The sequence below is a fragment of the Phodopus roborovskii genome, unplaced genomic scaffold (assembly GCF_943737965.1).
Source record: "Phodopus roborovskii unplaced genomic scaffold, PHOROB, whole genome shotgun sequence".
Lineage (NCBI taxonomy): Eukaryota > Metazoa > Chordata > Mammalia > Rodentia > Cricetidae > Phodopus > Phodopus roborovskii.
In genome coordinates, this window is record NW_026125391.1 from 14536471 (window position 1) to 14608559 (window position 72089).

Sequence of the window (72089 nt, forward strand, 5' to 3'; positions counted from 1 at the left end):
CCAGCTAGAGAGAGTGATAGGAGACAGGAAAACCAAAGAAAATTTAAAACTAAGAAGAAAAAAAAAGTATCAAGATTTAGGATAATAGTCATAGAGAGTCACTGGATTTGGCGGAGAAATGAAAAGGATTAATTTGGCTTTGGAAGTCGGGACTCATACAGACAATGTATGTTAGAAAACTTGGTGGTGCATGCCTTTAATCCCAGCACTCTGGAGGCAGAGGCAGGTGGATCTCTGTGAATTTGAGGCCAGCCTGGTCTACAGAGCGAGTTCCAGGACAGACACAAAGCTATAGAGAATAGAGAAAACTCTGTATCAAAAAAAAAAAAAAAAAAAAAAAAAGGAAGGAAGGGAGGGAGGGAGGGAGGGAGGAAGAAAGGAAGGTCATTCAGTAGAAAATCCCACCACAGAGAGGACTGGTATAAAACCCTGCCAACTCCTTATTTCCAAAGATGAAGCTGGCCTACTTCCAAAATGTTAAATAATCTTGGCAATAAAGCATATGGTCATTTCAAAATGACAGATGCAGTCATGCCACACCCACTCTGCACACCCATTCTTTTACAGGTTGCCTACCTTTAAAATGAAGACTCCAGCAATGGGAGGGAGGTCTGACATGATGAGGGCAAAAGGTTATAATGTGCTCAAACTTATAAAATTTAATCCTCCATACCCATATGGCTATAAGAAGTCCTATTCTCCTACACATAATAAAATAAATTGAAATATGAAGCAATAAAGAAAATATGACAAGCATGAAATGAGAGTCATGATTCCCAAGTGACTTGTCAAGTCTGTACAATGAGTACTTCCTGCAAATACCATCATACCTGCATCATACCAGCCCTTGCTCGGCCACCCTCTCCCAACACAAGTATCTGAGAATGACCACACTCCTCCAATTGAAAGACTTTCCTTAAAAGCACATACTGAAGGATTGATTTTTGTTTCCCTCTTATTCTTAAGTCTCGATTATGACCAAAATCAAACACTAGAAAGTTCATTTCTGGTTGCCTAGTAGCTACCTCGACCCTTTTCCTTGACTTTTGGAAATATGAGTTACCATCTGTTGTTTCTTGATACTAAGAGAGATTAACAGACATATGAAGTTGGGGAATTACTTTCTTTGAAGGCTTTGACTTCTTTGGGGGCTAGTTCTTAGGAAGATCATAAGAAAAACTGTCTAATACCCAAGTATTACAGATAAATAAGAAAAGATACTTTGTATGAGCACAGAGAGGGCAGCCTGGGACCCATAAGAAAGCTCAGAATGATTTGAAGTGTGATGGAGTTGAACTCTTAGTGTTCATTTATAAAACTAAGAGATTTGCTTTCCTGTTCAATTTCTGCCAATGTCACAATGATATCTAAAAATACACCTGTATTAAGTCAGTAAATGTTTTGACCTATTCTCTAAACCACTGAAATGCAGTCAACTCAGGGAGTTTGGGGATTTGTCAAGTTATTTTTCGAGACAGGGGTTCTCTGTATTGCTTTGGCAATTGTCCTGGAACTTGCTCTGTAGACCAGGCTGGCCTTGAACTCACAGAGATCTGCCTGCCTCTGCCTCTGCCTCCTGAGTGCTAGGATTAAAGGCATGAGCTACCAATGCCTGGCAACCTGTCAGTTATTTTAAATGGCTGTACTATTGGGCTTTTAGTTTGTTTTTTTGTTTGTTTTACAAAAATTCATATAACTGATAATGTTATAATATTAAACCTGTAAACCTTGCTATATAATTTTTCCAATTTCTTTATCATTGAGAATCTGCTGAAATGTTCCCTTTGAAATACTCATGCTTATCAACTCACATGAACTTTTAAAAACACTTTTTCAAATTATTATTTTACTCTTTTATGTTTATAGGTGTTTCACCTGCATGTGTGTGTGTATACTACAGCATGCCTAGTGCCTGTGGAAGACAGAAAAGGGCAACTGATCTCTTAGAACTGGAGTTACAGATAGTTGTGAGCTGTCATGTGAGTGCTAGCAATCAATGAAACCAAGTCTCCTGGAAGAGCAGCCAGTGCTCTTAACTGCTGAACCACCCCTCCAGTCCCTCACATGTATTTTTGTCAAGCTGAAATAGGACCCATGGATTCTGACCATCAATCCCTCAGGTACCCACTTACATTTAAACTGAATTTAAATTCTGAACACCTCTTGAAATACATTTTTAATTAAAATAATCCTTTTCCCTCTTTCCTTTTCTCCCGCCTGCCTTTCCCAGGTGCCTTCTGTCCAGCCCCTCCCACGTCCCACATCTCAAGTTGATAGCCTCTTTTTCTTTCATTATTATTGTTATATACATATGTACATAATGTATATACAAACATAAATACAATTTGCTGAGTTCCATTTTGTGTGTGTGTGTGTGTGTGTGTGTGTGTGTGTGTGTATGTTTGTGTATATATAGCTTCAAGGCTGACCACTCTGCGTGGAATGACCAATAAGGGAGCTCAACCCTGGGGGAGGCTAATTCTCCTCCCAACAATCAATAGTTGCCTGTAGTTCTTTGTTTAAGGGATGGGACCCCCATGAAATTTTCCTCCTTTGACATTTGCATGGCCATTGATAATCATATTCCAGTCTTGTTTATGCAGCCATTTCTAGGAAAGGCAGTCTCACAGCAGACTTCCTGCTCTTCTGGCCCTTACAATCGTCCCACCCCCTGTTCCACAATGGTCCCCGAGCCATGGATGCTGGAGCTGTGATGTAACTGTATGTGTTGGGCTTGCCTCACTGTGATCTGCTGATCTCTGTTTTGTGTCCTATTGTGGTTTCCTGTGACATCTCTATTTTTTATAAAAAAAAAGAGGCTTCTTTGTTGAGGGGAGGTAGCTACACTTATCCAGGGACTCACATACACAAAGAGGGTTTTGGGGTTCAGGACAGAGCCCAGGTTCTGGAAATTTTATCCAGAAGTTCCTGCTTCTCGGAAGAGTCAATGAAAATGGGAGGCCATGCCTTTTAGGGTGAGAGGATAGAACAATGCCTGTTGCTAAATATGAATGCTTGCCTCTCAGCAGTGCAGAGGTTCTCTAGGCCCTGAACAGCGCTGTGCATAGAAAAACGTGATGGTCTATGAGAACACATTAGTTGTTTTCTTCAGTCAAGCAAATCTTTACCACTATTAATAGCGAACAAAATAAAATTGGATTTTTAGAACTGAGGTTTCAGGACAACTGTCCAAGTGTGGTTTTTCTTTTGAAATGAAGAGATCAGTTTTAACAGTGGCTACATGCCCAGCATTGTGCTAGGCAGTGGGGATAGAAAAATGAAAATATGGCCAAGGGAGACGATTTAGTGGACAAAGTGCTTACTGCACAGGTGCAAGGGCCTGAGGTTGGCCAGCGTGTATTTAAAAGCCAGGCTTTGAGGCACGTGTCTGTAGCCCAGGCACTACTGCTTGAGGAGGAAGAGGAAGGTGAATGAAGACAGGCAGATCCCAGAAGCTCATTGGTCAGCCAACATAGCCAAAATGGTGAGCTCTGGGTTCACTGAGAAACCTATCTAAACAATAAGGTGGAGGAACAATTGAGGAAGATGCCTTGATGTCAGCTTCTAGCTTCGACATGAGCAAGTATTCCCATCACACACATGCATACATTCATGCATAGCACACACACACACACACAGAGAGAGAGAGAGAGAGAGAGAGAGAGAGAGAGAGAGAGAGAGAGAGAGAGAGAGAGAGAGAGAGAGAGAGGTATATGCATAAGAACTCTGATCATCTTAAAAACAGAGTAGCGGTGACCAAGAGGACTATTCAACATATGATCACACAATTCCAAGATTAAAATTTGGCAGGAGAAAAAGGAATTTATTTCCTAAGATATTTGGGAAAATTACCTGTTATTAGTTTAAGGTGGTTTCAATTTTTTGCTTCTATTTTAAAGAAATAAACACTCATTATAATGGCCCAAACTGAAAATTGATATAGCAACTGTTGGCAAGATCAGGAACAAAAGACATTCTCCAACAATGATGCTGAGAATCATAATAAATAAAACTGCTTTTCTAAAACTACTCCACTGTCATACATGTTCCTGTCTCATAGCCTAGCAATTCTCATAGCACTACAGAGAAATGAAACGTTCATCACAAAACATTGTATAAGAATGTTCATAACAGTCTCAAGCTAGAAACAGTCCACAGACTCAACAAGAGAATTATGAGCAAATTTTATTACATTTATACAATGGAATTCTACACATCAATTTTAAAAAAAGACAGTGAGCAACAATATAAGTGGACTGCAAAAATATTAAGCTGTGAGAGACAAACAAGGTAACAAAAGAGAACACGCTGTATCTCACGTTTATATGAAGATCTAGAATGAGTCAAACTCATCAAACTTATGATGAAATCACAATGGATATTGCCTCTGGGAGTTGACTGGGATTGACTGACAAAGGACATGATCTCATTTCCTGGTGGAAAGGAAATGTCCTCCACTTTGATTGGGTGGGTGTCCCCTGAGGTGCTAGGCAGAATAATGACTTCCAAAGTTAACTGTGTCCACAGTACACCAAACCCGTGAATATGTCACTTTATATGGCAGATAGAAGTTTTTAAATGTAATTAAGAGTAAAGACTTGAGATGGAGAAATTATCTTAGCGAGAGGTTCTTACACCATAAGCAATGGAGAAGAAAGAGCAGAGATATATAATGCTGCCAGTTTTGAAAAATGGGAGTCACGAGCTAATAAATGCAGGTGGCCACTAGGTGAGAAAAGACAAGGTAATAAATAGACCCTCTTCCAGAGCTACCAGCAAGGAACACCACCTTGTGGGACACTGGTTTTAGTCTAGTAGAACTTGTGGAAGATGAGTTATACTTACAGAAGTATAAGATCATCAATCTGTGTTGTTTCAGATCAAGTGCACAGCAATTTGCTATAGGATCAATTAAAAACTATTATGTGTGGATAGAATCATGTTAAAGCCCATTAAAATGCACATTCAAAATTATCACATTTCACAACTTGTAAATTACATTTTGTTATGGATCCATATGCATATCTGAAAAAGGTGCTGAAAACCTCATCATACTTAGGTGGACCTTGTTTGGAAATGGGGCCATTGCAGATGTAATCACGGCTAACTCCTATCAGAGCAGAATGGCTCTTGATCCAAAGTGACTAATATCTCTCTTATAAGGGGAAAAGATGGAGATGCACAGTGAAAATGGCATGTGAAGACAGGTAGAAACTGGAATGATGCTGCCAGACAAGGGTACAAGAGACAAAAGACCACCACCGGAAGGTAGGAGGCAGGGACATATGCTGGCCAGTGTCTCACTGAAACACAGTCACATATATATTTGTTGCTTATCTATGAATCATAAGCATTTTTTTCTTTTTAATCCCCACTCTGTTTCTGTCTCTCTGAAAGTTTTTTTTTTAACATGTAGTCCAGAATGGCCTCCTGCCTAAGCCTCCTAAGTGCTAGTATTATAGGCATGCAACTCTATGTCCAGCTTTCCTGTTCCTCCATCCCTGTCTGTCTCTCCATCTCTCTCTCTCTCTCTCTCTCTCTCTCTCTCTCTCTCTCTCTGTGTGTGTGTGTGTGTGTGTGTGTGTGTGTGTGTGTGTGTGTGATGAGAATGTTCAAGATCAACTACTCTCTTGGCATATTTTAAATGTGTTATTGTTAATACTAGCTATGATATTAGAGCTTCAAGACATACTTATTTTATAAGATGAAGTTTGCATTAATGAACCAACAACATCCTTCCCCCATGCTCAGGCCCAATCACTCATATTTTGTATTCATGAGTTCAACATTTTTACTCCACAAAATTTCCATTTTTAACTCCACATCAAGTGAAGCATATCGTATTTATCTATGTATGCCTGGCTTGTTTCACTTGACATAATGCCCCCTGAGTTCATCAATATTCTTGCAAGTGGCCAGGCTTCCTGGGTGTTTATAACACTTTCCTTATCCATTCACTTGCCAGTAGGAACATGTCTCTATGTCTTGGCTGCTGTGATGGAGCTATAGTGATTGTGGGAGTGCAGAATGATTTCATTTCCTCTGAATACAAAACCACTATTGCTAGTTGGCACAGGATTTATGGAAATTGATACAGCATTACATAACAGCACAGTGTAAAAACTAAAAATAGAACTATCCCTTATAACTAAAACTAGAACTACCACTGATTCCAATTTTGTATGTTTTTAACTTTCTATAAACAATATGTTGCATTCATTCTTTAATCGCTTTTCACATGATTTGTGTTTATGAACTAAGTTCATGAAATACTGCATGTGAAACACTGCAATACGTTATTTTTATCACATACAGAATGTCATCTTGGGAACAGAGTGTTTTGCATTGTTGTTTTCTTAAAAGTACGGTTTCTTTATTCATTGTATAATTTATGTTTAGGCTACTTCTTTTGTTACTTTTTTGCTATTACAGTTATGAACATTCTGGGACATACATAATCAGAAGGCTATACACTTAAACATGGAATTTCCTAAGTCTTAGGGATGTGTAGCTTCAACGTGATAAGATTGTTTGAAGCTGTTCTGGAAAATAGTGGCTGTATTTACTCTCTTATAGTAGTATGAGAGTTATTACAACTCCATATCTCAGCCATTTGGTTTTGATTTTGTTTGTTTTGTTTATTTGGTCTTGAGGACTTAAAAATAGGACCTCTAAGTGAGTGCTCTACCACCAAGATCATGCTAGACAAGCACTTTGCTCGTAGTATCTGACAGGCAAAAGCAAACTTACCACAAAACAAATAAAGATAAGTTTAAGACGTCTTCAGTGATAGCCTGGTGGTGGTGGTGGCTCATGCCTTTAATCCCAGTGCTTGGGAGGCAGAGGCAGACAGATCTCTGTGAGTATGAGGCCAGCCTGGTCTATAGAGAGAGTTTCAGGAGAGGCTCAAAAACTATACAGAGAAACCCTGCCCAAAAACAAAAAAACCCTCTTCAGTGATTTGCAAGGATCTCTTTAAAGGCCCTATATCTAATTTTGTATGAGATTGTGCCTTTCGTTTTCTTCATGCCCTACTCAAATACAGAGAAAGTCCTGCTGCTATTGCTACTAGGTATAAAAAAAAATTTTATTGTGGTTTTAATTCACATTTCCTTGATTTTAGGTGTTATTGAGAATGTTCTCATATGTTAACTGGCATTTCATGTTTTTTCTGAGTTCTGCCTTGTTTCTTACTGATTTTTAAGAGTTATTCTTCTCTATTGGCAGTAATCCTTTTTACGACTCAATTGGATGGACTGCAAAGATGGCTCAGTGGCTAAGAGTACTTGTTACTCTTTCAGAGTACCTGGGTTTGATTCCTGGCGTCCTGTGATAGCTCACAACCATCCACAGCTCCAGCTCTGTCCTCTTCTGGGCTCACTGGGTACCAGGCACATATGTGGTGCATAGACACATGCAGGCCAAATGTCCCTCCACATATAATATCATCATCATCTTTTTCTTAAGACTGAAATGAAGCCAATTGCTTCTCCAGTCTGGAACCTCTCTTCACTTTTACTATATTCTCTTTCATGATTTAATCTTAATGATGTTGGATTTAATCATCTTTTCCTTTAAGTTATGCACATTTTAGCTGAGTAGTAATGGCTCACACCTTTAGGCTGAGCACTTGGGAGACAAAGGCAAATGGATCTCTGAATTCAAGGTCATCCTGGTCTATAGAGCAAGTTCCAGGACAACTGGAGCTATACAGAGAAACCCTGTCTCAAAAAACCAAGAGAGAGAGAGAGAGAGAGAGAGAGAGAGAGAGAGAGATTTTGTCTCAGAAAAAGGAAAAAAAGAGAGCTATGAATATTTTTATAAGTTGCTTAAGATTAAAATGGTATATTAGTTTGCCCCTTTCAAGGTTAATTTTCCTACTTCTTGTATTTGGATTTTTAGTTAATTTAATTTTTGGAAGTATGATGCAAAGTTGAGATCTGAAAAATAAAAACAGTTTTGACACAGGGTCATGCTATATAGCTCAGACAGTCTTCAAACCCACCCTCCTCCTGCCTCTAATTCCTGAATACTAGGAGCTCTGAACTGGGCATTTCCATGTGGGTAGCCAGTTTGATGGTAAATCTCTGTTACCACCATGTAATTCCTACCATAAATAGTTTCAATGTGTGATTGTAAGACTTCTGGCCAGTTCCCACTGGCTTAATTATCCCCCGTATTACAAACACAGCACTGTCATAAATACTATGGATTTTTTCATTTTAAAAATGTACTTTATTTTGTTTTTGATTTGGGGGGAGCGGTATTTCAGCTTAGATTGCAGTCTATCACTGAAGGAAGTTAGGGAAGAAACCTGAAGGCCAGAACTGAAACAAAACTGATTACCGGTGCCTCTGGGTTCAAGTTCAGCTACTTTTCTTATGTAGCCCAGGACCACCTGCCCAGTGGCAACAGTGCCCACAGTAGGCTAAGTACCATTTATCAATTGATAATAAAAATGCATGCCATGCAAATTAAGTCTCTCAATTTTTTTTTCCTACTTCAAGCTTATCTTGGCCTTTACTGGCCTTTTATGTTTCCATACAAATTGTGGGGCAAGCTTATCCAGTTTGTAGGTTTTTCAAAAATTATTATTATTGCATCTAATTTAAACAAGACTCTTTATGATATTGAGCCTTTACAGCCATGAAAATACACAACTTTATATTTTTCCTCAAATTCGTTTATCCTTAAAGACAGCCTGTAATTTCCTCTGTAGATTTCTTGTGTCTATAGATAAGGTTTAGCACCACTAATCTTCGTAGCTTTTGTTACAAGTCTCAATGGAATCTTTCTATGAAATTCTCTAGTTGGTTATTGTGAGTAAACAGAAATGCCATTCATTTTATCTTTACTCAGCTTGCATTCGCCAACCCCAAACTCTCTTATTTATTCTAAATTTATTTTAAATTTATTTATTCTAAATCATTTTAGTTCTGTTCACCCGTTCTGAGACTCTCCTTTGAAGTACAATGCTTTGCAGCTCTTTCAGCAGCCAAACCTAAACATGCAATTCAATCAAGCCACGGTGCTCTGAACAAATGGGGCATACATTTGTTTAAGTCACCTAGAGCACTTTTATATTGTTGTTAAAGAGGTGACAGAGCTGAGTCACCTGGCTCCACTACCTACATCAAATCTCAATATACTCATTTATAACTGAAACATGAATTAAAATACTGTGTTGTGGGTGATTCTTTTAAGAATTAAATGAGACAAACCCAATGAAATACAATTATAGTTTAGGGCCCATAGTGGAAACACAATTAAAGTTAGTTATTATTAATAAAATCATGAGCTAGCTGGGCATGGAGGCTAAAATCTGACTTGTCCAGGCAAGTCAGAGCCACACTGCAAGAAGCTATCTCAAAAAAGATGAAGAGATACATGTACTTTAACTAGTTCAGTTTCTTAGTAAGTACGTGCATGAGCCAGATTTTAAACACGGGTTAGATTATCTTACAACAAACTTCAGCAACCTTCCTACTCTTTTAGTCTTGAATGTATCAGACATGTCATTCAGTAGCTGTCAGTTAATTCTGCAAGTGATTGGTCATAGGTACTGGGGATGCAGAGGTGCCCAGAAAGGACCCCTCCATGCTGGAAGCTGTCATTCTGACAAAGGAGTCAAATGTCATACAAGTATATGAATGCAGATATTTAAATTATGATGCTCTTTTTTTTTTTAGATGCTAGGAGAGAAAGCCATGAAGGCTTTGTTGAAATCAGGAAGGCAAGCAGGTTCTCTTTGAAAAAGGGGGGAAATCAGTTAACAAGAGAGACGGAAAAGGAAGAAGGTACATTTAAAGCAGGTGGGTGATATCAGAAAGGAACCTGCAAACTCAGGGCAGGTATGGAGAAGGTACTGGGGAAGTGTCAGCTGAGCTAGTGACCTGGGCAGGAGGGTGCTATGCAAGACTTTGGAGGTCTTTAACTCTACATATAATCATTAGCTTCATGAAGAGGGTAGCATGGGCAGTTCATTCTGACATGTGGGTAGGGAAAGTCGGGTGGCAGGGGCTAAGAAAGGAAACAGGAAAGAAGCAAGGGGCTCTTGCAAAAAAATGTTGACAGTTTGTGTGGTGATGGGGTAAAATGGTGGCTTTGTATTGGCAGAAGGATGATTGGGCAGGTGATATGACTGGAGGTGGACAGACCATCTTCAAAAAGGAAATGGCCCCAGGGTTTCCAACATGAGCAGAAGGGAGTGCTCTTTCTGAAAAGAAGAACAACGGAGTTGGAGCAGATTTGAGAGGGAAAATCAAGGTCTCTCACTTGGGTATGTCAGGTCTAGATGTCATCAGGGTATTCCTGCAGAAATCCTGAGCGAGTCTGGCTGTGCTTAAAAATGTGAAGGCAGCCATCTTTTATTTTTTTGAGAGAGGGAGAGAGAGAAAGAACAGAAGGACAGAACCTTGGGGATGCTGAAGTTGGAGCAGGAGAGACAAGTAGTTGGCAATGAAATGTAAGGTGGGAAATGGAGACAGATAGAAATGCAGGTGAACCTTTTAAAGAAGAGATTGTGAACAGAGAGCAGCAAGGTCAAAGGCTAAGAGGTTAAACCAGAAGAGTACTGGAAATATGGTGAGACCAGAAATCAGACTGCAAACATGGCACTGTTGCCTGGAGTTAACAGAGCCTTCCTAGTGAGGGCCTTTATGGTTCCAGAAGTTAACTTGTACACAAGTCTTCTGCAGCTACTAAGTTTTGTGGAGTCTCACCCAGCCAAGAAACAACACCCCTGAACTCCCATCTCAACTGCCAGGTGAAATGTCAGGGAGATAACACTTGTGAAGGTTTTTTTTTTTTTTTAAACATGGTTGTGCAAATCTCTGCAAACCAATGAAATCTCTCTGCCAAATACACACACACACACACACACACACACACACACACACAAGTGCACTGGGTGGTTTAATCTCACCAGGAACTCAGAAGCTGTTGTCATCATCACTTCTGCTGATCATCGTCTCAAAGGTCAAGACCATAGTGGAGGCTTTCCATTGTTGTAAAAGTTAATGAAAGTTAATTATTAAAGCTCACAGAAAGGTAATTTGCCCACCACTTTATATAACCTATATATAGATATCATAGTACATATGGATGCGTGCAGAGCCTATGGACCCAACTAGATGCACACTGTCTCCTAGAACAAGACTGCGTCCCCTGTTGCTGAAGCTCGTCACTGAGTATATCCAGGTAGGAACTAAACTTAATGATCATCATACTCAAACTGATTTCCTATCTCTCAAAAGTATTTTTGCTTAACACAGCTTATTTAAAAATTACTGTTATAGTCTTGAGTTTATAATCACGGATATTTTGAGTGATTTCATTAACAGGCTAGTGTCTGCAGCACTAGCAATGTGAATTCAATATTTGAGGAGCCTTAAGGTATAAAGTAAATGGTTGTGTGCATTGTTATGACTTAAATAGCCTTTTCAAAGACACTAGTGGGCTCTGCCTTATTTGTTCAGATAATCATCCACCTAAACTGGGTTTTATAGGTAGGCTATCTGCTCTGAAAGGCTGGCAAACATAGCGTCTAGGAAAAGTTGTCAACGGGAGGCAGAGTTACCTGTGAGAATGGATTTAGAAAGGCTGCACGTCTCAGACATGAGATCTTTATCTTCAAGACACCCAGCAAAGTCCAACACTAGAGGAAAGGAGAAAAAGAGAATTAACAACAACAAGGACAGAGTAAAAGGAGACAGATGGGCTAGGGGGGAGGAGAGCTTAGCAGCCAAGTACCTGGTGCCATAACTAATACAAGATCATACAGGGTACCTATGCTGTCATTGATCAGTGCAAACTAGTTTCTATTTCATTCTTTTAAGTGCCAAAAATTTTTTATTTTACAATATTTTTGTTGGCTGGTTGGTTTGTTGAGATAGGGTCTCAATCATATAACCCAGGCTGATCTCAGATTCACTATGAAGCCCAGGCTGGTCCTGAATTCACAGATATCTTTCTGTATTAACTTTCTGGGTGTTGGGATTATAGGCATAGGTCCACCAGATTTATAATGTTTTTAAATGTATAAACAATGTACTAAAACATTAGACTAAATAATTCTTACTTCAAAAGTAAATTAGTCATTTGGAGAAATAGTGCAGGCAACAAACACATAAATACCTATTTAATAGCTTGTTGTACCACTGAGGAAACCATTTGCAAAGTAGGAATGGATCTGTTGTAATCATCATCTGTTTTTGTTTTTGTTTTTTTTTTGTTTGTTTGTTTTTGTTTTGTTTTGTTTTTTTGAGATAGGGTCTTACTCTGCAGCTCAGGATGGCCTGGAACCCATAAGATGGCCTCAAATTCATGCCCATCATCTTGCCTGGGATTACAGACATGAGTACCACATCCTCATTAATAATGGTTATTGTTGTTGTAGTTGTTGTTGTTGTTGTTGTGTTGTTAAGCCTGGGTCTTCTTATGTAGCTCTGTCTATCCTGGAGCTAACTTTATAAACCAATCTTGTCTTGAACTCACAAAGAGAGCTGCCTGCCTCTGCCTCCCAAGTGCTGGGATTAAAGGCATGTCTGGTTATAATGGACATTTTAAAGTTATTAGAATATATTCTCAACAACATGCATTTGTCTATAACAAAGGTTTTGTTTTTCCAAATAGGAAAAAAAGGAAAGATTCCTTTTGCATTGGCTTCATTTTGCTTAAGTCCAGAGATTGGGACAAACCAGGTGACTTCAAGGTGGAGTCTTAGGCTACCTTGACTCAGTTTTGTGTGTGTGACATTAAGAGCTCCATATTCAAGGGCAGGGGTGCTCTCCTGGAGTTCTACTCTCTTGACTTGTGTCTTCCCTCTCCAAAGCAGGGTTAGCATGCTCCCACATTCACATACAGAGAAATATATGCAGCTCCATGAGTCTGTCATCAGGAAACCTAGCCTTTTGCCCTGACCCTGTCACTTGCTAGTAAGAGTCACAAAAGCCATTTGCTTTCTCTCAGCTCAGTTTCTCTATGTGAACTGACAATAATGATACCTACCTTGTCTGCATGTAGGAAGTGAAAGTGCTCAGAAAACCACAGGTTTGATGGGAATGGCCAGGGGCTGTCTTTACAGTCCTCTGAACCTACTGGCCTGAAATTTGTTATCATATCTCCCAGTATGTCTCTAATGATTTCTCCTTTGGGCCAACAAAAATCTTCTGTGTGTGTGTGTGTGTGGTGTGTGTGTGTGTGTGTGTGTGTGTGTGTATGGTGTGTGTATGTGTGTGTGTGTGTGGTGTGTGTGTGTATGTGGTGTGTGTGTGTGTGTGGTGTGTGTGTGGTGTGTGTGGTGCGTGTGTGCGTGTGTGTGTGTGTGTGTGTATCTCACTGGCCACCTGTGCTGAGGCTCATATTCATTGTATGACACAGTGGGCTTCATCATGACGTTTTCATACATATGCACCATCAACTCTGTCATATTCACTCTCGCCTCTCTGTTGCCCACCTCCCACTCATTCCCTCCTTCTTCTCAAACAGTCTCCTTTTACGTTCATTTAAGACAGCATGAATAAAGGCCAAGATATCTTTCTGAGTCTGGCTCATTTGATTAACAGGATGACCTCTGGGGTCACTCACTTTCCTGAAAACTACATAATTTTGTTCTTCTTTATAGCTGAATAAAACTTGTATGTGTGTGCATATCTGTCACATCCTCATTATCTATTCATCTGCTGTTAGATACCTAGACTCATTTCCAACTCAGTTATTGAAATAGTGCTGCAATAAACATAGGTATGCAGGTATTTCTGTTGTATGTTGGCCTAGATTCATTAATGTATAAACCCGGGAGTGGTTTAGGTAGAGCATATGCTAGCTATATGTTTAATTGTTTCAAGAACCTCAGTACTGATTCCATAATTGCTGCACTACTGTACATTCCCAGCAACAATGTGAAAGCCCCTCCTCCATACTATATCCTCACTATCTTTACTAAATCCATGTTTCTTTGTCATCATCCCTTACGAGAATGGGGCGATGTTCCTAAGGTCTAATTCATGACACACATCAGTTCCAACCCATATTCACAATCATTCTTTTATCATTAACTGTCCCAATTATTTTATGTATGCAAACTTGAGTGGTAGGGCTAGATCAAGTGTGTGTAAATATTTTGTTCACATTTTACTTCATTTCAGAAAATCTTGCAGTTTTTAACTACATAACAGGACTTTTACAAAAGGAAAATGAAACAAAACAAAAAACTAAGATGTGAGGTTTGCTCTTAGGAAGTTCAGTCTTATTGGGGAGAAAATCATAAAAAGTAATGATAATACAGTATGATATGGAATAGAAATATGTCTAGGGTACTTTCAAGAAGGAAATGGCTAACTCTGGGTGAGAGATCCCAGGAAGTTTTGCATCTTGCTTTAATCTTGTATTTCTGAGTTCCTGACAGACTGTAGATCAATCAATAACTGTTGAAGGAATGAAGAAAGGAATTTATATCAGAGACTGAAAAGTTTTAAGGGTGACTAGGAACTTAGCAGGTGTTGGAAAGCATCCCAGATAAAGGAAACAATGTGGAAAAAGACACTGGAAGCTAAATTTCATGATCTTTTAGGCACTTACTACTGTACTTGTGAAAAAAGAAGGGAAAATAGTTTGTATGGTAAGAGCCCAGATATAAGGGGTCTCCCAAGCCATGCTAAGAAGTTTACATAGATTCTTCAAAAAAAGGGGGGGGGAGGGGTTAAACTTCCGTAGGAGTGGGAAATGGCTACTTTTTTGGAGATTAGCTCAGAATGAACATGAAAGACATTTAAAAAAAAAGTTAACAACAATACTATATGTCTTAGTTACGGGTTCTATTGCTGTGAAGAGTCACCATGACCACAACAACTCTTATAAAGGAAAACATTTAATTGGGGCTCCATTACAGTTTCAGAGATTTATTCTATTATCATTATGGCAGTGTGCAGGCTGACTTAGTGCTAGAGAAGAACCTGAGAGTTCTGTATCTGAATCAGCAGGCAGATGGAACAGACAGTGACACATGGAGTCTGCCTTGAGCATCTGAGACCTCAAAGCCCACTCCAGGGACACATTTCTCCAACAAGGCCACACCTCCTAATAGTGCCATTCCCTATGAGCCTATGGGGCCATTTTCTTTCAAACCACCACACTGTGTTTCCAACAGGCGGTAGTTGGCTTTGTTGAATGGACACAAATGCAAATTGGGTCTAAACTATCCATAGAAAACTCAGTTGAAGCTGTTACTTAGAAAGTCAAGGTTGAAAATTCTTTGTGCCTTAGCCAGCCTCAGAGAACAGTCTAGCAGAAAGGTAAATAGCTTTTTCCTCCTAAAACTAAGAAAAGCAAGGCTGGAAACCCTGTTCATAAACAGCAAAGACCTGGAGCTGGCACACTTATGAGCTAAATAGTCACTGTTTTGTTAGACGCAAGCTGGCTTCAGACTCCTGATTCTCTTGCCTGAACCTCCCAAGCGATGGAATTATTGGCATATACCACTATAGCTGCCATGTTCCACTCTTTGCTGTGTGCTTCCTAAACTAGGCTTGACTCCTCTCCCCCTGCATATATAATAATGGAAACAGACAGTTCAGAGTCTAAACTAAAATCAAGCCAGCACTGACCTGAGTTGCACAAAGATGAAGACTGCAATATATAAAAAGACCTCCAAAACTAGCAATGCAAAGCATGTGTTGTACATGCTCTTACTTCCTATGGACAGTGAACTGAAGTATGTGAATTAGCCACATAAACAAGACCAAAGCAGAAAAGAAAAGAAACATGTCCTTTAGCAGTTTTGTCTTGAACATGTGGAGAAACTGTTCCCACACCTTCAAGGTTCCTCACTCTAGTCCTGTTACCTTTAAGCACCTTCTGTGTTAGACTATTGACCCTGTTTCTGTGAAATGATTCTGGCGTCTAAACAATCTTGCAAGTGTTTGTGGGATGCTAAAATAGCCTTCAAGCAATCATCATGAAAGGGCAGGGAAAAATGTTTCCATAATACTGGCCATGTATTTATGTCTCCCAAAGAAATAGCTAAGGTGTGTGCCAGTGAAATAGATTAGTGGTCCTGCTGTGCTTCAACAGCAAATGAGACCCAAGAGAATCAGGGCTTTTCATGGGAAAGTGATGCCCACCTCAGACTGATTTCTTCTGACTTCTTTTACTAACATCTTTGCTAAGCCTTCCTCTGTCTTTTCCCAGCTACTCGTGACCAGCACTTGACCTCTCTGTTACTGATATTATCATCCTGATTCCATCCAGCCTCACACTGACCAGAATAAAAGCCTTTCTGTGCCCTTGATTATAAACCCTGTCTAGCAGCCAACTGGGATCTTCCTTGGTTGTTGTGCTCACTAGAGCAAATGTTCTGCTTGCTCTCCCTTCCCTCATACACTCCCCTGTTGCACATTTCCAAACACTGTATAATCTTTGTCTGTAAAGACTAATGCACAGAATAAAATTGGCTTACCTCTGGTTTTTGACTGACTGGCATAAGAGTGCTTTGAAATCCATGAGCGAAGCAGTGTTTTTCATCGCATGCCAGGCAGAGTATGCTCTTTTAGTGATGACTCCTCAAGACCCTCCTTAGCTTGAGTGCTTTTGAGAGATGGTGTCACTGAGAGTTCCCTTGAGTAAGGGGGAAAGCATGTGCCTCCTGGGTTCAATTAACGTTGCTAGCATTGCTGATAGAACTCCTAGTTCAAATGAGTTGCTTCCCAGCAGAAAGGATAGAATTCTGAGGCCAGAACAGTAGATAAATGCTGAGTTGGAAAGGTCAGAGCCATAAGGCTCCCTCTGTAGAGCAGGCAGAAACAGTGGAAGCTCCCAGGTGAATGGAAATGAGGCTGCTCATCATCAGGTGGAGCACAGAGGGGTGGGGAAGGGGTGTGTACATGTCAATTCCTGGGGTTATCAAAATGTTACCAATACATTGGGATAGCTTGATTGAGAAACTGGACTTCAGAGATTAACTCTGGGATTAAGTTTTTGCTAAATTATTTCTTTAAGAGCCTAGAATGGTAATTGTGGGTTATTTGGCACCATGTACATGTGCATGAATATCTATGTACATTAATAAATAATAGATTAATAATTACATAACGGGCCAAGTAAATTTTTAAAGTATACAGCTTAGGAAAGTAAATAAAAATGGAAACATTTACAAACAAAGCTCAAAGTTTCAAGCTTACTGGGAGTCAAGTACTCCAAGAATGAATTCCAGTTACCTAAAGTAAGCAACACTTTAAGGAACACAAAGAGAATCAAACCCCAAGGGTAAAACAAAGTCTGAAAATCTGTTACTGTTAGGGCAATATTTGAAACTGGAGTTTCAGATTCCAGGAACCAAACATAATTTCTCCCCAAGAATTTCTGCAAAGAAAAGTGAACCATATGAGTGAAAAACAAGTTAATAAAATCCTTTGAATTCTTAACTAAAGCACACACAATGATGAATGACAAGCACCCGTGACTGTCTGGAGCCAGTTCAGATGCGGTGTGTCCGGATGACTGGCTCCGGGCTTACGGGGTTTGTTACCTGTTGGGTGTGAGGCAGCAGCGTTCTTTCAGGAGGGCAGTGAGGAAAGAGTCTGCTTCCCAAACTCTCGCACAGATTTCTTAATCCTCCCTGACTCTTGTACTTAAGCACACCCCTGCCACCACTCGTTCTGGGAGGAAACTGTCTCCACTATGCAGCAAGAGGGCCAGAGTTCAAGGTCTTGATCTATCTGCAAATAGGAAGGGTGTTAAAGAACCAGCTGTGGTAATCTCAGGAAGGAAAAGAAGCTCTTCCTGCCATTGCTGTCAATGACAAAATGAATGAATGAATGAATGAATGAATGAATGAATGAATGTAGAGATAAATAAAATCATGGTTTGGCAGAAAGAAAATATAATAGCCAAAAGGAGAAAAGACGCCCTGTCAGGGCTTTTATTGGGGAAAAAAACTAATGAAAGCCTGAGTAAGAAATGTGAGTAGGGCAACCAAACAGTGGGATATACCCGCTGTGCGTCAATAGCCACCTACAATACAAGTGCTGCTGGAGTCTTCCTCCTCTCAAGGTTAACTATTTTGGAGCCTTCACTCTAGGTACCTTTGCATTCAGAGCATCAGAAGTCACCGACCATGAACTGATTCTAAGTGCTAATGTCCCAGGCACAGTGTTGGCAATTGGCCAAGAGCAAAAGCAAAGTCTGTGCCTCTTAGTGCAAACAGCAAGCCCAATCCACTTTGTGAACAAGTTCTGATGCGAGCCAGCAGGAGGCTTAGAAGTGAGGAGGAAAGAGAAAGAGGGGATAAAAACCAGGAACACAGGCTGAGAAGGAGACTCGACTCGGAAGGAAGACTGAAAGTTGTGGTAAAGTTCAAGATTACTCTAGAGAAAGAAGCACACACTAGCAGAGGCCAGTTCACGGGGAAAATTAGAGGCTGTTCGCAAGCGGTCATGGGAAGGAAACGCGGGTAATCAAAGAGAGATCAGTAGAGGCCAAGTCAGCCTCTGGTTCCTGTTACAATGTGAAGGCTGAAACATGCTGCAAAGTCTCTGTGGTAGGAGAGGGCACAATGTAACAAGATACAATCGAGGATGAGATAACTGTTAATCACTGTGATTTAAGTCAGAGAACAAAACAGGGCCTCCTGGGTAAGTATGCAGAACTAAGATTAGGAGAGCAGTGTTCATATTGGACAATAAGTGGCAGTCACAGAAGAAATGGAAAGGTCTAAAAGTGGAAGTCCCATTTTTGATGTGGTTAGCTATATAAATAAAAGACACTTAGATTGTGGTACATAAGTGTACATAATTATTTTCTCATTTGTAGGATGAGGATAATAATAATAATAGTTAATGCCTCAAATAATTGGGAGTAGTAAACTGATAATGTACATAAAAGGTTTTATAAATTGATCTCCTTAAATTATAGAAACAAAGTAGAGAGAGACATTAATACAAATTTTTGATACCTTATATCAGCAGTTTTCAACTTTCTTAATGCTGAGAATCTTTAATATAGTTCCTCATGTTGTGATGACCCCACAACCACAAATTATTTCATCATTACTCCCTAACTGTAATTTTTCTACTGTTACGAATAAAATATAAATATTTTGGGAGATCAAGTTTTGCCAAAAAAAAAAAAAAAAAAAAAGTCTCGACCCACAGGTTGAGAACCATTGACTTACATGGAAAAATATTATTTTATTAATGATTAATTGATTCACTTATCTGTGTGTTTTGTGGTACTATAGATTGAGCCTGAGGCCACATATATGCAAGTGTCTCACACTGAGCTATATTCCCAGCCCCAGAAAACATTAGCTGTTAAAATAATAACTGCCATGTGTTGAACCCCTGAAATATGTCAGATACATCAAAAGAAGTTTTGAAACTTTTGAACATTTTCAATCTTTAATATTTTAAACATGGGTATCATTGTCTCAATATATAACAGAGGTTCAAAAAGGTTAAGTCACTTATCCACAGTCTCCTTAGAAAGGACCTTGTCATTCATGAACTATGCAAACAAAGGCATAGTTCGTACATAGTTCCCTTTGACTGCCAGGAACCACAGGAATACAAATGGAAAATATATTTGATTTTCACAAATTAAAACCATTTTTTGAGGTCTTACAAAAAAAAAGACTCTGGTGTATAAATTAGATGGGCCTTGATTAGAATTAAAGGGAATTAAAGGGCTTTGGGTCTGCCCACTGTTCCAATACCGGATCTTTGGAACTACCTCTAGAAAAAAAAAAAAATAGGTTGAGATCGACTCTCAAGAACTGTTTAGTACATAAGCCAACTTAACGTATTGGTTTTTGGCTGTACATCTTGAACCCCAGCATTTGGGAGGCAGAAGTAAGTGTATCTCTGTGAGTTCAAGGTGAGCCTGGTCCCCATACCAACTTCCAAGCCAGCCAGGTTTACATAGTGAGATACTATCTCCAAAATAAAAATAAAAATAAGAAACCCTTGCTTACTTACCCAAAGGAGCTGTGTCAGCTCTTTGAAGGAAAGAGTGGTATCACATGGCAAAATGTGACCTAGGTCCCTTAATCCTGCCTCTTTTGATCTCAAAAGGTGGTAACATTCAGTTCGGAGCTCACTCATCTGTAAATTGCATCACATTATCTCTGAGTTATTTAAAAAGCAAGCTCTGTTTGGTTTCAGGCATTTTAACCTGCTAACGGCAAGAAGAAGTGTTCACCACATAGTTTCAAAGGTCTTCCTCCTTGCCACTGTCACCAGGGAAAATGATTGAAGCCATAGGGAATCAGTACATAGTGGCCAGACCAGTATATTCCACAAACACTTTTGGAGAGGAGTTCAAGAAGACGCACAGACGCCACAAGACATTCCTGGATCATCTCAAAAAGTGTTGTAGGTAAGAGATTCTTACGGCTGGAATGAGGAAGAAACAAGCAATTTCTCCTAAATTTTCTAGCTTTCATGCTTTCTTTTCTGGCTCAAGTCCACAAGTCCGGGAATCCATCAGTCTTTGCTTTCCAAACCTCTTATTCACTGTCTGAGGTGAAAAGGCAAAAGGAACACACCATCTGAGCTAGCGGCACAAACACAGTGCTTCCAAGTCAGAGCCTAACAGATGGAAACAGGAGAATCCTCAATTGAAATGCTACACAGTTCAGCTGGGGATGACACAGAAATTCTGTTTCAGCCAAGAAAAGCTGGCATTTTCCTTTTTAAGAAGTTTCTTTGGTAGTGACCAAAGCTTTTGGCAGGGGCAAAGAGGCTATTGTTAGTGGGAATGAAATCACCAGTTTCATCTTTAAAATGATGTCATCTTTCCAATTTTCTACCTACTCTTAGAAACCAAACTTAAAGTTTGATATTAATTCACTAATCTGTGCTTTCAATGTTTTCAGCTGCTCCTCACAAAGGGCCAAGAAAATTGCCCTGTCTTTGTTCCCCATAGCATCTTGGTTACCAGCATACAAGATAAAAGAATGGCTTCTGAGTGACATCGTTTCTGGCATCAGCACCGGACTGGTGGCTGTACTACAAGGTATTTTTTTTCTCTTTTACCTTTTCTTTTATATTAAAGATGTAGTTAACATGTCATAAGATTTACCCTTATAATTCTTCTGTGAGTCACCACGTGGTTGCTGGGAATTGAACTCAGGACCTCCGAAGATCAGCCAGTGCCCCTAAACTCTGAGCCACCTCTCTAGCCCCTCTTATAATTCTCTCTCTCTCTCTCTCTCTCTCTCTCTCTCTCTCTCTCTCTCTCTCTCTCTGTGTGTGTGTGTGTGTGTGTGTGTGTGTGTGTGTGTGTGTGTGTGTGTCTTCACAAACTATAGGCTTGTATTCTGCCAGCACATTACAGGTCCAGTCACCCTTTTGATATGTATACTTCTATGGTTTTTAGCATATCCATTGGGTTGTGCATGAAAAATCACTAATTCTAGCATGTTTTCACTAGCCTGTCTTGTCCCTACCCCTTCACACACACATCAAATCCTTTATCCTTTGATAGACACACCACACTCCTTCCTGCACTCATTGCCTTAACACTTTCTGTGTCTATAGATTTTCCTGTTCTGGATATTTCATACAGATGGAATTGTATGTGTCTGACTCTTTCTATTAGCATAATGCTATCCAGTTTACTCATATTGTAACAAGGACAATATTTTACTGATGTTTATACCACATTTCATTGAACATTTGAGTCATTTCTCTTCAGAGGTGATGACAATAAAACTTATGAACATTTGTGTACAACTTTGTCTAAAATATGCTTAAATTGTCTGGTTATATTCATAAGAGATGTAAGTTCTGGGTCCTGTGATAGCTCAATGTTTAATTACTTGTAGAGATGTTGTATCATTTCCATTCTTCCTAGAAGTATATGTGGCTTCAGATGCCACTATACCTTATTGTTTGCTATCTTTTTTTTTTATCTTTGCCACCATAGTGGGTGAGAGGTGGCACCTCCTCGTGGCTTTGATTGTATTCTCTAATAGCTAATGATGTTTGTTAAGTATCTGTTCTTTTCTTGTGATTATCCCTTTGCATGTCTTTGGAAAAAGTAAGTTTCCAAATCCTTCATCTTTTGCTTTGTTTGTTTGGGTGGTGCTGGAGAGATCAAGCCCAGGGCCTGGCACATACCAAGCAAGAACCTTATAATTGAACTAGACCCCTAGTTCTCCTTGGCTGTTTAAAAAATGCAGGTTGCCAGGATGAAGATGTGGCTCAGTGGGCAGTGTGGTTGCCCATTATGCCCAAAGCCCTCTGTTCCATTGTCAGAACAATGTGACTCAGGTGGTCCATACCTGCTATCCCAGCACCTAGGAAGTGAAGGCAGGAGGTCTATAAACTAGATAACATATTTGAGACCACCATGGGCTATGAGACACTGTTGAGTTGCAAGAGTTACTTGTGTATTTCTTGACACTAAACCTATATCTGATACATATTTGCCAACAGCTGTTTTTCATTCTCTGTGTTATCATTTCACTTTGTTTTTAAAACTGGAGAGAGGAAGGGAGGTTGAGACATGGTCTCATATAGCCTTGGCTGGCCTCAAACTCCTGATCCTTCTCCACCTCCCAAATGCTAACATTACAAGCATGTGCCACCATGCCTAACCTAAAAGATGACCCATTGTGGTCATTTCCTGTGTCTTTAATGTGATTATGGCAGAGAAGATTAAGCCCAGAGCAAATATACTTCCATTGAGCCCAATTTCCTAACATTCTTATTTTGCGGTACTGGGGAGACAAACTAAGGCCTCCTGAATGCTAGGCAAGTGCTCTATTGCTGAGCTAAATCCTCTAATGAAAGCTCTCTTTGCTGATAGTATCACTTGAGTATGCTTTCATTTTTCCAATGCTGTGATTAAACCCAGACCATCCCACATATTAGGCAGGTACTCTTTCATTGACCCATGCCCCCCCACTGAAGCATTTTTACTTTCAAGTCTTTGATTGCTTGTACCCTTCTGAAAGACTATTGCCTGATCCAAGATTTCAAAGATTCATACTTGTGTGTTCTTCTAACAATGTTAGTTTTAGCCCTTGTATCTTATCTTTGACACATTTTGGGTTAACATGGTGACTTACTTCAAATGCCCCATCCAAATTACTAGAAATACCTGATGAAAACTAAAGGCCCGGCTGTTGTCTTTCCAGGTTTAGCATTTGCTCTACTGGTCAACATTCCTCCAGCCTATGGGCTGTATGCTGCCTTTTTCCCAGTCATAACCTACTTTTTCTTGGGCACTTCTAGACACATATCTGTGGGTAAGTCAATTACTGGATAGATTCACGCTGGTTTTATTCTCTTTGTAAATTCTATTAGAAACTCAGTGTAAATTCCAAATTTTGCATAATTCAGAAGACTCGTAGTTTCCTGAAAGAATTAGGCCTAAGGCTGGTTATACATGGTAGCTTGTATTAGGCAATTTTGTGGTTGAACAGCAACTCCGGTATAGAGAGAGACACACTGACCGTCCTTTACCTTTGGTTAACTAGGTCCATTTCCAGTTCTGAGTATGATGGTGGGAGTTGTAGTTACACGAGTGGCCTCAGGAGGCAATAGTGCTCCAGAATTGTCCTCAGGCTCAGCTGAAAATGATTCAGTGATAGCTGAGAAGATAATGGTGGCTGCATCAGTAACTGTTCTTTCTGGAATCATCCAGGTGAGCCTGATTCTAATGTAAATTGTCTGCCAAATCTGATCCCTCTCTGTATCTTTATCCTCCTGTGACTTCTCCTCGTCTTTTGGTTTGCTGCCCCCAGTGAGTGAACCATAGAAAGTATTTTTAAAATAATGTTCTTATTTATTCCCTGGGAATTGTATATAATGTATCTTGATTTTATTCTCTTCCTTCCCCCAACACCTCCCAGATCTTACCAGACTCCCCAAATATTTATGAAGAGTCATTAACCACAACAAAAGTGTGAACATGATGTGGACACAGACACAATCTAGATAGAAATAAAAGTGGCAGGATGAAGGCATACATGGTAAAGAATGAAATACTTGATTCAATAAAACTATATTGGAACCAGTGTCATCATCAAATGTAACTATATAATGACACAGATAGCTTTGGAAGCTTCTTTCTAATGCCTTGTTACTACTATACTTTAGTTGGGAGGGAATTGTGCTCTGCTTTTTAAACTATCCATATAAAAGACCAAAAAGTACCATGGAAAAGATTATGGTGAGGCAGTGCCTTCATTACCAATATCCAGGGCCAGCACCATCATGAACAGTGAAAATGTCATGGATTTCTCAAGATGTTACTTAATATTCCAGTGATACCTTTGCTTAAAACCATTCCTGAAAGAAAGGAAAAATCATTGTATAAAAACACAGTGTGTAGCCTGTTGACACACCTTGGGGTCATTTGTTTCTCACATATTTTTTAATGTGAAAAAGTGAAACCCAAATTGGATTTTGTGTGCCCAAAGTTGTGTGTTTTGGAGTCATGTGTGTAGAAGACAGGTCAAGTGTCTGAGGGAAGTAGAGTTCACTTAATACCGTCGCTGTATACAATGATGTTTTGGAGACAGTAAGCACCTTTGTTCCCCAGCTAAAACCTCACACTTATAGCATGCAGTATGCAGTGATGCATTTATTTTCTTCATTTATGTATTTATGTGGGGCTAGATTCATAGGACAACTTTTGAGAGTTGGTTATCTCCTTCCACTATGAGGGGTCCAGAGACTGAACTCAGGCCTCTGGCTTGGCAGCAAGTACTTTAACCCTCTGAACCATCTTGCCAGCCCTGGTCACATGTTTCCTAAGCAAGATGAGTAACTTGTTGTACTCACTGCCTCAACAACAAATTTATGAGGACTGATGGAGTAAGATTTTGCTATACAGGGCTCATGGTGCATCTTCTAAAGATAATTGCACATAAAAATGGGAATACAAGGAAGGAAGTCTAGATAGGTCTGATAGTTCTGGAGGCATGGGACTTATGTATTATCAGAGCATCATGAGGTGTTCAACCTGCGGGACGGAAGAGAAGGTCAAGAATGGTAGATATGCCAGGAGGCAGAGGCATTGGCTTCTTCCAGGAGTGTTCCCATTGGCTATACTTCCTGTTTTGAAGCACTTTAAGTGTGGGCCTTTGGTTTGCTAATGTGCACCCCTAACCTACACTAACAAAGGCTTTTGTCCTCTCTCCAGTTGCTCTTGGGGGTTCTGCAGATAGGTTTTGTGGTGATATACCTATCTGAGTCCCTAATCAGTGGCTTCACCACAGCTGCTGCCATTCATGTCTTGGTTTCTCAACTGAAGTTCATACTGCAGCTGACCGTCCCAGCACACAGTGACCCGTTCTCTATTTTCAAAGTAAGTATCCCTGTCATGTAAACAATACCTAAGTAGTTGGCATGACAGTTTTTAATTCCAGAACTTGGGAGACAAAGGCAGGTGGATCTCTGTAAGTTAAAGGCCAATTCCCCCGACACACACAAAGACAGAGACAGAGATGGGGGGAGAGAGAGAGAAGTATATGAAGTTCCATGTCTGAAATCCACTACAGTTAAGCATCAAATTAAGTGACTGTGTATGGAAAAAAAGTTTAAAATACGTGTGAAGACAGCTTTTGGGCATACTTAATTTCTCCCTTTTAATTAACTTTTTGATATAATAACCAGAACTTTGGACACTGACACCTCTCTCTGTTATCCTCAAAAATGGTCTTATTGGGACTCAAACCCCACTGAACAATAGCAGAACAGCTAGCTTGATAAGGTGGGAATCAAACAGAACTAAACAGAAATCTGATTGGTTCTTGACAGGTCACTTCCAGCTACACTCCTTCCTAAACTCCATCCCAGTATGGATTAGTGCAGAGACAAACAACTACCCTAGTAGGCTGTTAAAGACTGGGTACTCCTTTTGTTGGGGTAAAAATAAAAATAAAATAAAAAGGCTATTGTTTGGGAATCAGTCTACTCCCTTAAAATGTCAGCTTGGTTGTATAGCATTTAGCATGAATGACTCCATTTTGTTTTGGTGTGGTCTGTTGGGGCCACGTGAAGCAATGCAGTACAAGACAGTGGTGTCCTGTTAGTTTATCAGCAGGTTGTATCTTCAGTCCTTCTAGAAAGGGTAGTCTTTGGGGTTCTGAGGCAGCACCTGCTCCAAACACTCTCACTCCCACACAGAAGTATTCCAGAACTGGAGTCTTCTTGAGCTGTCTTGGGCCTATGGGTATACAAACCAACTTATTTAAGAAGTAGAACTCTGCATAATGCAGGCATTTTTCATGTGATCCAGAAAAGGTCTGTATTGTGAAAGAGTGTGCTTAAAAAACAAATAAAAATGCTGAGAAATCAGAAGTGACTCCTTGGACAAAACAGTAACAAATTCTAAGAAAAAACAAAAGACAAAACAAAACAAAATACTATTGCCTTAGATTTGGTTCAACCTCCAGTACTACAAATAAAACAAAGACACAAAAAGCCAATGAGACCTAGAGGTAGAGTAGATCCATTGTAAAACCATGAAAATACTCAACAAAATTTGATACTAGCTAAGTGTCTCTCTAGACACATCCCCAAAGCAATGTTTTCTGCTATGCTAATTCACCCTCCTCGTATCTCCATGACAGCCCCTGCAGTTTGAGGGCTCATGATTGACAGCAACTGAACATGGAAAAGCTGTGGCTATGTGCTAGTCTTTTGTCTTAATATCTGTTTTAATCTGTTTGGAGAGAAGTGTGTTTGAATTACAAATTCCTTCTGTGCATCTGTGTTTCTAATGGTAGGTCCTGGAGTCAGTCTTTACACAAATTCAGAAGACTAACATCGCAGACCTCGTGACATCAGTGATTATTCTAGTGGTTGTATTTGTTGTTAAAGAAATCAATCAGCGCTACAGAAACAAGCTTCCAGTGCCTATCCCCATCGAACTCATTATGGTATTGACTGTTATCGGGAGAATGTCACTTATAAGCTAGTTTTAAGGAGTGAAAGCCATCTGTATACCAGGTTGCTGTGAGGCAGGCACTAGTTCCCATTTCTGGGTTTAACATTTAGTATGGGTTTCTTTTCATCAGAATTTACCAATTCCTTCCCCTTATCTGGGTTTAGTCTTTCCAAGGTAGGAATAGCAAGTCCTCCATTGCCAGACTATAGAAAGATTCTTCAAGCTTGAGCTGTGATACCCATGCAAATTAGAATTGCCTTGAGGCTTCTTAAAAGGTATCTAGGGCAAGCAGGGTAGTGGTGACACATGCCTTTAATCCCAGCATCCAGGGGACAGAAGCAGGTGGATCTCTATGAGTTTGAAGCCAGCCTGGTCTACAAGGCTTACATAGAGAAACCCTGTCAGGGGTGGGGAGTAGGGGTGAGATATCTAGGCATAGGCTAAAGGTTATTAGTTTTTTAATCTTTTTATTACATGTGTCTACTTATTTGGGGTTGAGTATATGAGGAGGTCAGAGACAAACCTGTAGGAGTTCTACCAAGTGGATCTCAGAGGTCAGGCTCTGATAGCCAGAATTGGCAGCAAGCAGGTTTGGGTTTAAGGCAATGGTGCTGTTTTCAAAGTGACTTAGTTGCACCTCACATTCTAATCTGGGCAATTTGGAACTTTGCAGACTGTGATTGCAACAGGCATATCCTACGGCTGTAATTTTGAACAGAGGTTTGGCGTGGCTGTGGTTGGGAACATGACTCTAGGGTAAGTGTATCTTTAATGCTGGCATCTTCCAGCAATCAGTGAAGAAATCAACAGTCATTTCAAGAATCATACAACCCCCTAGAGAAGTCCTGACACCCTCTCTCTTGAGCAAGCAGTCATAAAGAATGCTAGGGTTCATGAAACTTAGAGTCTCCTTGCAGAAAAACTCACAAACCAAGCTGAGGGCTCTAAAACAGTGAAAACTGGGGCTGGAGTGATAGCTCAGCAGTTAAGATAGATCACTCACTGCTCTTCCAGAGAATCTGAGTTCAGTTTCCAGCCACACATGGCAGCCTACAATCACCTACTATAATTCCTTCCTATTACGACCTCTATGGACATCTGCATCCAGTGCATCCAGATCTCTCTCTCTCTCTCTCTCTCTCTCTCTCTCTCTCTCTCTCTCTCTCTCTCTCACACACACACACACACACACACACACACACACACACACCTTTATAAAATAAGGAAACGTTCAAAAGACTAAACCATGACTCCTTATAAAGAGGCATCAACTGTAAACAACATGCAATGCTTTGTTTGAGGCCACCCGAGCCAAGTTCCAAACTTCCAAGAGACACAGAGAAGGCACAACAACCAGAGGGATGGCTCAGCAAGAGGATGGGAAGCTGGGGGTACCGGGATCTGAAAGTATATACCCATACACTTAGTGGACTGAAAGGGAGCATTTTTATGTTGTTTTCTCTCTTTGGCCTCTAACCACAGATAATATTGGTTGCTTTCAACTTACCAAGGAAAGCTGTTCTCCAGTTAAACAGATGATTTTCCTATCTCTAGGCTTAACAGGTGTTTGAGAATTACAGAAATTATATATAGTCACTATAACTATCTTAATATAGTTGAAATTTTTTTGTTTGGTTTTGTTTTTTATTTTTTTTTGAGATAGGGTTTCTCTGTGTAGCTCTGGCTATCCTGGAACTCACTCTGTAGGCCATGCTGGCCTTGAACTCACATAGATTCGACTTCTGGGATTAAAGGCATGAGCCACCACCTCCAAGCTTAACTGAATTCTTTTAAAAGCAGACATACGTGTGGCTTTTAAAGCAACATTTTTATACAGATATGCTACATATATCTATTGACATATCTTCATGTGTTCCACTTAATTAAAAAATTATTTTTCTAGTTTAAAGATGTTGTGAGAAACAAAGACTGCAAAAATCTGTCTCTGGGTTTCTTCCTACACTGCAATTTTCAAGTGATTGCACTTCACTTAAAAGTCTTAGAGACATAAACCCCATCAGAAAATGAACAAATGCAAAAATCAAAGGGGAGCTAGTCAGAAGTAGAATGTTTTGAAAATAAATGATCAATAAGATGACTGACTGATAACCCTTATTTGGTAAATATATTAAATATACATGTACTTATCCCACCAGGTGTGGGGTAGGGAGGCATGTATCTCATGTTTATTAACCATGAGTTCTCCAGAGAGGTAGTACATATACTCAGTGCGCCAGCTCAGGAACACCTCAAGTTGACTTCAGACATACCTCCTGTCCTTGGGAAAATTAACTAGACTGGTATTCCATGCACTTGGTTATGAATGGATGCTAAAAACTAGTAAAGATTCTGGAAGTATTAAATGGGTTTATGCATTGGCACATTAAATGCACAACTTTCTATTCCAAGTTCAAACATTACTACTTGTTGGCTTAGAACCTAAATGAGATACAAAGCACATGAGGGCTCTTAATACTTTCCAACTTTTTCTAAGTAACCAAGTGAGCATTTTAAATTTCTGTTGACTGCAAATAGACTATTACTTGTAGTATGATTTTGGGGGGGGGGCTGCCACCCAGCTCCCAAATAAATCACACACGGAGGCTTATTCTTAGTTATGAATGCCTGGCCTTAGCTTGACTTATTTCTAGCCAGCTTTACTTACGTTATACCATCTACCTTTTGTCTCTGGGTTTTTATCTTTCTTCTGTATACCTCTCTTTCCTTGTTACACTGTGGCTGTCTGGGTGGCCAGCCCCTGCCGTCCTCCTTTCCTTGTTCTCTTCTTGCTCCTCCTCTTCCTCATTTCTCCTTCTATTTACACTCTGCCTGCCAGCCCCACCTATCCTTGCTCCTGCCTTGGTACTGGCTGTTCAGATGTTCAGGTGTTTTAGACAAACACAGTAACAGAGCTTCACAGAGTTAAGCAAATGCAGTATAAACAAAAGCCACACACCTGAAAATAATATCCTACCACAATTCTGAAGGTAATGGTTATTAATTCTTGTTAGTTTGGTACTAATGCATATGCTACTTTAGAAATGCATTTTTTTGTGAAGCCACATATGCACACTAAATGTGTGTAAATAACATGACCCAAGGGAATTGGCTTGAAAGGGTAAAGGAACAACACAGAGGCTGTGTTAAATTCCAGAGGCATCTTACAGACACAGTCAGCAGGCATGTTGTATTTCATGGTGTGCAGTGCTCACAATCACTATTTCAGTTGGCCTTCCTGCATAACTAGGAAGAAAAGAGAACAGTAGTACTGTTTCATTTGACAAATGAGGAACCAGGCTCAGGAAAAGCAGAGCCAAGGGATGGAGTCTTTGGCCAGTGAACTCCATCATATCACACTGTAATGCTCAAAAGTCAAAACAAAAGCAAAATTATAATAATGAGAGGTTCCTAGTTATTTTGATACAAAATGTAATCTCTAATTGTATCTCTGCTTTCAGGTTTATTTTTAAAACCTAAATTCCAATCCACCTTTCTAACTTTCATGGAATAATAATGCTTTATCAAGACCACAGCCCAATATTTATTATCAAAGACACAAAAGATGAAACAATAATTCAGACACATTTGACTGGATCCAATTATGTACTTCCAAAAAGCATCATGTCTGAAGCAGATGCTGAAGGGGCTGAACATTTTTGTACCCTGATGCTGTTTAAGACAAGCAGCTTTTATAATACAACTGGCAAACCCACTTAACTGCTTGAGGTTATGAGTATAAACATAGAAGTACCCCCTGCAAGGCACACTTACCTCTGAAACACTAACCACCTTAGACCTAAAGCTGCTTCCGTCCAGGTGTGGCACAGCCTGGCCATTCTCCAGGGCAAAGGGTAAAGCCCAAGCAAGACCCACCTCTCACAGTTGTCAAAGAAAAGCTCCTGTCACTAACTAACAGGAGGACTTTTACTCTCCTTGTCCCAGAATTGTATTTGTTCAAAGAGGCTTCAGCCATGGATAAGTACTGAGGGCACTGAGGTTAATGCCCTGAAATCCATCGTGACAACAGGAGGAATCAAAGACATTTGCCTGAAGGGGAGGGAATATGAGTGCACATGACACTTAGAGAGCGCTGGCCAGATAATACCCATCTTATCATTATTGTCAGGCTGGATTTATAACTTTTATCAATCCAGGCATCATTACTTCACAATAGTAAAAGGGGAAATCCCAAACTTTTCAATGGAACAAAGTTCTCTAGGCCACATTCAAAGAAAGACACAAGTCAGCACAGATTGCTTCATCCTTTTCTTTTCTTTTTTTTTTTTTTCTCAATAATCTTTTGAGTTTCTGAACAAGTTGGTGACACATAGTTTTGCTTGTTTTCAATTTCAGATTCCAGCCCCCTATCACACCCAGCGTGGAAGTTTTTCAAGACACCATAGGAGACAGCTTTGGAATTGCGATTGTCGGCTTTGCTGTGGCCTTTTCGGTTGCTAGTGTCTATTCCCTCAAATACGATTATCCAATAGATGGCAATCAGGTAAGCCTAGCTGGGTCTAATTAGACACATAGTACTTCCTACACCTAATATTCTCCTGAAGGAGACCGTTTTAGGCAAAGTGTCTTCCCTTGCCCCCTGCAGGAGTTGATCGCATTGGGAGTGAGCAACATTTTCACTGGAGCATTCAAAGGATTTGCAGGGAGCACAGCTCTCTCCAGATCAGGAGTGCAGGAGAGCACAGGAGGCAAGACGCAGGTATTCTAGCATCTGGGCTGCAAAGCCATCAGGGAGGGCGCTGGTGCCTGGGAAACCCAAGCCCTGTGCAGAGCAGCCACTATCATGAGATCTATTCCATCTTCACAGGTGGCAGGACTTCTCTCAGCGGTCATCGTGCTCATTGTCATTGTTGCCATTGGGTTTCTTCTGCAGCCATTACAAAAGGTAATTATCTCCCCTTTGGTCGGGGGGGGGGGGGGGGGGGGAAACAGCATCTCTCTCCTTGGGGTGTTAAGTCTGACTCCCAAATTCTGAAAATACAAACTATGCTAGGGGGAAATGAGTTCATGACAAACTATATTTTCCTTAGTCAACACGGTGTGAACCAAGATTTCCTTCCTCCTGGCAGCCTCTAATGAATGTCAGGAATGCAGATGCTTGAACTGCTTTATCTACTCTACTGTCTGCAGATGCACAGAGCAGAGCATAATTAATGGTTAAGCAGGGAAGCACTCTGGCATTGCAGGTTAAATCTAGACTGACCAGTGAAGGTTTTCTTAAAGGGTTAGGTCATCAAAGCCCCCTATCTGATGTAGAGCTCCACATCCATTCTTGGGAGCATGCCCTGCAGCTTGAAGGAGTTTGGTTTGACTCCAAAACCAACACTATCAGCTTGTAGGATGAGAGTAAACAGCCAGACACAGAACTCACCTCTTACCCTCAAGTTTTGTTTGTCAATGTTTGGGTTTCATTTGATACTTGTAAGTATCCCCAGTGTCCTGGAAGCCGCAGAGACTCTATGAAATTGGATGGTGGTAAATATAAGTGCATTGCTCCCTGGGGGTATTAATAGGATCTCAAAGGAGTACATAAGTGGGTCAGGACACCTGTGACCGTCTTCTAATCTTAGCTCTGTCATTTGCTAACTGTGGTTTGAGGTCAATGCCTTAACCTGTCTGCACTCCAAGCCCTCCACATGTAAAACAGGGATGGAATAGTACCTGCTATACAGAGTAGCCGTGGCAACAAATGATGTAACACACATGGAATGCTTAACCCAGGTCACTTAAGACCATTAATGAAAGTCATGAATATTGTTATCCAAACATCCCATTATGCTTCTGACTGCAAAAGAAATAGAGATATGACGCAGCCCACCAATATCTATTGTTTGCTATCTGGGTTCTCCTCCCATGTTGATTGATAGCTGGAATGTATATTCACCTCCATTCCTAAGAACCATATTGGCTGAATCTGCATCCAGGCAGTACAGGGCACTATTAGCCAAAACCATATCTTCCACACACCAAAACCCTTACCTTCAAAACAAATGTCATGGCAGAAGTCAAGACATCACCAGTAAAGAAGTTTTTTAAAATGTATAGCTCAATAAAAACAAGTCCACACAGTCTCCTCTATACAGAGAAGAGGTCTTCCACACGTAAATGTGGGTTCTGCTTGCCCACATCACTGTGGAGGCACTGAAGAAACAATCGCCATTTAAAATAGTCTCTGCAGTTTGAATAATTGCACTCAAGGACCTTGTCTAGAATGTTAATGAAAGCTGCTGCTACAGAGAACCCAGGGGTAAACTCTGTACAAATGTATCTGCAGCATCTCCATGTTGCCTGAGTCATGACTCTGCCTCTATTCATCCTACGAAGACAGAACAGTAAGTAGCAAGACCTATACTGAATACATACTGAAAGCTTCCCAAGTGTCCACAGATTCTAAAATCAACACCCCCTTGTACTTTGAGTGTTCTGCTGCATATATATTTCACTATAAATTATAACAAATAGTTTTTCCACGGAACAATGCTGGGGGAAAAGTCTAATGGAAAGTGCAGTGTTTCTAACCAGACATTTGAATATTTCTAAGCTCTTATAAAATAAGGAAGCCTACTGTAGAGTAAAGTATATCATTCACCAGCCACCATGGATGGAGATGACAACTCACATCTGTAGTACAACAACAAAACCAGAACATTGACACTAGAAAAACACTGTTAAGTACATCACTAATTTTATTCTATTGTCTTTTAAATGATGCTCATTTGTACATACTTTTTTTTTTTTTTAACTTTTCTCTTCATTGCTTGTTTGAATGGCTGTGTACCACACACATGTAATGCCTGTGGAGGCCAGACAGGGGCATCGGATTCCCCCTGGGACGATGGTGGTGAGCCACTCAGTAGGTGTTGGAAATCCAACCCAGGTCCTCTGGAAGAGCAACCAATGCTCTTAACCACTGAGACATCTCTCCACCCACCCATGCCCCGCCTTTTTAATGTTATTTAAGACTTATTTCTTCTAAATGGTGACGACCTCTACTCTCACAGTAAATCAAATGAACCGAGTATATATTAAAATAAAAAGTTAATTGTGAAGATTAAAACACCTGGGCCAGTTAAACCATCTCCAAGATGTGAAAATGAAAGCCCTGTTGGGTTTCCTTTGGTTGATGTGTTTTCATAGTGTGAAAGTCTTCAGCACACAAATAGCAGACTCTCTCAGAACTGAGCCAACTGAAGTGTAGGTAAGGAAGGGTCCTGCCACTGTGCTGTGACCCAGATGATCCTGGGTATACGTCACTATTTAGCTATATTTGTTGTTGTTGTTGTTAACTGGAACAGCTCCTACAAAGACTAATTGCGGTATGTGAAACACCAGAAATGATGAGTGATATGTGGCAGGCTGAGTTAACAATCCAAGACCCTCTTAGTGAATCCACCACTCAACTGTGTCAGTGTTGGAACTTTTTAAGAGGCTATGCTATGGGTTGTCATGCCTAGATTGGGAAACATAAATATTCATTGGCTCATCCATTCATTCAATGACTAATTTCTAAGCCCCTCTGATACACATTTACCATAGTATGTTCTGGTCTGGGTGGTCTTGGAGCCTGCCTCAGGCATCTGTGTAACCATTCTTTGAGCATTAGCTTCCTTTTATAAAACAGCTTGATGGTTGTCATCACCAAAGGCAACCCCTATTTCTTTGTTTAAATGAACAGGTTCAACGGGCTTTGCTTGGGAAGAACTTATTCAAGGGTTCACATGCGGGCTTTACTTTTCTCAATTGCAGGATATAGATTGCTTTAAGTGCCATCAGCTCATCTATAGCATAGTCACAAAGAGCTGTTCAACTCTTGTCACTGGGATGGGGACAATCTCATGTAGGGAAACAAGTCAGAGTCCCAACCCTGGTCCATCGAGCACCGAACACCAGAAAGGGGTGTGTCCTTTGATATACTTTGAGGCCTACTAAGACGCTTATCTGTGGCCTTCACCTTTGCTTCTATATGGTTTATTTGATTAACTCAAAAGTACATCTGTTATTTATGTCTTTCACAGTCTGTCCTGGCAGCTTTAGCACTTGGAAACTTAAAGGGAATGCTGATGCAGTTTGCTGAAATAGGCAGATTGTGGAAAAAGGATAAATATGATTGTGTAAGTAGATACAGTGGTATTTGAGAAAATGAAAAATCAGAATGGTAGTTTAATGCTGATTCAAGATGTGTATGTTGTAAATGCTGTGAAATTTTGCTTCTACTTATCTGTTTGCAATAACCATAGTTTATTTCCTATCTTGAAATTGCATGTTGTACTGCTCATTACTGGGGTTTTTAAATTAAAATGATGGAGGACATTATAATGCCAAGATGATTCCTTTAATCTCAGCACTCTGGAGACTGAGGCAGGAATCTAAGGCCAGCCTGAGCTTCTTAATGAGTTCTTATTTCAAAAATAATAAGCAAGACTGGAGAGACGACTCAGTGGTTAAGAACACTGAGTCCTGAGTTAAGTTCCCAGCACCCATGCTGGGTGACTCACAACCACCTGTAACTCAGTTTTAGGGTATTAGGCTCTTCTGGTGTTCTTGGGCAGTCAGACAAACAGGCACACCAGAATGTGCACATACATGTACATATGCACACACCCAAAAAATAAAAAATAAAAATAAATAAATGGGTGGATTCTTGAAAGTATAAAGTGCTTCCTAAAACACTAGTGTAGGGCTTTCCTTCTATATGTCATTACAGTTCTTGTAGGTTACAATGAATACCACAGAAGTGCTCTGAATTTTTAGGGTACATGTTGTTTCTCTTCTTTGTTAAATGATGTGTTTGTTTCCAGAGAACCAGTGGAGAGTGTAAATTCTGAACATTCCTTCTGGAAACACCCATTCTTTGGGGGAAAGCTCCTACTTGCTTTCAACTTGTCTGAAAAACAGACTTTATAATTTAATCAGGGTCAAAGTCTGAATATAAAAACTCTTGTTGGCATACCCTATGGTACTCCAAGAGCATAAAGCAATAAGCTGCATCCAGTTAGCTCATATCCCTGACAGATCATCACGTGTGACTTTAACCCACTTTTAACCTGCTCAATTTTTTTGTAAAGATAATACCCATCAATCACATCGATAGAACAAGCCTAAGATTAGTGCAGGCTGTCCCAGCCAATTTGCTAATGTTTATTTGTTTGTTTTTCTTGTAGTACTGGGGATCAAATAAAGGGCTTAATACATGTTAGGCTGGTATTCTACCATTGCTGTATTCCAATCCCAATTTGCTGAGTTGTAAGAGTGAACTGTGCTAGAATTTTTGCTATATCAACCCAATCCCCTTTCTTAAACCTGTTCTGGGATGGAATAGAAATAAGCACAATGTCTGTAGATCTTTCACATTTATTTGCTTGAGTTTTTGTGCTACAGTTCTGAGCCAGCAGAAATGAAATGACCTCTTAAGACATGTCTTCCTAGGCCCTTTGTTCCCTGCACCAAGATAATAACTTCCAACCATTGCCTTTGGCCCCAGCCTGCTTTCTCTAGCTCTGGACCTAAAACACTGTACTTCTTTACACCCCAATATGTGTGTTGTCTTCTCTTCTTACAGCTAATTTGGATCATGACCTTCATCTTTGCCATTGTCCTGGGACTTGGATTAGGCCTTGCAGCAAGTGTGGCATTTCAGCTCCTAACTATTGTGTTCAGGACCCAATTGTAAGTGTTGCCTGAGCTCTGCACAACCTCATAGGCCTTGACCTGCCCTACTAGAAAAGCAAAAACAATTGTCAGTGGCTAAGAGAAAAGTAGTGGGTTTGCTAGGCATGCATGCCTATCAAGACTGACCATGAGTAGAGGGATGGCTCAGTGGTTAAGAGCACTTGTTGCTCTAGCAGTAAACCTGAGTTTGATTCCCAGCACCCACAACATCTCTAGTTCCAGGGGAACCAAGACCATCTTCTAACCTCCTCAAACAGCAGGCATGCAAGTAGTACACATACATCCATGCAAGTGAAACAATACATTAAGATAAGTAAATTTAACTTTCCTCAAGTCACTCCACCTGAAGGCTTGAAGGGCAATAGAATGATACTGAATTGGACTCCAGTCTAAGGAGGACACCAGCTACTGGCCTGCTTTCTGCTTTGATACAGGTTAAAGAACTAGCAAACATACAGTCTGTGCTGCTCACCTATGTACAGGATAGGACTCTGTCCTGAGCAGCCTCGGTATTACTGCCTTAGACTGGGTAAGCAGGCAAACGAGTGACCTAGAAGACTGAGTCCTAAGGCAGCTGGGGGAGCAGCTCTCTCTTCCTCTTCAGCTGAGTGTGCTGGGTCTGTGAACTTCTCAAAGACCCCTAGTCCCAAAATTCAATAAAAGTTTGTAATTCTTGATTTTTAAAGCCATCCAGTTCGAATGTCTTTGTGATTTTTAAGCCTTTGTCAGGTAATATCACCACCATTCCAGCCTAGCTGGAATCCATGGTGTAATTGCAAGAGAAAGGGAAACTGAGAGGTTCTAAAACAGAAGTTGATACTATAGTTAAAGTTATTCCTTGAACAGTGGGACGCACCAGCATGACAATTCATCCTGTTGTTCTCTCCTTTTATACACTATATTCTTATTGAATTGGATTCCGTATCTGAGCCCCATCAAATACAGAGACAAAATGAATGGTCACATGGGCAAGTCATTTTTTTTTTGTACAAGTCATCCTTATTTGTACAATTGAGTACATAGGACCCTACCTCACCCAATCAGAGTTATATTTAACTGTATATTTAATTGTAGATTGTTATGTAGTAAAGAGAGTCACTGCTTACAAAGCCATGGAACACAAAGATAAAGTTTCTTCACTCCAGGGTCCCTAATGAGATGAGGATTTCCCTATCTTTCAACTCTGAAAAGTAAGCCTGTACTAATAAGCTAGGGAAAAAACCATCAATGCTGGACTTGACATATGCAAGAATGATTTACTGGGTGGTGTTTTTTTCTTACAGTCCAAAATGCAGCACACTGGCAAATGTTGGAAGGAGCAACATCTACAAGAATATAAAAACTTATGCTGATGTAAGAAAGATCCATTGTTGTCTTTGACCTGCTAGAATATTGCCAAACAAAGGCAGTGGGATGAACCTAACTGTCATACCTCTCTGTCTTGTAGGCATATGAGCCAGAAGGAGTGAAAATTTTCAGATGTCCATCACCAATCTACTTTGCAAACATTGGTTTCTTTAAGCAGAAAGTCACTGATGCTGTAAGGTTCAAAAAAAAATTTTTGACTATCTTGGAGTGAAATGTTTCCTCTTTAACAGGAAGGTCATTGCCTTCTTATATGTTGAAGCTAAGCTGTGTCACTGTTTAGTCTGCATGCCCCCAAGTAGGTCAAACTATCTTAAAGGTATCCATTAATATGTTGGGAAGTGAGTCTCTTCTTATGAGTCCCAAGGTAATCTTTGCTTTTAGATTTTCTGTAAAGTAAAAGCATTCACTCATGGCACAAGATAGCTGGTTTTTAATACACTGTCTTAGGGTAGCAACCTAGAAACAACAGTGAAGCGTTTAATGTTTGACCTCGAAGGCGATTCAGGATAGTGCTAAAGATAAATATTTTAAGGTTAAGAGACAAAAACTTGTCCTTAATCCCAGCACTCTGGAGACAAAGGCAGACAGATTTCAGTGAGTTAGAGGCCAGCCTAGTAACAGAGTGAGTTCCAGGACAGACAGAGCCACAAGGTGAGACTCTGTCTCAAAAGACAAAACAAAATAAACAAATGCTTTTTATTCATTCTTAAAACATACCTTTTGACATTCTTTGTGCCTAATTATAATGATTAATTTAAGATTATGAAAACCAAGTTCCCACACACAAATAGATTAAAACCGTCCATGATTCTTTTGTGGATAAATTCTGGACTGTATAAATGTTTTTGAAATTTGATAACTGCATGTAGACTAAGCAAACTATAGCCCTGATTCAATATTGTTGCTGGTATTGTTTTTAAAACTTTTATCTCAACTTTATTTTAAAACATTTTATCTCAATGATTCCCATGTCCTGAACCCTCAGCACCTCCAAGCTAGTCATTATCATCACATTGTGTGTAGCAGGATGCTCAGCTCCCTGTAACACAATGACTGAATTTTCAGGTTGGCTTTAATCCACTTCGAATTCTACGAAAGCGCAATAAAGCTTTGAAGAAAATCCGAAAACTGCAGAAACGGGGCCTGATACAAGTGACACCTGTAAGTTTTCTGACCACATTTCCATGTGTTTTGGATAAAAGCTTTTAGTATGAAATGCTAAATAAACATATTCCACCTGTTAGCGTCATTTTATTACATGCATTTGTGTGTGTGTGTGTGTGTGTGTGTGTGTGTGTGTGTGTGGTGTGTGTGTGTGGAGTCAAAGTACAACTTTTGGAGTTGTTTCTCTCCTCCCACCATTAAGCCCCAGGGATTAAATTCAGGTCTTCAGTCCTTGTGGCAAGCTCACTTACCTCTGAGCCATCTTGCCAACCTTACCTTAATGTCATTTCTTGAAAGTCATCTTTAAGGATCTGTCTGCTTAAAAGAATTTTTTTGATGCCCTGGGAAGAGTATCAGAAACAAAAATTATGAAGCTTCTATGACTCCTGTTGATGACCCAACTTGAATCTAAAGTCCAGGCACTTCCGCTTGTCCGTGACATACACACATTTTCAGTCAGAATCATTACCTCGTTACCACCTCTCTCGTGCAGAAAGGGTTCATTTGCACCTCTGATGGCTTCAAAGACTCAGATGAAGAACTGGACAACAACCAGATAGAAGAACTGGATCGGCCCATCAACACCACAGACCTGCCCTTCGAGATAGACTGGAATGCCGACCTCCCTCTAGACATCACCGTCCCAAAAATCAGCCTCCACAGCCTCATCCTTGATTTTTCAGCAGTGTCCTTCCTTGACGTCTCCTCAATGAGGGGTCTCAAAACGGTAATTTGTGTTTTCTTGATGAAATCAATGAAGCATTTACTAAAGGCAAAAGTTGTATGTATAAAAGAAAACAACTTTAGGTAACACACACCCATCGCACAAATGCACATCATACATTCGTGCATAACACACATGCACACACCATAGGCACATGTGCACACAACCACATGCACCTGCAAACATGCAGGCATGCACATACACACCACATACACCACACACACATTCAAATATGAACATACACATGCACACCACACACACACACAGAGAGAGAGAGAGAGAGAGAGAGAGACCAGATATCAACACTGTTTTCCTCGGATGCTATCCTTGTTTGTTTGTTTGTTTGTTTGTTTGTTTGTTTGTTGTGAGACCTGGTCTCTCACTGAACCTAGAGCTCATTGATTATTGCCTATGAGCATTGGTAAGTTACCTATCTCTGTGTTACACACATCCCCAAACACATATTCTTCTGCCCAGGGCTGGAGCTAGAGACCCAGTGCCACCACCCAGCTTGACTTTTTGTGTGGGTTCTGGGGATCCAACTCAGGGCGTCATGCCTGGCAAGCACTTTACCAATCGAGCAACCTCCCCAGCCTTGGCAATACACACTTCGTTAGAATTTTAGCTTTAGTTAAGCTTGTCAGGAGCTGACAGGGGTGGGGAGTATTGGATGGAACCACACTAATTCTGAAGGTGGCCAAATCCATACTTAAAATATTTATAGACACTTCACGTAGGCAACTGTACTCACATCGTTTTCAAACCCAAGCAGGCATCACGGGTGTTCTCAGACCCTTATGGGCATTGCATTTACATTATCCTGAAAACAAAGAAGACCCAGAAAAGTCTGGGATTGGGCAAACAGTGGATATATTTTTTTTATCCTCTTTTCCCAACTGATGAAATTTCACTTGGCAATTTAAAAGGGTGTGTTATGTTAAATTACACTAAGTAGCCATATGAACGAATAAACAAGTAGTGTGGCCTGCTCCTTCTTCGTTTTATTTTCAGTATTTCTACAACGAGAACTGAAAAAACACACAGGGAATAGATAAAGTCTACACTGCCTTCTGCTTCTCTCAGGCTTTCACAGGTGCCTGTCTAAGTAACCTGAGCTGAGTTCTGTTGAGGATGGGTGAACTGACCATAAAATTAAAAAGCAAAAGAACCAATCTAGTTTTCTAACTTAATTTTTCCTTTTGCTGTTTTTGTCATTTAGTTTCATTTGGGGTTGGGGGGGGTGTTTGATGGGTATTTTGTTTGTTTGTTTTTTGTTTTTGTTTTGCAGAGGGAGGGGGTTAAGACAGAATCTCATGAAGCACAGGGTGTTCTGAACTTAATAGTCTAGGCTGACCTTGAATTCATGATCTTCCTATCTCCGCTTCCTGAGCGCTGGGATCACAGATGTGTTTCTCTGTGTAGCTCTGACTGTCCTGGAACTCTCTCTCTAGACAAGGCTGGCCTCAAACTCACAGAGTGCTGGGATTAAACATGTGTGCCTCCTCCTGAGTGCTGGGATTAAACGTGTGTGCCCAGCTTCACGGCTTCTTTCTTTCTTTCTTTTTTTCTTTCGTTCTTTCTTCCTTTCTTTCTTTTTTTAATACCAGCAATACAACACAAGAGAAAAGATTCTGGCTAGTTGGTTTTTCTTTTTTGTTGTTTGGTTGGTTTTTTGTTTGTTTTTCTTTGTTTAACTCCCAGTTCTCAGGCAGTGCCTAGAGAAGTTCTAGAGGTGTTTTTAGATGATGGTGATGGTATTTATGTCCTAACCTGATCAAGAATGAAAGCTACCTGTCATACACTTTGTTACCTCACATCACCACTGGCATCTGTTTTTTGCCTGGAAACCAAGACCCTGAGTACTAGTATTCAACACATGCACTGCTATGTATGGCAACAATGACTGGACTAGTTTATGTGTTGGTTTTATATGCACATGCCTTTGGTCCCAGCACTCAGGAGGCAGAGGAAGGAGGATCTCTGAGTCTGAGGCCAGTCTGGTCGACAGAGTGAGTTCCAGGACAGCCAGAACTACTCAGAGAAACCCAGTCTTGAAAAGTCAAAGGGGAAATAAAGAGAAAATGGGAAAGTTCTAGTCACTTCCATAGAACATACTGTGTTGAAAATGAGTCAGAGATGATCTTATGAGTTTGAGAAAGAACATTTTCTTACCCATTTCTCAAGAATGTTTAATTTCTTACTGGGGAGGGCTTTTCCCTTCGGGGTTTTGCTTATTTTTTTTTATCATGCAGCCTTGTTTTTTAGCTTTAGTGTGTCCTTATTGCCTATTTCAAAAATATAGATGGTTCTGAAAACAATCACTCATAAGGTACTATAATAATTTGTGACAAATGAAAACTCTTCCCTAAAATAGATATGCCTTCTATTTTAACAGATTTTGCAAGAATTTATTAGGATCAAGGTAGATGTATATATTGTGGGAACAGATGGTAAGTTCATTTATTTTTCATTTATTTACTTATTTATTAAGACAATATCTTGCTATGTAGTTCAGGTTGTTTTTAGCCTCCCAACTGCTGGTATTACAGGCATGTGCCATCATGTCTGGTTAAGGCTTTAGCAATATTTTCTTTTCTGTCAGTGCCCAAAATGGAACTAGGGCATCATATGATAACCCCAGCCAAGGTTCTTTTAATGGTATTTAATGTTAAGAGTGTCACCTCAGGCTCATAGCTGATCTAGACAAGCCATCTAAAGAATAGGTATGCCATATTATAACAAAGAAGGGAAGTGAATTTCCAGTAGAGCCAATAAAAATGCCCATGGGAACCACAGGCTTGGGTTTTGCTGTTAATGTATGGTAAAATGAATGTTATGATTTAGGTCCTAATTTCATAACTATAGCAAATGAGGGAGGTGGGTGAGCTACTTTTCACTCTGAACTTGCTGGAAACATTGCTGTCTCCTCTCTTCCTTGCATTCTTTGGCCACAACAACCTGGCTTTGTCTTCCCTTTGCTGGTAAGGCCATTCTTGCCAAAGGTATCCAAGGGTGATGTCCAATTTACCAAGATTAATGACCTATTCTGAAGCCTACTTGAGTATGTGGCCTTAAAACTCTCCCTACTTGGCTTCTGAGCCCATTCTTTTGATGTCTCCCTCCTTTCTCATAGCAACACAGTTTCCTCTACAGCTATTCTCCCTGGCCTAGCATTTAGGCTTTCCCCCACGCTTCAGTCTTAAAATCTATCACTATGATTTCATAAATTCTTCCTAGCAATCTCCTCTATACTCATGTCAAATGTATCCATGTGTTAACGAATCCCTAAACTATCTCGAGCCCAAATCCTAGCTGAGAACAAGTATAGATTGGCTGGATATCCTCCAGCCACCTGATACATGTTCAGTATGCACGACCTCTCTCTCTCTCTCTCTCTCTCTCTCTCTCTCTCTCTCTCTCTCTCTCTCTCTCTCTTTCTCTCTCTCTCTCTGTCCTTTTCAGTCTTGATCATAGTAGCATCACTGCACCATTTCTTTGTGTAGGCCCTCAGTCATCTTTAAGTCCTCCCCTCCCCTTCTCCTAACAGTCCATGAGCCACCAGGTCCAAACACATATCCACTTTTACCTCAGTAACCTGGAAGACCTACCCAATGTGTTTATGCATCCCTAGAATCCTCTCATCTGATAATCTGTCTCGATTATCTGTCCGATAATCTTTCACTATTTTTTTTTCCAGTAGTAACCAAATACTTTGCCAGGTCGGGCACTGGGATTTCAGCCTGCCCCTGCATGGTTCACAAACACCAAGTTGTTCCACAGCTCTGTTAGGCTCCCTGCTTGTCTCCTCTAGAGGCAGTACTGGTCTTGTTTAGCTACACAGTCCCCGTCTCTTGACTAGTTTTTAGGAAAAGGCATTTAATCCGATGAAGACTCACTAAGTACCTACTACATGTCAGACCCCTATCAACTACAGACATATTCTGGCTTCAAGGGTTGATTATAATTAAAAATACCCTGCCGATCCCAGTAACCTGTTAATTTACCGGAGGGCTTTATTTCCTCCTACCATTGCTTGAATCCACCTGCCTCCGCCACCTGGCCCTCTTCAGTCTGACATCACCTTCCTTCCCATTCTCCCTTGCTCTTTCTGGGTCCGTCTGTTGAAAGCTTCCTATGAACCTCTACCCCATCAGTCCCCCTTTTTCTCCACCTCTCTCTAAATCCTAAGCAGGATAACATGCTGGGTGCTGTACAGTTTTCCATGATGCTCACTGGGAGGAGACAGGCTTCATCTGCTGTCAGTAATTTCATAGTACATATCCTATACTTTCATCAATTTACCAAAATAATGTCAGAATCTACTGTCTGCTGGTTGTTGTATGTATTTAAAGCTAGCAAAATAAAAGGAGGGAACTAGACTGTTCCTCACCCCCACTGTTTTACTTTCCCTGTCGGTAGTACAATTATGTGTAAATGTTCTTTATGGATGAGATTCAAGTCTAATTTACCCTTTTATTGCTTAGCTAGAACTTTGCACATAATAGACATAAGGTCATGTTTGCTTGAGTAATTTGCACAAACAAATGTTGGTTACTGCCTACCAATGTGGGATTTCTCAAAAAAAAAAAAAAATGGGGAAAGTAATATGAGAAGCTAAGGAAGATATTTTATAAAACCCAGCAACCTGAGAAAATGGGCTACAGTTAAGTCACTGGTAGATAACTGATCTAACATTCAAGACCTCAGCACATCACACACAGGTCTCTACCCATGTTTTCTAATTAGGAAGAATGCAGGTTTTCAATAATAACCCCACTTGTTGCAATCATTAAGTAAGGAAACTAACTCAGTAAGCCCCTGCCAGATAAAAGTGCAGTCATTTCTTCTAGGAGCTGCTTGAGGTTTTCTTGCTGGACCCTTTCCTCGTCCCTTCCACACAAGGGCATTAAATATGAAAGATACACAAGTTACACTGCTGGTATACCAGTCAACTCTGGGTCAACGAAAAGTACATTTGCAAATGGACTTTTAACTTAGCAGTTTCATGAGAAAACAAGTCTCTTTTCTAATACAGTGTCTTCTTTTTCTTCAGATGAGTTCGTTGACAAGCTTGCTCGATGTGAATTTTTTGATGAAGAAGTCACAGACTCAATATTTTTCTTAACAATCCATGATGCTGTTTTGCATATTTTGATGAAGAAGGACTACAGCACTTCAAAGTTTAATTCCAGCCAGGTATAGCCGCTTTGATGCTATTCACAGTTGTAGCCAATCACCTATACTCAAGTGTTTGCTCTAAATTCCAACATCAATCCCTGATCCCTATTTCCACTCTTTTTCTCAGGAAAAAGAAAGGAAATTCGACTTTACCATAAACACAAACGGAGGATTACGTAATCGAGAATGTCAGGTATGATTCTTCAACAGATTTGTCTTCATCCAAACTTCACAGCAAATACATATACAGTCACCTGCACATACATACATATGTCTATATGCTTACATGGGATTATGAAGTAGCTCATCAGGTAAAGGTGCTTGTTGCCAAACCTGACAACCCAAAGCTCATTCCCAAAGTTCCCCACGATGGAAGGAAAGAACCACCTTTCACTGACCAGAACTCACATGCACACAATGTGTTGAACACATGCACACAATGTGTTGCACGTGTGCACGCACACACACATGCAGATGTACATGCATGTGCTCACACACATAATTTTAAGTAGTAGGTTTCCCCCATCATCTGTAGAAAATCCTATATCTACTAGAGACTCTGGATATCATCCTTGGAAACTGGAGCAGTGCTGCCTAACTTCATGGAGAAGTTTGATGAAACATTAACTCAGATGAGAAGGAAGGAAGAAGGGGGAAATGACAAATTAGTGTCAGCTTGAGCACATCTCTTTCAGTTTTCAAAATTGAAATAAAATTCTCAAACCTGGTCCTATTCTAACCTGTTAACCCATAAGATAGTAGAGCCATTGTCAGTCTGTCCATCAGAACTTGAAAATAGTAGGTACCATCAGATATACAGGTACATTAAAGTGGTTAGCTCAGCATGAAAGTTCCTTCCCTTTCTTACTAGAATGAGTTGCCAATTATTTAAGTGGATAGTTGCAATTCATTCTAGAACATTCATTTCTAGTATATTCAGTCCTTTAAGACAACATCTATGCCTTCAAGTCATTTCTATTGTAGGCCCAGGACGTGGTAGGTTATTACGTTATTTTAAATCCTTAGGACAACATGCAAAGAAGATATCTTCTATTTCAAATGAAGGTGTTGGTAAATGGGCTCAGACAACTTAACTAAATTGTGTGAGGTCACACACTGAATGGCAGCACCAGAACTTGACCTAAGAACCGATGACAAATCCTGCATTCTGCCTCATTTTAGTACAGCACCTTTATACTTCAGTTAAAGACTGATCACTGTACCCGAGGAAGAATCTAATGACTGTCGTCAAGTACAGGAGGTGGCTCGTGGTATTTCCTTAGAACAGCAAGCAGGAATGCTGATTAGACACAAATCAAGGTATAAGGTCAGATAACCCTAGGGTGATAGCAAATAGCAAAGGTGGAGTGGAAGGGTTAGCAGAGAGACATGAGAGAAGAGCAAAGCATGCATAACGCTGCCTCATAGCACGAACTCAGACATAGGCATACACGGGTTGGCTTCAGAATTGTCACCAAGTACTAAGGGATGAAGTCTAAGAATAGTACTTCAATCAGAATGGGGACAGCACCATGATATACACCTTGGCTTCCCATGCTGAGAAAATAAAAATTTAACGTGAGCATCCTGATTTGCTTAGAGGAAAATAAAACAACAGTTGTGGACACACACCAGCTGTGGGGTAAAATCAGAACGTGAAGGCAAAGAGCTAACTCAGTGTGTAAGCGCACTTGTTGTCAAGGATGACTGCCAAATTTTGATTCCCAGAACCCACACAGTGGGAGAACCAGCATGTGGAGGTTGCCTGACCTCCACATGTACACTATGACATGCCTCTCTCAAATAAATAAGTGAATGAACAAATAAATGTAAAAAAAGAATTTAAAAACAAAGTAAGATGGCTGACTGATATCTAAGGCTTCTTGGAGCTTGGGTCACTCAAAACAAATATAAGGACATACATTGTTTCAACATATTGTATTGCTTAAGGTACAAAGAGGTCTTTGAAACATACACAAATTAAACATGTTAGTGCATGGATCCATCTTAACCAAGCAGCAATAGAAGGTCATTAAAGTTTTTTTGGTTTTTTGTTTGTTTGTTTGTTTGTTTGTTTTATGCTGGAGAGATGACTCAGAGAGAGCATGAGCAGTTCTTCCGGAGCACCTGGGTTCAATTCCCAACACTGACATAGCAGCTCACAACCATCTGTCAGCCAAGTTCCAGAGGATCCAATGCTGGCTCCTGGCTTCTGTCAGGCATGCGCATGACCCATATACACACATCCATATACATGAAATAAATAAGTCATTTGAAAAGTTAAAAAAAAAAAAGGATTAGTAACTCTTAAGTTCCAGACCCTAAGAAAGAGTTGCTGGAAAGGGAACTTAACAAATTATTTAAAACAAAAACTTTTGTTTTCTTCCAGGTACCTGTTGAAACGAAATTCTAATCAAGATACAATTCAGAAGGACTCTCATCTGTCATATCAACAACTTTATACCTAGAAAGTTATTGCTAAGTTCATACATTGTATGAATGATATTTTTATTTGACAGAATTATGTTTCAAACTTTGGAACGAGATTGTTCTAGAATGGTATATTTTTCACATATCTAGTATGAAATTATGTACATATTCCTAATTTTCTGCCTTATAGACTTATCAAGGGTAGAAAAGTATTTTGTTTATATGTATTTTTATAGCATTGACAGATTCCTATCCAAGTCATTATCTTCATGTACAATGTTTTGTGGTGTATTTGCAGCACCACTTTGACTCTAATTTATACAGGTCATGCTAATACATCCCTATTTTAAACAATTAAGCTGTACAGGTGTGTGCTATTTTACTAAATTTGATGGTTTTCTGAAACATGACTGCTGTGGACCCCTCCTTGAGTGCTGTGACAGCACTGCTAAGAGAATCTTTCAACAGAACTTTGTAATAGGACTTTTTGACCAGGTTTTTATTGTTACTACTCCAATTTTTAAGGCTTCTAACCTATCTAGATATGGACACACTCCTCCTAATGCTATATAAGAAAGTAGTATGTAAGTGACTTTAGAGGCAACTCCTTACTTCCCTTCCTGGTATGAAAACCATGTAAGATAATGGGTCTATAAAATGACATCCCAAGAAGGTAAGAGGAAAGAGATTTGAACAGATAATCACTGCTTCCTGGTCTCACTGGGAGAGAAGCCAGTCGGAAAAGGAATACTTTGTAACTCACAGGGCAGGAGCTTTTTGCTGGAGAGTGAGGTCCAGCACCCTTGAGTTGCTCACTGGCCTTGTTCTTGTGGCAAATGGGCACATACTCATGTGACACTTGAAAATTAAAACAGCAGCAGCACCCTGCAACTCAGTGTCCTCAATTAAACCCCAAATTACTCTGAAAGGGGAAGCTGATCCCATTGTTTTAGACTAGCCTCTAAACACTTACTGTCAAAATACACATTCATCCTTATTTGAGACTGCCCAGAAAGGCTTGTCTATTAGTGTGGAATGGGCTGATTTCAGTGGAGTTGGGCCAAAGATTCAAACTCATATTGTAGTTCTATTATCTCAGGCAATGGCACTCCCTACATTCTTGCCAAGGAAATCATAGAGAGCAGACACAACTCTCCAGTCCTAGTGCCCGTATCACAACACAGCTAACCCTAACAACAGGCTCACTGAATTAATTCTCAATTGTTTCTTTTTTCTTCTAAGACAATGGTGTTTTTGTTTTGAGGAATGGAGATATGTGGACATATGCCTTAATTTGTCTGCTTCATAGCCCAAACTGAAACTAATAAAGAAATCCAACCCCTGATCAGAAAGAGGATAAGATACTGTGCTGGTAGAGATAAAAATAAAACTTTGAGAAAGCAGAGCAACACTGAAAAGGAAACTAAAGAGCAAGAGACAAATACATTACTAAAATTAACAAATCAGCTGAAGCCAATACCCGCCATAATCACTTTATAATTTAGCTTTGATAAACGTTGTTGCCTGACAGAGCTGCTCATCCCTTACACATTTGAGCTGTAGCCTGACTCTACAGTGCGTGAACAGAGACGTCCTTTTTTTCTTTTTTCTTGGCATTTCCATGGATCCGAATTTTCATCTTTTTTTTCCTCTCTGAATGATGACTCTACTCTTCAAGCTTCAAAGGAAAAAAATCTATGAGGAAAGCCTAACCAGAACCTATACAACACACTCCAAATAGTCCTTACGTAGTAAAGATTCTTAGAGCTAGGGTTGGGTTTAGAGACTCACATACCCTGCTGCTGAGATAATATTGTTTGTTTCCTTCCGAGTTTGAGATGACGACTCTTGCATCCTAAGCTAGCCTAGAATGATGTGGCTGAGGATGACCTCTATCTCCTGATTCTCTTCAATCTCCCAAGCGCTGGGACTACAGGAAAGCACTACCTTCCCCTCACCCCAGCTCAATGTCACATCTTAGGAAAGCAAACTAAAACAAGATTCAAAGAGGACCCGGTGATATAGTTGCAGAAATTGTCAAGACTATTCGTTGTAGTCTACACTGTACAGCTCTTAGTTTAGGTTCTAGGGAACATTAACTCCCAAAAGAAGTTAAAATGTCTAAAAACTGATTACAGGTAGGACTTAACTCAGAACAGTATAGGTACATGCTGTTCCTTCTGAAGTTATTAGCATTGTACAATTAAACACAACCTACAAAGCTATTATGAATTGTATTATTTTTGTAATTTTAAGTTATTTTAGTATGATTTTGTATTTATAATCTAGTAACTCATTTATTTATTTACTTATTTAGGGGTGTTCTGTGCCAGAAAAAAGGCATCAGATCCTTTGGGGCTGGAGTTATAGATTCAAATCCAAGTTCTCTGTAATCTTTAACTGAATGATCTCTCCAGCCCTGGTAATTCATTTTTAAGGGTGAAAATTCTTTCTGACCACTATACCTTGAAAACAAATACTTACAAAATCTTTTAAATTAGAATGCAGGCTGCTAAAGAGCAAGGACCATCCCATATCTAACACTATAGGTGTCTGCTTTTCTGTGTATATACACAGCACGCGTGCACGCACACATGCACACACACAAGCACGCGTGCACACACACACACACACCCTCAAGTTGCCCAGTTAATAACTGCAATCCTACCATCATCCCTGGTATAAGTAAAACACCCTGACTGGTTTCGGCTTCCATCTTTCCCTCACTAGTGTTTCCCTAACATATAGCTAGAATAATCAATCCTCTTTACAAAGAGCCAAGTCATCCCACTCCTTTATTTGGGATGTCACAAAGGCTTTGGCCACCAGAAGATCCTTATTTTTAATGACTTTTGTCCAGTCTTGGGGGTCAAACCTGTTCTACCTGAGCCAATTCTGCCCTTGACCTCATCTCATAAGGGACATTAAGCAAGCCCTTAAGTAGTTTTAGCTGTGCTCTCACTCAACAAGACTTCCACCATAGCTGAAATGCCATCTTTCCAATGCCATTCCCACTAAAGCTACAAACTACTAAATTATGCTAACCGGTTTCTCCACAGGGTTCTGACAAACATCTAACAAGGTACATAATTTACACTTAGTGATTGGCAGTCTCTAAAGACTGTGCATCCCAAGTGCTTTAGTAAATGAACCTACATATCCTACAGATCTCAGTATAAAGTTAGTAAATATAGTTTATGAAACACATTTAGCGGGGATTAGGGTATTTCTAGGTCACAGAGCCTATTTAGTTGTCAGAATTGTAACTAAAACTAGCAGCAGGTCCACGTTAACTAACCATCAGGGGAGTTGACCACAGTGGTGACTTCTCCAAAAGGAAGACTCTAACCATGTGAGTCCTCATCCTGTCATTCTGATGCCTGAAAACTAAGGGGATTAGACAGTAGAACTTGAAAATTACTCTGTACTTTAGCATTTTCCATAAAGTGCTCTTTGGTGAGGGAAAATTGAAAGGTTTTCAAACCCAAGTCAGTTTTTATTAGGGGTACTGGCTTATCTAGTACTCCTCTCTAAGCTTAGTACAGCTAGCATTGCTCTACTAGCTTGTACAAGTATTCTAACAAGCAAATTCTGTGTGGTGCCTAGGTCAGATTTTAACATTATAAACCAGTGAATAAAAATAAATTCATTTCAATCAGAATACAGTACATTTGAGTATAACTGTTAAACCTCGTTTAATATCAATCTGGTAACTTGATGACCAATCTGAAAAACATTTGTTTTAGGTACTTACAATTATCACATACTGTTGATGATAAATTATCTGAAACAGAAATGAAGGTCTTTTCTAAAACCTGTATGACGCTCTTTAAGCAGTTGTGTATGCCTCACACAACAAACAGCCACTACTTAAGAATTATAAACACTCCAATCTTTTCTATTTATATTTCCATTATGTCTGGCTAGTATTTACACAATTGTCAACAAGTAGCTTTTACAGGAAAAATGAGAACAGCTCTTTACAATCTTAGAAATGGATCTTTTCCCAAATACTGAAAAGTACTCACATACTCTGACCAAATATGCTAAACAAGTACACCAGCCAACTTTTTGGTTTTAAGCATTTAAAAAGTGAATCTAATTTTAGCATGGAGCTAGGAAAATTTCTGCAGTCTCCCCAAACGTGTAGTCATTAGGTTAAAAACTCATCTCAGCAAAAGTGTTTATGCTTCCATTTTATTGTTTTAAAGAATTGAACTGTCACCTCAGTAGTCTTAAAAGCAATTAATGAAACATACATACATTTAGACTTTGTCCATCATAGATTCAAAGGCTTCCCTGAAATGCACTGGGATTCACAACTTTTTCCAAGAACAGAAAGACAACAGCAATCCTGGCATCTGTCTACCCACCCACCCTCATTCAAACAATTAGCTGATGAATTCAAGTCTAACATTTAAAAATTTCGTCTATTACAGACATTTATCTGACCTGCCTCCCAGGTCAGTTATTAACATAACTGAAATTGTTTAAATCCTACAAGAATTGCCCTAATGTGGGATTTTTTTTTTTTCATGATACTAATTTTTTTGGTCCAAAATACAGGCGAAGTGGTTTCTTACCACAACCAACACCCCAGTAAATCTTAACACAAGAGCTTCTCGTGAACAGGCAGGAAGCTCTTACATGAATCTGGCTATTTTCTAATTACATGAAAGTTATTTGGATTTTAACAGTAAAATTTAAATAGCTCCTAAACAGGTACGAAAAGGAATCAAGTTTGCACCAATAGAGCCCCTACAGTGATACGATAGAAACACTCCACCATGTCACACTATTTCACTCCCATGCTTCTAATAACAAAAATTTCTCACTAGAAATAGTGCATGAGCAAACCAGATTCTCAAACTGCTATATGGGGTGGGGGGGGTGGTGGGGGGGGTATATCACTTGCTCAAGAAAAACTGCATTAGTTATTTTTGGCCAGCCAAGGCTGAAATGGCATTTATATTATTTCCTACTTCAGTGCAAAGTTCAGAAATGCTTTTGCATCTGATCATCCAACATGAGAATGCTCCTGTACCTGACAGAATAAAATTGTGAATTACCAATCAGTATATCCTTTGTCAAAAACCAATGTTCTAAATTTATATACTACAAACTATCTAATAAATGCTATCTGCATACTACACACCATGTTTATATTATGCACCATTTTAAGGGGGAAGAAAAGTTTCACCAGGGTTTAGTCAAGTCAGAGGATATATAAGATAATATCCTAAGATGTTGACTTATACATAGGAAAGCTGTCTAGACAGAGTGGTCATCTTCAATGGACTGTAACAAGCCCCTATAATGCAAACACTGGCTCCCAAGGCACCTTACACTGGCACTGAAATTCACACCTAATTATTACTTTTCTTCTGTCCAATTCAAAATCATCTGGTTGTCTTCACTATTGATTCCCATACAATGTTAAAATGCTTCACAAAGAAAAAAAGCAAGAAAGGATAGTTATAAAATTTTCAACTTAGAGGAAAAGCTCACCACAGCAATGAAACCTGAGTAAATGCTAGTTTGTGGTTTTACAAGAAAACACCCTTTGCTAATACATTAGTCAAATTCTTCTACAGCACTCAAGTTGCAGTTTATAAACCCATAAACAAGAACATACTAAAGCACAGAACCAAACTACTATGAAGAAATGCGGATTTAAATAAAGAAAATGTGGATTTAAATAAAGCCTAGTCAGCCTTAAATATGTAAGTTAACAGAGTGAACACAGAACACATTTCATCCAAATAACACCATTCCAACAATCCTATAAAGTGATATAATTTAAGATTAAGTGTGAATTATGTAATTCTAACCACTCAGGAAAAACCACCAATGAGAACAGTATCTCATTAGCAGCTTAGAGCCTGGAAAGCCAGTCATTTTCCTAATGACTAGAATGTCTTGGGACATGTTAAACAACTATACCATTACAGGAATTTGGATGCATTTTGGCGTTCCTGAGGCAGTCTAAAGACGAAAAGGAATCCAAGTGAAGTGCACTACATAATTAATACCCCTTGAAGTTTCAGTGCCTAAAATGTGAAGTAATTCCCCATCATATAACAGTTTGCCTGCTAACAATTTTAGTAGATGTTTACTTTTAGGACTTTAACTTTGGAAAATTAGTGGTAAAACATATGGTTTAAAAAAATTATGTGGCTGTACTTAGCTTTACATAAAAACAGCATTTTTACAATCATCTTGAAATTTAATCCTTATATAGGTTAACAAACTGCATCACAAGAAAAACTAAACATTGGGTTTAATAAAAGCAGTATTTTTAAAAATGGAACAGTGAAAAAAAATTTCAAATTTTTTACAAATGGTCATTTCTGGGTCAATTTACCACAGCAAAGTAACAGTTGCTAAAATACAGTTGTGCTCAACCGAGCCATGTATCTGCACTACTGTATAGTATTTGAAAGCAATCCTAAGGTCAAGATTTAAAACCATTTTAAGGGACAAGACTCTGTGTTTTATAGCCACCTCATGAGAGGTATTTTTTTTCCTTCCCCCAGCAGTCAAAGCTCAATTAAAAGATTGACTAATTTAATCTTTTTCCTTGTTATATCTTCAGTTCAAAACAGCATTATCACTGGTAATATGGTCTGTATCTTGTTTGATCTGGATGATGTGGTCCAGGTAGTGGGGTTTGAGAAGGTGGGCCCTGCATTCGTGGAGGTGGTGGCGGCCCTCGTGGTGCAGGCCATATACCAGGACTCATTCCTCCTGGTTGTGTAAATGGAGGGCTCAGAGTTCCTTGATCTTCAGTAAACTGGGGTAAAGAGTTAGGATTGTAATGGTGAGGGGGGGGTGCAGTTACAGGTGGACCACCATGCTGAGGTGGGGGGGGTCCTGGAGGAGGATGATTCATATAAGGTGGCATCTGGGCAATAATATGTCCAGGGGGAGGAGTTATTGGTGGTGGAGCAGAGGTCATTGGTGGAGGAGGAGCTTGGCTATATACCAAGTGAGGAGTACCTGCAGCCTGGGGAGGGTGTGGCATTGGATGGCTTATTGGTGGTGGAGGAGGAGGGGGTGGTGCATAGTGCTGCTGTGGAGGCATAATATGATGAGGGTGAGTCACCACTGGCTGGCCCTGGTACTCGGGGTGGTGGTGAGCAGGTGCTGGGGCAGGAGGTGGTGGTTCTCTAGCACCTGAACTTGAGTCGTCCTGAATAGGGACAGTTATTAAATTGCTGTGCTTTCTTGTTGAAATACGGAAGGTTTCCTGACTGACAGGACGAGGTGGAGGTGGGGCCATGGATAATTCTGCCGGAGGAGCACGGATATCCTCGTGTGGCTGATTATAGTGCTCGTGTGGCACATGCTGCAAAGGAGGTGGTGGCATCATGATGTGCTGCTTCGGAGGAATATGGCTCATATGATGCTTGTCTGGTGGCATTATGAACCGATCGGGGATGTCGGCTGGTGGTGGGGCAATAGGAGGATGGACATTCTCAAGTGAAGCACGGGTAACAGGCTTTCCAGCTCTCATATGGCGATGGTTGATGTGAGCCTGTAAGTCTCTCTGAGACAGGTATGTTCTCTTGCAACCTTGAACAATGCTACACATGAAGAGAGAGCCTCGTGTACACTGTTCAATCCGCTGCACAGGATCACTACAGCTGAACAGGAAGGGAAAAGTCGATTAACAAAAAGCAGAATACAAAAGAGCAAATTTATTTTAACCTTTTGACTTACTTTAAAAATGGTACATATTTGCAAAAGCTGGAAAAAGAGTATTTATTGTTAGTGAATCTTTAATCTTCTCTATTTGTCTCATACACTAATCATTAGCATTTCTACCAACCTGAGATATTTTTACCTCAGAACTGTGAATTATACCACCAAAGAGAATGTCTTAAGAGACCTTCTAGATCCCAAAACTTAGAACTCAGCAATTTTCTCTACCTATACTATGATCTGTATCCATGAATAGTAAGGGATCTGCCAAGTTCAGCTATCTCTGCCCACCCTCACTGTAGAGCTACTGCTTCTGATGCTAGTGTGCTTCTCCTTTGTGACCATTTTGCACATTTCTTGCTTTTCCACATCTAATTCACTATTACAGAAACATCTCCATGTTAAATAGGTTAAGGTCTTGTCTTTTGGAATATGCTTAAAAGCAGTAATATATACTACCTATACTAATTCTGGTTGCTAACTTCACTTCCTGAACTGGGTCTAAACAGGCTTCTCTCTAGATAGCTTAAGACTACATAAGTGAGGTACATAACGGAAGACAGTTTCCTGAAAATTATTTTGCTTTTAAACATTAATATTAGGACATATGTGGAAAAAACAGAAAAACCTTTAATGTTCACTACAAGTAATGTTTCATCACATTTCAGTCCTTTATCTTAATGGAACAAGCACATTTGCTATGTAATTTTAAAGTGAATGTACACTGGGCTGAGAAATAGGCATTAGAGAAAACACCCACCACAGGCTATAATACATACATATTTCCAATTTCATATTCTTCTGCCTTATAAGTCTACAGAGCTATTCTTTTAACACAGTATATATTTTATAATCTGTAACTTAAAAACCCCAGCAAAATATGCCAAGAAAATCAGTTATTACTGGGTTATAACAAACCATCCCTTTATTTCCTAGCAATGTCCATTTTCAACACCATAAGGGGAAAATCTTTGCTTATATATAGTTGCTCATATCTTCATTAGGAACCAATACAATGCTCGGGGTACTTTAAAGTATGAGTTTAAAGAGAAGCTGAGAAGCTTCAAGCTAATCCAAGAAGTTTCACTTCGTTTTTCTCAAGGCTTCCTTATCAGGGGTTCTAAATTAATATAAATTCCATTTTATTCTAGAGCCATCCTAAAACAGACACTGTGACGCATAACTCTGAGTCTTATCATAATGTTATATCACTTAAAGACATATGTTTTGTATATAGAAAGAACTTACATAGGCATAGTGTTTATTATATGCCAGAGTCTACTGTTCCATCTATCTATGTAGTTATCCTCATTTAATCTTAAAAATAACCCACCCAGGGAGCATACAGATGTAAAACCCAGCTTATATTAAATAGCTAAGAAATAGCAAAACTTGAACCCAAGAATTCCAACCCTGGGGCCAGCAGGGGCCAACCCTGATAATCCAAATTCTATCCCCAGAACACATGTAAAATTGGAAGAAGAGAACTGACTCCACAAAGTGGCCTTTTGACTGCCACATATGCTCATACTTCCACACATCATTCACACACAATTAGCAATTAAAAAAAAAAAATGTTAATTCTGATTTTAGAAAAACACTGTTCTTAATCACCAACCATACTATACTTGCTTCTGTATCCCACTCAAACAAACAAAACAATGGTTCTGGTTTCCAACACGGTTCCTATGTGCCAAAGAGAGCTCACCGTTTTAGCTACTCGGAATGGCTAACAATGCTTAGCTCTATTTGCAGAGAAGGCTAAGACCGACATAGCCAGCAGCACATCTATTGCATCCTTATCTATTTTCATCACTCAGGACATTTAAACCCAGCTTGCTTACAAGCCACTACTATTAGATAATATAAAGATGACCATAGCTTACCCTGGGCACATCTTATCTCCCTTTTTTTCATGTAAAATAGCACAGTCATAGCAAAAGACATGCTTGCATGGAATCTGTAGACAAAAACACCATAGTTAGGCATCCTAGAACAACTTAAGAGTATTTCAGTAACAGAACAATGATCTACTGACAGAAATCACACAGGAATTATTTAAATGAGAACTTATGTCTATACACCAGTAGCAGCTAACATGTTTGTTTGATTGATATTGTTTTCCCCTGAGGCAGGGTTTCTCTGTATAGCCCTGGCTGTCCTGTATCTCACTCTGGAAACCAGGCTGGCCTCAAACTCAAGAGATCTGCTTGCCTCTGACTCTGAGTACTGGGATTAAAGGTAGGCACACGTTTTTGAAAATGTTTTTTAAAACTTTGGCTCTTTTCCCAATAAATAAATATGTACATCTGCTACATATTTTGGAGACAGTATTTTACAAGTACCTCAGAGATTGGCCTTAAGCTCTGATGTATCTGAGACAGGATCCCTCTGCCTCAACCTTCAGAGTGCTAGGATTACCAGATCGCCTGGCACCTACTTTTATTTTCAGATAGTTATGTGAACTTATCAATGTTGAATAGAATCCCTGCAAGTTAAAAGTTCATGAAAAATACTAAATGTGTTTTATCTTACTGTGTTTCTCCTGAAACTATTCCAAAACAGTAAAGAATAACTATATTAAATACATAGCATTATAAAACTTTCCTTAGGCCAGGCGTTGGTGGTGCATGCCTTGAATCCCAGCACTTGGGAGGCAGAGGCAGGCGGATCTCTGAGAGTTCAAGGCCAGCCTGGTCTACAGAGCTAGTTCCAGGACAGGCTCCAAAGCAATACAGAGAAACCCTATCTCAAAAAAAAAACAAACAAACAAACAAACAAAAGAAAAAACAAAAACAAACAAAAAAACTTTCCTTAGCTTCTTTGTACATACTATGCTTTAAAATTAGTTATAAGAAATAGTAAGTTCTATTTTAGAATCCCACCTATATACATATGTATATGTCCATATACAAAACTATACTTTCTTTGTACTTACCATTCTCCCATAGACTTTAATAGGCAATCCACACTTGTCACAGAAATGAACTGGAGTATCATCCTTTTCACCTAAGATGTTTATCTGTTGAAATGATAATTAAAATTTCCTCTTTAAGCAATTCTGAAAATTGTACTTATCAATTCACACAGTGAAATGGTCAAAATTTTATAGCAGTTGTTACTACAAACAGAAATAAAAGCTGCTGAGCGTAACCCCATTTGCTTATTCTCCTACAATAGTAGCCTACTGATTTTAATTGATTTACTTATAAATTACCTCAAACTTTATTTTGGGAAATGTAGAAATAAGCAAGTGGGCTTATGTGAGATAAGTTATAGACATACTAAAAATTTTTATCAGTACTTAACGCTTCTTTTTTTATTTTTAGTTATACCTTAAAATCCCAAAAGAGGTGTCCTGGAAATCTTCGCTGATTTCCAAAGAGTTCACCTCCTTTACAGTCATACCGTTGTTCTTCATTATAATCAAATCCTTCTGAGAGAAAAAAAGTTGTTACATTTTGCAACTTCAAAATTCATTGGTAAAGTGTATTTACATGACAAAATAGACCTACTTATTGACAACGTTCCTGATAACTTTCAAAGGTCTAAGAACATGAAAATCAAAACTAGTTTAAAATGCCAACTGGCCCTGGTGATCATCTAGTCCATCTCTATCTAATACTTTACAGAGGATGATATGCAGTGTATATAGAAACCACCACATAAACTTAGTGTCAGAGCCAAGAACAGACCCATGAAAGTCTCTTACTCAGGGCTCTTTATCAACTCCACATACATCTCTATTATAAAACTCCACCAATTACCATCATGTTTACTGCCCAAATTTTAAAGATACTATCATCATCTATTCCAAAGCACTTACAAAAGTGGTCTTAGGCTACAAGAGACTGATTTGATTGCCAAAGGATTAAATGAATTCTCAGACTTTTAATGACACCCCAACCCAAAGTGAGAATGGTTTCAGAAATAACAGATGAATACACTTGATCCTTTTAGCTAAAGCCTCTCCCTAGTCAACAACCCAAACTGCAAGAAGCAAAATACTTACCAGTATCCGGTCATTTAGAGCATATATGAAGAGACACTATGAAGATCAAATATGGGCTAAATATCTCTAGTCTAATTGAAAAGTTGATGGCAAGCCTCTCATCTCAAGCAAAACAACACAAAACCAATGAACAGTCTGATGGGAAGTCCGTACCTAAGTAAAGCTAAAAAGACAAAAATACTACTGGGCAGTGGTGGCACACACCTTTAATCCCAGCACTTCAAAGGCAGAGGCAGGTCCATCTCTGAGTTCAAGGCCACCCTGGGTCTACAGAGCAAGTTCCAGGCCAGACATGGCTACACAGAGAAACCCTGTCTCATAAAATCAAATAAATAAAGAAAGAAGTAATTAAATAAATCTAAGGTGTCAAGGTTTTTTTCGCCTTAGAGCTCATAAGCACACGTTTTGTGCACAGCTACTAATGTGCACACACAGATCCAGACACAGAAAGTCAAGCCAGTTTTTAAAGTTGATACAGCAATACACTTTTTTTTTTTGTTTGTTTGTTTTTCAAGTGCTGGAATTAAAGGCATGCATAGCCATCACCAGGCTACATTACACCTTTTAATTAATCCCAACAAAACTATATAGTTTAAAGCCATGGTGTTCTTGTGAATGATAACTGAGTGCCCTAAGCTCTTACATGACCCTTTTAAACTTCATAAAAAAAAACTGGGGTCATTAAAATTCAAGCTAAGGAAATTCAGCATGCCAAACCCAGAAAATTACTGAGGTCAGTGGTCTAGGGAAACATGGCACACATGATCACTTTTTGGAGTGGCACAAGCTGTTCTCTTATCATTAAGCATGTACTTACAGTTATCACACTTGCACCCAAAACTCCATTTTGATTAACTTTAGAACAAGACAATATTTTTTTAAATTCAAAAATTATCTTTCAGTTCAGTTTGCTCTTTAATAAGAGCAATAGTAGTTCCCTATAAAAGAGGCTGTATGGCTTTGGGATATGGGTTTAATGTCTTAAGGAAAATGCTGTGGAACAATCTTCATACACATGGTAAATATGTGTTGCTCTCATTATTAATACAATGGCTAGATAGGATTTTTCAGGGCAGAGAGAATGTTGGGAAGAAGGGTGGAGTCAGAGGAGTTGCTGGAAGCAGGACATGCAAAAGAGGTAAGTAAAAGCCACAGCCTCAGGACAGCACATAAATAGAAATGGGTTAATTTAAGTTGTAAGAGCTAGTTAGCAATCAGCCCGGGGTATTGGCTGAGCTTTTATAATTAATAATAAGTCCTGTAGTAGTTATTTGGGAACCAGCAGTCCCAATGAAAAATTCTGCCTATAGAAGACATATAGAAGGGGGAATTTGGCTTCTTTGCACTGTGATTATAAAAAGTATATTATGTGCAGTTAAAAAATAATTTACAAAAGGTCAGCATGGGTGGGGAAGCCCAGATTACAATAGTGCAGCAGCCACCTTTACGCATGCAGAGCATGTACTGTATCACTGAGCACATCCCAACTCACTATTGTGATTTATAACATCCAACTTCAAATCTACTACCTTGGTAAGGAGAGAAAACTTACAGTAGAATAAGTTACAACGAAAGTAATTTGGTTCCCAAAAGAGACAGATCATAAGAACAGATTTTTAGGATTAAGACAAGTCCTTCTAGAATTTGAATGTATGCTAATAGCAAGATTTCTGGAAGGAAAAGACAGATTACCCAGTATTTGGGAAACTGGTGAATTGTTCTGAGGTAAAAATTAAAAAAGCAAGACCTCACTTAAAAAAAAAAAAAAGAAAGAAAATACATATCCATAAATGTTCCAAAACGTGGAATAAACTGTTGCTATAAAAGGTCACACAGCACAAATATTAGGCTTTCTAGGTCACATCAGTGTATTCTATTCTGCCGTGATAGTGGGAAAGCAGCTATGGGCAATAATCAACTGAATGCTAACTTTACTTTTTTTTTTTAAAGGAACCAAATTTAACCTGTAGGCCAGTTTGCTGACTTCTAATAAATGGGAAGACAGGAAAGTGAAACAGCAAACTCTAGTTAAGACTACCTAGAATGTTCGAATTCTTTACAGTAATGTTTTTACATAAAATTCAAAAGACATTTATCACTGCCACTTTTACAAAGAACTCAAAAATTAAGAGCTAGGCACCAATCAAAAATAGATGATGGAAATCAGACAAGAAATGGCATCCATACACTTAAGTTTCTGTCATGGGACACAGTGGCTCCTGTCTCAGAAGGCTGAGGCAGCAAGATTTGCTCAAGGACAAGGATGGAGACCCTGTCTCAAAAAAAAATTTAATAATAAGAATAATGGTTGTGTGTGAGTGTAAACCAACAAACCCTTTCTGAAGAGTAACTGAGCAGGAATTGATAAATTCTAAAGTGTACAAATCAGGTCTTTAAAAAGTTCCTTTTTGATTTATTGTGTTCATGATATGGAGGGGTAGGTGGGTTTGGACATGTGACACAGTGTGCCAGTGGGGGTCAGAAAACAACTTCTGGATGTCAGTTCTCATCTTCCTCTTTTACATTAGCTCTAGGGATTGACATGTCACCAGGTTTATGCGGCAATTGCTCTCACCCACTAACCTTGACATCCTTCAAGTTTTTAATGTTCATACTACAACAGTTACAGCAAAACAACCAGAAAAAAAAGTTTAAACACCTGAAAGTATTCATTTGTTTGCAACAGGGTCTGGTATCAAACTACAATTGACCAATCAATCTTCCTGCGTTAGCTTCCTAAGTATTGGGAATGCTGGCATGGGCCACCATAAGTGGCTAAATCCCCCCTCCACCCACCTTAATACTTTAGTTTTTTTTCTAGACAAAGTTTCTGTATAGCCCTGGAACTCACTGTCTAGACCAGGATGACCTCAAACTCAGAGATCCACCTGGCTCTGCCTCCCTAGTGCTGGGACTGAAGGTGTGGGCCATCATCACAGCATCATAATGTCTTAACAGACATTAGCTTTGGAAAGGACTGTGAAAACAAATTTTACTTTTAATGTAATAATCTGCAATATTGATTAGATTCTTTGAAAAAGGAGAAAAAAAATAGAAAATAAAGTGTAAGGTTCAAATTTTTAAAACATGTTTAAGTAAATAAAATCAAGTAGATTAAATGGTGCACTCAGATAAAACACAACTGCTAAAGGCCATACATAGTTCAACAAGTTACCTTCATCACCTGGTGGGGCCTTTGCAGGCATCCTACTAATAGTCCTTTGAGTTCGAGGGGCAGGTTTAACTTTGTTGGCTTGTTTAGAGATGAGTTTTATAGGAATTCTTCTGCGAACATCAAGACCACCCAAGGATCCAGAACTATTAGTGCCTTGTAACTCATTGTCTATAATGAATGGAATAGAAGAAATTGTAATTTCTTTCACTTTTCTTTTTGAAAATTATTCTACAAATATAAAGATAAAATCAACATCAAAACAATAAATTAAAGAGCTTTGTTCTGATTTTAAATATCAGACTGACCTAAGTGTAACTGCTAATATTCTTCATTTGGGGTAAACCTTTAATGCACTGCTTTTGGTTACCCTTTTATGAGACATGGAACTCTTTCGAGGTTGATAAAAGTTACAGAAGTTTCATCTCCTTCTAGAACTTTGAACAATAAAAATTCCCATTATGTTTCCCAGAAACATACACATTTTAAAAATGCTCAGCAATTAAGAGCACTAGCCACTCTTCCAGAGGACCAGGATTCAATTCTCAGCACCCATATGGCAGCTAGTAACTGCCTGTAACTGACATCCTTATATCAAAGCACATGAAATAATTTAAAAAATAAAATAAAAATGCAAGAAAAAACCTGACATATATTGTAATAATTTTTAACTACAAAGGAGAAAAAACAAAATTGCCTCTATATATGTATCTAATTATTAATCCTGCAAAGTACCCACTTGGTAAACAGTAAACTTACATAAAGACAATCAATAAAATTAGAAATCCAACCTCAATCTGCTATCTGGTGTGTGTGCATGCACATGTGTGGGCGGTGGAGCCACAGTGGATATGTGCAGGTCACAAGACAACTGTGAGAGTTGGTTCTCTCCCAGACACCATGAGGCCCAGATGTTGAATTCCAGTCCTTGGTAGGTAGCAAGTCTTTCTTTAGCTGCTAAGCCATCTTGCTGGTCTATGCATGTATTGGTTTTAAAGAGGTAATTATTCCTTTAAGCACAACATTGTTTTCTAAAAAGTATTCAAGGGAGCTACAAAAATTATACCATTTAATAGAATGCAGTGGATTATTTGTATCCTAACATTTCTAGAGACATGGCTAACAGGTATCCTTAGTTAAAAGGTCAACACTGCAATAGAAAACTGTAATTTAGACTTAGGTCTCAACAACTGACACTCTCTAGTCTTTAAAAATCGTATCTACAAATAATAGGTACATTATTTCACAGGAGTGACTCATATTGAACTTTATGTTTCCAAGTACATAAAGATACGTAACACAAAATATTCAATTTTACTTTAAGACAAAAAAGAAGTGCTTAAAAACAGGAAATAGAAATGTAACTTTAAAATTGTAATATTTCAAACACAGATTACTGAATAAAGATCCTGCAAGAATTACAATCAAGACTTATAGCCCAAATGTCCACATTAAATTCGTTAAAGCCAAATGTAATTCAAAATGGGTCTCAATGATTAAGCATCTATCTACTTTCCACTATTTTAACAGCAACCCCCTCTTAAAATTTTTCATGAAGAGGATTATATGAATAGCTACAATCTTGAATAAAAGAAACCCAATTTAATCAACCTTCAAGACTGCACTATAATTGAATGAATGTCTGTTAACTAATTTCAGCACTCTTCACTGCATTTGCTTATCCATACAGAAGTACCTACCAGCTATAGACATATGACACATGATCCTTTTCCCTTGCATATAAACCAAGTTGTTGCCCTTCAGATATCAAAAGATTCTTAGTGGTATTACCTTTGTGAATGAAAATAGCACACTGTATGTGAACTTTTCAACCACCTCACACAACGGAGCTCTCCACTATTTGAACAGTCTAGCAAGAGCCCGATGTTTCTTTTGTTCAAAATTTTATTTTTATTTCATGTGCATTCATGTTTTGCCTGCATGTATGTCTGGGTGAAGGTGTCAGAATCTTTGAAACTAGAGTATGCCAACTGGGTGCTGGGAACTGAACCTGGGTCTTCTGGAAGAGCAGCCAGTGCTCTTAACTGCTGAGCCATCTCTCCAGCCCCAAAGGTTGTCACTTTAAGTCTGAGGCAAACAGTAGCTTTAAGAAACAGCAGTCTCTACAGAGTTCCAGGACAGCCAGGGCTACACAGAGAAACCCTGTCTCAAAAACACCAACCCCCCCCCCAAAAAAGGGAGGGATTTACAAGACTCTAGATCCTTTGACATTAAAATCATTATTCTGAGAAGCCTATCCAGTCAGAAAACGTCGACTAACTAGCTAACTGGCACTTTCTTGATTTGCCAAAGGCTCTGTGATTCAAATAGTTTTCAAATTTGTATCTAGCCTTGTGAAAGTTTTGTCTTTAGCTTAGTTTGATTTTTTTTCCCCCTCTCAAAATGTGCAGCAATTAACACTGAAGAATTAAGGCGACTGCCTCATAAGTAATTTAAAACCTAGAAAAGTCAATGTTAAGCAGAAAAGCTAGCTGTCTGAAAACTTTTTCTTTTTAATCTAGCTAATTAGTGATAATTTCATGTTAGAATGATTTTTATCTCTCCAGGCAACCTTTAACTAATAACTTAGGAATGGGATATTTTCATGAGAAACTCAGTTTTTTCTCATTTCTCTCACATACTTCCACAAACCAATCCACTAGCAGCTGTTGGATTTTCCACCAAAGTATTTATTGTAATTGCCCACTGTCTGTGCCCACCCCAACTTTATCCCCCACAGTGTAGCCGGGGGCTTTCACTGAGATACACTTTCCCTACACTGAACCTCCCTCTGGTTATTCCTGTTCTTCCTTCCTACACTAATCTCTAAAGAAGAGCTGAGATTATTTTTAAAATATTATACTCCTAGTTTTATTTAATTGCTTTATAGCCACTTAAAATTAAACCGTTTACCATGATTCTCAAAGTCCTGAACAAGGTAACCGGTTTTCTTTCTCTTCTCAACTTGGGCTCTTCCTCTTGCTAACTAGACCACAGACATCTGGCCTTCTCGGCATCTCATCATTCCAAAAGCACTTTTCCCTGGCAGTCTCTGAAATTTCCATAAGCACCTTTTTTCTTAAAGTACTCACCACAATCTGTAAGCGGTTTTTAAAAAAGAAACCAACCATCCTGCCTCTTTTGATGGAATGTAAACTCGAAGGCAAGGACACAGTCCTATTGTTTACCAGCCCATGATTCTATCTCCAAGCCTACAAGTATCTGCATGCAATTATGTAATTACGCAGTTATTTGAAGACTTGAGGGCATTTCCTTCAATTCTTTAAAAAAGAAAGAGAGAGAGAGAGAGAGAAGCCGTTCCTCCTGCTTGTCTGTATGTCTGAAACACTCAAAGCCACATGCACTCATTCAATAACTAAGAACAAAAAGACGAGGCCAGCAGAAACAAAGTTTGAAGCCACTATTACTTGGAATATTCGATGGTAATATCTTGGTCTTAATTTGTTTTTTGTATATGTCCCCCAAAGATGCAAAAGGACCACGGCCGAAGATAGGGGCAGCTTTGGGTTTAGAAAAGATGCTCGGCTTATCACTTCGAAACCTACATCCGACTCTCTTCTCTAACCTCTAGTCCGTGAAAACCCAGAGACAATTAATTAACCACAGGGGGTGACCGCTGCAGCAGCTACCCGAAGCCGGGAGGCAGCAGGAAGTCTCCAATCCACTCTCGCCCAGCGTCCAGACGCTTCTACAATTCCGAAAGTGGAAACCACCAGCCTATTATATATAAGCGCAGGGCAACCGGAATGAGAAGAAGGGGAGAACAAACAAACAACAACAACAACAAAGCCGGCACGCTCCCGTTCCCGACAAGCCTGCGCTGCGCAGCCAGTGTCCGGAGAGCGAGCTCAGCAGCACCGCAGCAGTGCTGCCGGTCTCGAGGATGGAGGGAGGCACTGCTCCGCCGGGTAGGCCGGGGAGCAGCAGGCCCAGCCCGGGACCGGATCTGTAAGCTTGCTTCCTCTCCGCCATGTCCCGGCGCAGTGGGGCGAGAGTAGCCCCTTATGCCCGCTGAGCGACCAGTCCCACACGAGCCAAGGGGGCACGAAACCAGGACCCCCACTGCCTCCGCCTCCTTACCAGTGTGATCCATGATTCGGCTCGCAGGGCACAGTGGGAGCGGAAGTGAGTCGCTCCGGAGTCGCAACAAGCGCGTGCGCTCTACCTTCCGGAGCCCAGAGACGGAAGTGCTCCCGGGTCGCTTGCCTAGGCTTCCTTCCCTTGCCGCCGCCACCCGACTCCGAAGAGGGAGTCAGGCATAGCCAGAACTGAGGCAGAGAGAGTGGGGACGCGAGGGCCCCAGTGTCGAGACTGCTAGTGCTCCCTGGGGGAAGGCAGCCTTTAGCGGTATGAAGGACACCTATTGCAGATGGACAGCAATAGGAAGTCGAGGGAAGCGCGGCGGGTAGGTAAGCCGCTGCCCGCCCCTGAGGCGCGAGGCCACCTGGGATTTGTAGTCCGCTGATGCCGGCCGGCCCAGAGCGCAGGCTCGGCCGTTGGTGTGGTCCCACCCCAGCAGGCGGAGTAACGGTTTGGAATGCCCCCCTAGATCCGCCGCCGGGTGTAAGAAAGTGTAAACACGCGCGCTGCGTAGGTGCCCGGGGGAAGCTGAGACCTGGTCCTCATTGTCTAATCATGCTTTGTCCTGTCGAGCCCCAATGCCCACTCGGCACTCGCGTCTTCCCTGGCTCCTACTGAGGTGTCTCAGCTGAAAGGCGTGTGCAATGCGACTAACCACTCGCTTTCTAGAACAACGCCAGGCGCCGCGAACCCCCCGCTAAAACTGGAGGGAGCGCCAGGAGGTCCCCCGTCCGACGGGGACGTCGAACTTCGGTGTGCAGATGGGGTGAAGGAAGGAAGATGAGGACCGAGGGGTGGGGGTGGGGGGGCGCGTTAAGGCTTGGCTGGAAGGGAGAAGTGAGAAAGGGCAGGCCCCGACCTCGGAAGAGAGAGTTACCATAACAGGCGGTACCTAGTTCCAGTTCTTGGTCCCTGGGGTCTGTGGTTGCAGTTTTCATCTTGCTCAGCCAAAACAAAAGAAAGTGTCAGAGGCGGTTGCTGAGGACCTTCAGAGTTCAGAGCATCCCCACCTCGCAGAATTGGCTCATAAGAAGTCTTCCTCCTTCTCCAGCCCTTTGCACTTGAAGCTCTCAGATGAAGAGAAAGGAGCATAATTAGTGGAAAACATCAGTCGGGGAGTCAAGGGATTTGGGCTCTATGGTCGTCCCTTGGTGACGACATCGTTACCTTGGGTTGTTCACGCTTTCAGTGCCAGAGATTCTAGTTCAATAAAACATTGTTTTGTTGGCCTCTTTTAAAAATGTTTTCACAGTACTCATTTCCGAATACAGTATGTGTAGCATTGTATCCTGTGTTGTGACTAACACTGTCAAAATCATAGTGCTCTTTTCAAAGATTCCAACTCTTTGCGGCTTTGTGAACAAGGTTGTAGATGCACTAACAACTAAGGACATTTCTGGATCGATGTCTATTTTTTGTTAAAATGTGAGTTTCTGTACTACTGGGTGGTTTTAGGATGCTTTCCGTTGCTGGTATTCTTGGGGAATGGAGAAGCGTTAAGCACGTGAAGCTAAACTTTCCTCCGATGTCGGTATTATTAAAGTCAGTGAAGAGTCACTCCAGCTTGTTTTACCAACAACAGGAAAGTAAAAGCCTCTTTATTGTTACACAAAAGGCACCATTAGCAAATCAATTTCCACATACCAAAACCTTTTATCTGCAATTGTTTGAAGGAACCATTATCTAAGCAATTCTTAGTCATTCAAAACTTCTGGTTTGCTAGTTAGGTCTGGAGACTAGGTTATGCCAAGGCCTGAGTTCCTTCTATAGAGCAACTTAGATAACAGTCACTATTTTCAAAAGATTACTTCGGACCCCAGGTGCCATTTCTCAGGAATTCGTGCCAAATGAATTCCGCCTTCTGTTGAATCTTTCACTACACTGAGAGTTCTCTAAAAAATAGTACCGATGTGGTTTGGGATTTTTGTTTTTGTTCTTTAAAAAAAAAAAAAAAAAATTGTCTGAACCAAAAGAAACTTGGAACCTTTGGAACCTCTGACTAACTGTGGTGCCTATTAGCATACCACCACACCTGCTAGCCTCCAGACTTCCTCTGTATCACAACCACCTGTGGCTCTTTCACCTTACTGCTGGAAACTTCTCCAGCTCTTGTGCTTCTCTTCCCAGATTCTCTTTACTGTATAACCCAGCTATTTTATATTTTAGCCATGCTCTCTCTTGGCTTTTTTTTTTTTTTTTTTTTTTGTCCTCCCCTCTCTTTTCTTGTGGCTGGGTCCAAACTGTTGGCCATATTTAGTCTACCACTTTCTCTGTTCTGAATGCTCTGAACTCTTTTTCCAGATGCCTCCTCTCTGGCTGTTCTCTCCCTCACGTCTACAACAAAACCCTTCCCCTCGACTTTGGAGGGGCCATGTCCTCACTTTATACATCTGGTGCCGAAACCCTCACTTTGTACAAGAACTTAAGAGTTGCCTGAGAGATAGTTTTTATCAAGGAAATCTTTTTACCCACCCCACCTTCCATCTAACTTAAGATTGATGGAAATACAGATTAATAGTGTCTAGTGCTGCTAGAGGACTAAAATTAGAAAGGGCTTTGAAGTTGTATTAAGACTTTTGACGGTTTTGTCAGTATTTTATGGTGTAAGGAAAATTTGTTGGGGTGTCCAGGCATGGTGGAGCACGTTTGTAAATCCTAGCCCTTGGGAGGCTGAGACAGGAGAAGGCAGCCTGGGTTAATAGTGAGCCCCATCCCAGCAAATAAAAAAGGAGGAAATTTGCCAAAGGCTCACTTCAGTAAAATGTGGACCACTTCCTTGACTCGCCCGTACTTCCATGCACTGCTCCAGCATCTATACTTCCTTCCCTCCTTTATTATAGTGCCATATTGTATCAATGCAGTAGCAGTATGGCAAATTAAATTCTTAAGTTAGATTGTACATAGGCTTACCTGGTACTTTTTAGTTTTTATTTTTTACTAGCTGTAGAAACTACTGTGTTTTCCTGTGACATTCCCATTTCTGTATAATGGACTTTGACCATCCTCACTCCTTCTATTATAATTTCTTCTTCCAGTTACCCCTTCACCTCTCCAATAGTTCTTTTATTTCCATGTCCCTACATTCCACATATGAGAGGAATTCTATAGTACTTATCTTTATGACATTGGTTTTCATTTAACATGATACCCAGTTTCATCCATTTCCTGTAAATTACATGACTTTGTTTTTGTTTATGATTGATTAGTATTCCATGTGTACATGTACTGCATTCTTTAATCTCCCATGTGTTGTTGGACACCTAAGCTGTGTTGGCTAGTGAATATTGCCACAGTAAAAATGGATGTGCATATATCTGTGTGGTAAGATGACTGATTCTTCTAGGCATAGTCCCAGAAGTGATATAGCTGGGTCATGTGGGAATTCTATTGTTTTTTTGAGGAACCTCTATCCAGTTTTTCATAGTAGCTGAACTATTTTACATTCCAAACAGTGGTGTATAAGTTTCCTCCCCTTCTCTTCCCTCCCCAACATATGTTGCTTCTTGTTTTCTTGATACATTCTGACTGGGGAAATTTTCATTTCCCTAATGGCTAAAGATTTTTGAAATTTTTCATTTTATATTTGTATTTATTATATTTATGTGCATGAGTGTATTGCTTGCACATATGTCTCTGCACCATGTACATGCAGTACCCATGGAGGCCAGAAGACAACACCAGAGCTTCTGAGTCTGGAGTTACAAACAGTTGTACGCTACCACGTGGAACCCAGATCCTCTTAACTGCTCTTAACTAGACTTATGCGCTCTTAACTGCTGAACCAGCTCTTTAGTTCCCCAAGTGTTTACTAACCATTTGAAAAGTTCTCTTCAGTTCATTTGCCTCCTTGCTGTTTGTTGTTTTAACGTTTGTTTCACTTTATGTATCCTGGATAACAGTCCCCTTGTCAGGTTAGTTAGAGATTTTCTCCCACACTGTGTTCTCTTGACTCTGGTGATTGCTTTCTTTACTATGCAGCAGCTTTTTAATGTAAGCAATCCCATTTGTCAATTCTCACTCTCATTTCATGAGCTGTTAGAGTCCCATTCTGAAAGTTGTTGTGTGCATCTGTATTTTCCTATAACCATTTCAAGGATTCGGGTCTTAATATTTAAGGCCTGTGGTTGATTTTGAGCTGATTTTTGTTTGGGGCAAGTTTTTCTTCACATGTGTACCATGGCACACAGGCACAAATAAGCATAAAAGAAAAATCATAAAAAGTTTTTTTTGTTGTTTACAACAGTGGTGACCCAAAGTTTATAAATGTGAAAAGTTATTTTAGTGAATAACATGAAGCAACTAGTGTAAGTGTTTTGTTTGAATGTGTATGCATACACAGCGTACATAGTTTTTATGTTTTATTTTGATTAGGTTTGCTTTTTTGAGACAGGATCTTGCCCTGTAGCCCATACTGGACCCAAACTTGACAGTTATCCTGCCTAGCCTCCCAAATGCTGAGACATAGACATTTCCCAACTGGCTTAGCTTAAAGTGTGTATTTTCTTCTTACTGTTAGACCACTAACTTCTGAATCACAAACTAATGACTGTCAAAATACTTTGGTAGCCTTAAGTGGTGTTACCTGCATTCAGGGACACAACTGAGGATTGAGACAGAGTCACTAAACTTTGTAGAGTGACTAAGCTAAACCAGATAAAAATGTGTGGCCTACATAAGAGATAGTGATCAACTTGACTTGTACTAGTGATTCAGATTTGAGTGCTAAAAATTATAGGGAACCTTGTTAAAGCAAGTTATAAAAATTAATTTTCAGAACAAAACCTATAACAAATATGTGATTTACTCACATAAATGACACAATCCAGCATGAAATATTAAAAAATATATTCTTACACTAGGAAAAATGTTGTACCTGATAGGACAGTGGACCAAGAAGCCAGAGATCCTGGTGGTGGTCACTATCATGGCAAGTATGAATTAACTGTAAGGAAAGAATTTATCTTAGCCAGGTCTGGGCCTATCAGGAGGCTGAAGCAAGAGGGGGAACAAATCTAGTGCCTTGTTGAACAATTTAATGAGACCTATCAAAATAAGAAAATGTAAAGGCCGGGTGATTGGTTCAGATATATACATAGATAGAATCCTTGCTTAACAAAGTTCTAGGTTCAATTCCCAGTATTGAAAAAAGAAAACAATGCTCTTCCGTGTGTGTGTGTGTGTGTGTGTGTGTGTGTGTGTGTGTGTGTGTGTGTGTTAACCGAGGTGTTTGGCTGTTCAAGATGAAGTTGAACATCTCCTTCCTAGTCACTGGCTGTCAGAAACTCATTGAAGTAGACAAAAAAAATGCAAGATTAGTATGTTCTGTAAAAGCACGTAGTCACAGAAGTAGCTGCTGATGTTCTGGGTTAAGAGAGGAATGTCCAAATCATTGCTGGGAATGCCAAACAAGGTTTTCCCATAAAGCAAGACATCTTGACCCATGGCAGAATGCACCTGCTGTTAAATAAGAGGCATTCTTATAGACCAAGGAGAATTAGAGAGAAGTAAAAGTCTGTTTGCAGATATATTTTGGATACCAATATGAGTGTTGCCAAGTTGGTTATTTTGAGAGAGAGAGGATATTTGAGAGAGAGAGAGGATATTACTGGGTTGACAGATCTATGTCTCCTGAGTTGTTAGCCTTAAAAGAG

At 39.8% G+C, this 72089-nt stretch overlaps 2 protein-coding genes across 10 annotated transcripts; one reads left to right on the forward strand and one right to left on the reverse strand.

Moving 5' to 3' along the window:
- The first annotated feature begins 20160 nt into the window (after window positions 1-20160).
- On the forward strand, window positions 20161-47854 carry Slc26a3 (solute carrier family 26 member 3). The gene is made up of 20 exons (XM_051175107.1): window positions 20161-20370; window positions 20870-21009; window positions 23138-23248; window positions 23480-23646; window positions 25150-25314; window positions 26738-26890; window positions 27572-27654; window positions 31252-31399; window positions 31502-31615; window positions 31724-31801; window positions 34932-35027; window positions 36476-36582; window positions 37869-37938; window positions 38033-38125; window positions 39019-39114; window positions 39611-39844; window positions 42237-42291; window positions 44895-45037; window positions 45147-45212; window positions 47409-47854. The coding sequence occupies exons 1-20, from the start codon at window positions 20240-20242 to the stop codon at window positions 47430-47432; spliced, it is 2274 nt and encodes a 757-aa protein (XP_051031064.1). The 5' UTR covers window positions 20161-20239; the 3' UTR covers window positions 47433-47854.
- Window positions 47855-51632: 3778 nt separating this feature from the next.
- Window positions 51633-67659, reverse strand: Cbll1 (Cbl proto-oncogene like 1). 9 transcript variants are annotated; one of them, XM_051175111.1, is made up of 6 exons: window positions 67331-67659; window positions 62350-62508; window positions 58489-58586; window positions 58092-58175; window positions 57040-57113; window positions 51633-55095 (listed from the first exon to the last, which is right to left on the reverse strand). In XM_051175111.1, exons 1-6 carry the CDS (start codon window positions 67374-67376, stop codon window positions 54060-54062), a joined length of 1497 nt encoding a protein of 498 aa, XP_051031068.1. In that variant the 5' UTR covers window positions 67377-67659; the 3' UTR covers window positions 51633-54059. The 9 variants fall into 9 exon arrangements, with proteins under 9 accessions (XP_051031068.1, XP_051031067.1, XP_051031066.1 ...); XM_051175110.1 differs by having other exon boundaries at window positions 58489-58589; XM_051175109.1 differs by having other exon boundaries at window positions 62341-62508; window positions 67331-67658.
- Between the last annotated feature and the right edge of the window lie 4430 nt (window positions 67660-72089).

What these genes read in the sequence shown, in the direction of transcription:
- Slc26a3 (XM_051175107.1), top strand. Translation starts at nt 20,240, where the DNA reads ATGATTGAAGCCATAGGGAATCAGTACATAGTGGCCAGACCAGTATAT. An exon ending in TTCTTTCTGGAATCATCCAG is followed by an intron (nt 23,647 to 25,149) that starts GTGAGCCTGATT and finishes TCCTCTCTCCAG; the next exon opens with TTGCTCTTGGGGGTTCTGCA. An exon ending in ATCCAATAGATGGCAATCAG is followed by an intron (nt 31,400 to 31,501) that starts GTAAGCCTAGCT and finishes TGCCCCCTGCAG; the next exon opens with GAGTTGATCGCATTGGGAGT.
- Cbll1 (XM_051175108.1), bottom strand. Translation starts at nt 67,376, where the DNA reads ATGAAAACTGCAACCACAGACCCCAGGGACCAAGAACTGGAACTAG. An exon ending in GGACCAAGAACTGGAACTAG is followed by an intron (nt 62,509 to 67,330) that starts GTACCGCCTGTT and finishes CATTCATTATAG; the next exon opens with ACAATGAGTTACAAGGCACT. An exon ending in TTAAAGTCTATGGGAGAATG is followed by an intron (nt 57,114 to 58,091) that starts GTAAGTACAAAG and finishes TTTTGTCTACAG; the next exon opens with ATTCCATGCAAGCATGTCTT.